Below are 72,089 nucleotides of genomic sequence, written 5' to 3' on the forward strand. Positions count from 1 at the left end.
GAGAGAAGAGTCCACCGTGCAGGGATCCAAGTGCTGAATCAAGTGAATGTCTGTGGAGTGATCCTAACCCGTCCTCTTCCGGAGTGCTCCCAGTCCAGGAGCGGTACCTTACAAATAACGTAGACTGTAGGACCGGTGTCATCCTGTGTCTCCTCCCTGACCTTAAGTCTACTGTCCTGCCTGCACTGATGTGTAATAATCTAAGCTCTGCGGAATAAATTGGCACTATACAAATAAAGATTATTATTATTATATTAATCTGTATACTGTCCAGTTACAAGTAAAGTTTTTCCAGCCCCTGTCCATTCCCAGGGACGGAAGTACTAAAGTTAGTTGTGTGTGTGGACTTCCTTCATTTCTCTGCCGAGGATCATACCGGTGTGTAAGGAACGGTGGGCGTCACGCACAACAAGTCTACAGTTCACCACACGTATACAGGTAATCTCTATCCCAGTGTTGCCTGGAAGAGGCCTAGCGGTACTTGGGCCAAGGTTGGGTGCTTCCCTCTGGGGAGGAGTCTCTGTGAGAGCCACTGTGACAGGTGCCAACTCTACCCTCCCAGCTCCTCAGCGCGGGCCTCATGTCTAGGTAGCCCCTGGGGCACCACACTTGGGTATACTATTAGATCATAGACTGAACATGAGTCAACAATGTGCTGTAGCAGCCAAAAAGGCAAACACAATTCTGGGATGTATTAAGAGAAGCTTAGAGCCTAGATCACATGGGGTCATTATCCCCCTCTATTCTTCCTTAGTCAGACCTCATCTGGAATACTATGTCCAGTTCTGGGCACCCCACTGTAAAAAAAGACAGACAAACTGGAGCAAGTTCAGAGAAGAGGTACCAAGATGGTGAGCGGTCTGCTAATCATGTCCTATGAAGAATGGTTAAAGGATCTGGGAATGTTTTGCTTGCAGAAGAGAAGGCTGAAAGGAGACTTAATAGCAGTCTACAAATATCTGAAGGATTAGAACAATATAAATGTCAGCAGCACTCTATAGGTATAGCTGAAAAGACACACGGCTGGAGTCCGAATGCAAAGAATAGCTGTGCGCGCCAAAACTGGGACTAGATCCCCGTCCCAAAGATTCGTAGCAGAAAATTGATGTCAGGCAGCACAACAATAATAAACAAAGAGATTCTTTTATTATTCCTCCATAAGTAGGCACTTAACACAGGTGGGGAACGTTTCAGCCACAATCAGGGGCTTTTATCAAGCCTACAACAGACATAAAACATACATATACAAAACAGATAGTAAAAACATCTCTGCCCATAAGAGTACTATCCGTACGAACAAATTAGATCTCCCCATTCCTAAACACTTTGCTGAAGCTGGCCATTCCATCAGCCAGCTTAAATTTTGGGTCATCAACCATGTACCCCTCCTCCCTTAGAGGAGGTGACAGACAAGTAGATCTCAGATGGATCTTTGATCTCGATACACAACCCCCTCGTCGTCTGAATTTTGAATTTAATACAATACCTTTCACTTCGGCCCGTTCACGTGGGTATTAGCTAGCCTCTGGTACATTATTCGTTATCATGAATGTCCAATATATTTTGATTCTGGTTTTTGTCTGTATTGATGACTCTCCTTTTTTTATCTTTCCCCTTAGGTCTCTGTTGGTGGTATGAGATCTCATTCTCCAGCCTCCCACCACCTCTAATTGCTTTATTTTTTCGCTGCATCCTTCACCTGATCTTGTTATTTGTGCATTGCGATGCAAGTCCACTGACGCCAATCAAGGATATTTTCTGGCATCGACATTCCGTGAACATGTTCATGGACATTTCTTTCACATCTGTTTTGATCATCATGGGAGGCTTTGACTTTGAATTGCCGACTTGATCCTCTACTCTTGCTTTGCTGTATAATGGCAATAAAATTGATTTGCATCTGGAAACATCAGTCTGTTGCCGTTTTTTGCGATTGTGGCTCTGCCAACATGGTCTTTGACTAGGTATAATCATTTAGGATTGAGCTTTTCTTGGGTTACATGTTTAACCATTATGCGACTTACCTGTCTTTCTGCAGCTGACTGATGTTGGTACCATCAGGCATTGTAGTATTCACTGGTCAGTAGACTCATCAGAATTCAGTATTTTGGTACTCTTATGGCTCCTGATTAACATGTTTATACATCCCTTCCATATTATAATTAAACCTACTGTGTGAGATCTATATGACATTATTGTGCCTTTTGGATAACGTAAATTTCTGCGATATGTTGTGCAACTTATCTCGTTTTGGCCGTATGATGCTTTGAGGACCCTGGTGGATACATGATCTGACATTACATTGTGCATTGTTTTACGCGCGACGCTCGTGTTCCGTTATGCGACTATAGTCTGTGATCTCAAACTAGTAACGCCAGACTTTTTTCACAATTTGAGCAGTGTGAGAATGGCCTTTATATTGCCCCAGGACATTCTCAAATTCTCCCTTCCATACAATGATAAACACAAAGATTATAAATAAATCTTATTGGCTACAAGCTTGGGGATTCCAGTTAGTGCAGACGTTGAACTAAGAATATTTGCAAAGCTTTAATCAGAACTTCTCTCTGAGCACACTATTTAACTTATATCCATCCTATTTTCATGCTTTTAAAGTAATTATCCTAGGCTGTTCTCACATAACTGAAGCAACTAATGTAGTGCCATTCTCACAGTATTCATACTGTTTCTTCCATATATTGATAGGTTTCTTAGCTAACAAGAATGTTAGAAATAAGTCATTCATATGTTCTTTTTGGCTACCAGCCTGGGCTCACCAGTTTGCGGTATGAATATCCAAGCTTGTTCTCAGACAAGTAACACCAGGTTATTCTCACATCTTGAAGCAATGTGAGAATGACTGTGGGTGTAGTGGCCCAGCGGGTTCTACAGAACACGCACAGCACACTTTTCCTGTCACACCTGTCTGCATGTCGTCCATGGATGCAGAATGTGACGTCTGTGGGAGAGCCTGTGTCTCCCCTTCTTCCTTAAGCCTAAAGCTTAGCACACATGTCAGCTGGTCTCCCATTGGCTGACAGTCAGGTTTAATTTCACTAGTGTAGAGCCCTACGGGTGTGGAAGCAGCTTCACAAGTCCATATGCAGGAGGAGGAGTCCAGAAAGTGTGGGAACTGGGAGAGGTTATACAAGGGAGGGAGAAAGAACTGTTAGACTCAGCCAGGTGTGAGTAAGGAGAGGTTGCAGTTCAGTTGTCAGAGAGGAGGAGTCAATTCAGCACATTTTTTACCCAAGGTAGAGTGAGGTGAAAACCCACTCCCTTGGCACCCCGCAGCGGAGGAAAAGAAGAACCTTTCTGAGGTCCATCTTCATCAAACAGTGAGTTATAGCTACCCGGTGAAGTCAAAGCCAGGATTAGCGTTACAGCCACCTGTCCCTCTGCTTCATAAATCCTTCAGTCAAACCTAACTCAATTATTCTTCTAAATCTACTAGTGGGGAAATTGTCTAATTAGGCAATCCCCAGGAAAGGAAGGGAGAGAGCATTGAGGTCAGAGTATCTTCAATTCAATACTGCTATATCCTCTTGTTGTACTCACTTCAAATACGTGTTACAGAGAACTGTATACTCAATTTGTTACTGCAGATTTCAAAGTTAATAAATCTGCACTCTAGTCTGGACTCGTCTCCATTATTTCTGCAGTATATGATCTCAAGTGTCCAGTTAGAGTGTTGGCATCATGTGACAAGGACTAGACCTCCGGACATATGGAGAGTAAGTTCATTGGGGCGTTACATGGGTTAACCCAGATCATTCTAGCACTGTAACTCTACAGGGTGATCAAAAAGCAGCCCAACTAATGTGAATGTTAGAAATGAGAATGTTATATTTCCATACTGATTAAGCATGGAAGAATGATTGACTGAGGTGGGGATGGGTATTAGTGCTGTTAGCCCAATATTTCCCATCTCTAGATCCTGTATCAGTAAATGACTAGAATCACTCTGGAAAGGCATTAACCAAAAGTTCTTCCTCACTTTAAATGTCTATGTGATTGAATGGAGGTTGTAAGGTACCTTGACATGAGTGTCATTACAATGCCTGGGATGGTGGCATCACTTAATGTGAAATTGACCTGTAGTAGGACAGTAAAGTTGATCCATTGCTAGGAACCATACACTATTTACTGGACTGAAGGAGGCCCTTTAACCCTTTCCAATCCACTGTCTGACGTCTTCCAACATTCTGATTGAAGCCTGTACAGCTCCGATGTCGGAAGACGTCCGGCAGGGTATTCTTACTGTATTTACTGGCCGCTCTGTTGTTGGGGGCCTCTCCAGCATGTCCCATACTGCAGTACTAGCTCTAGCCAGCAGATGGTGCCATTGTAAAATGGCAGAAAGAGAAAGCCCCCTAGAAAAACCCTGAATCCAAAATTGGATTGAAATGTTAAGCCCTCATAGCTAGTGAAGAGTGGGGTAGTTGGCAACTGTCTGAGGGCATTTAAGCCCCTTAGAGAGCTGAAATGATAAGCTTTTACTCAAGTGCCCTATCTGAAATCATGTGTCGACTTTCATAATAAAAGTACAGGAAAAGTTGAAAGCAGAGGAGAATGATTGGAAATGAAATAAAAGAAGGAGAATTTATCATTTTAACGTACATACAGATCTCAGCTGTTTGACAAGGAGTTAGCGTTCGCTGGCAGAGGAAGAATGGTACTGTCAAAATATGGCACTTAGCATACAGCACAAGCTATGAAATGGATTTTTATTTTTGGAAGCTTGGAAACGTATGAATGAAAATAGCAGTGTGAGGAAGGAGGAGGTGGGAGTACCAGTACTATGCATCTCCGAGAAGGAAGGACACAAGGACACAAGGCCAGAGCTCTAACCACGACTACCTGCTGAGAAATGCACTGCGGCTAGTTTTTTCTTTTTTCAAAGATACGCGTGACGTATCGGATGTATTTCATTTTTTCTTTCAATGAAAGATTTAAAGGAAATGTATCACCTATCATTTTTAACCAATTCAGTAAAACACATCACTTTTTTTTTAATTGGTTTTCTGATTATAGATTTTTTTAGTCTCTTCTCTATGCATGACTATGGGGGCTGCTATCTTACCTGAGCTGCATTTAACAGCTTTTAGAGAGATGCTTTCCAGCAGCTTCATGGGCCACTCACACAATGGTCCCAATGACTAGAATGGGAGACTCTTCCAGACATGCTCTGTGACCTGCAGGGGTAATTTTGCAGGGAGGGGAGTAGATGGTCACAGCTTATACCTGTTGTGGATCCTGTATTATCTACATATAGGTATCACCTTTCAGGGTAATTCTGTGTGTGATGTTAGTCGAGATGACCACTAAAAAGCTTTTTCTTCAGATCAGGATGTATCAGAACATTATTAGGCTCTCTGTGTGACAACTTCAGAATTTTAGGATTTTTAAAAAAAAATAGATTGAGTCTAAAATTAAAAGAAAAAAAATCCCCAAAAAATGTTAAAACATGTTTAATCTAAAAACTTGATTTAAACAAGGGTTTATTTTCTGATGACACATCCCCTTTAAGTACTGTTCTCACTCAAAAATGATATCACCTACACTGTCTTAACTCTTTGCAATCCAATTTTGGATTCAGGGTTTCCATTATACAATGCCATTATACAATGGCGCCATCTGCTGGCTAGAGCCAGTACTGCTGTATGGGACATGCTGGAGAGGCCCAGACAACAGAGCAGCAGGCAATATACAGTAAAAATACCCTGACGGACATCTTCTGACATCAGAGCTGCACAGGCTTCAATCAGAATGTAGGAAGACGTCAGACAGTGGATTGGAAAAGGTTAAATTAAAGGACAACCCCTATTGTAAAAGAAAAATTCCCTGTAGCACTACACAGGGCTGCAACCCCCACCAATGCAAAAATAAGACCTGGTCTACACTCTACTGTGCTCCTAAAAGGATTGTATTTATACTGGTATCAAGTGGATGCTATCAGGTCTCATTAGCCCACTATTCTCACCCACTAACTTGCAATGTCAAACTAGCACTCCTGATCAAGAGCGGACAAAATGAGAAATCCTGGAATTTAAGTTACGCCTGGACTTCTCAACTACATCGGAATCCCTTGCATCCTGCCATGCCACACAAGGGAAATGCCTACTGCAACCCACTCAAGTGTAAAGCCCACCAATTACTACAATATGACAGAAGTCCTGCTCCAGGCCTGCATTCCACTCTCGGTGTCACTCAGAAAATAGGCTCTAACATCCGAAGAGAGGGTCTAATAGAATCTGAAAAAACCTCAGGGGACCGAAAAGCAATATTAAAAGTAGTGAATCAGGCATATTTAACCCACAAAAAAAGAATGAGCATTGGCCAATGATCATCACCTCAGCTTCTGATAAGATTGCCCCAACAGCTTCTGTAGTAGCCTGGATTGTTAAAGAATGGGTTCCGAACCCCATATGGTTGGCACCAGCCAGTACCAAGCAACGGCTAAAAACTGGTACCTGGTGACACGATTACCATCCCAATGACACATGAAATGGAAGCCTGACAAGCTGTATGACTGTTAAATACTCACTAATCCGAGGCACTAGGCAGGACAGGCCTGGACAAGGCATAGTCGGATCAAGGCTCCACCACTGAAACGTCCTGTTTTTGACCGGTGTACTGTATGTAAATGCATACTGTGTCATGGCCAGCAATGAAGCCTTACAGCTGCAGCCTGGCTTTTTACTGGAAGTGGGGAAAAGCTTACCGATACAGCACACATCAAAGTATGTAAGCTAAAACTGACCAAGAGCAGGATCCTCGAAGAATGAAGATGTCCTGCTCTTGGTCAGTTTTAGCTTACATTCATGATGCATGCTGTACTTCATGGCAACTCGAAACCAACTGACACAACAAAGGAGAAGTTGCTGGTCATCAACTCTCTCGTCTCAACTCTTGAGCGCCTGCCTTGAGCGCCTCTCTCGTCTCAATCTTTAGTGATAGTACCTCAACCCAATATCTGGAGATAGAATATGACAATGGAAAAATGGTGCTCACCAACTAACCCAGAGATGTACAGTGCTCACATCTGCAACAAGAATTTAACTATTGTCTCCAAAAGGGCTGTCTCAAGTATGTGACTAGATCTCTGCTATCGCCAAGTTCCAATAAGGTAATGTTCCTAGAAATGCCTGCTGATACCCACTCAGGTGGCCAAGGTAAGGCACACCAATCCAATTACTGCTCCAAATCCAGAAGACTCAGAAATGTCAGTGAATAAGTCCAGTTCTCTGTTACTGTATTCACTAGACACGCAACAAGTATGGCTGATGTATTTACATAGGAAATCTCTCCACACCAACAGATCAGCCTTTTACAGACTCACCTGGTGCTCCAGTGATTTAGCACCCCAGGTGTTGAGTGAAAAGAGTGCAAAAACCCCGCCGATTGGCAACACCCTGCAAGCACAAGCAGCAAATAAAGAGACCCAGGAGATACTGCATTTGTTTTAGGGTGGACGCTCACTTGCGATTTTTTTTCTTCCTTGCGCTGTGAGAGCACGAGAAAACTAGCGCTAGCCCCATTGAAAACATAGAAAGAATGCCGCGGACTTCTGCCACAGCTGTGACAGGAGTTTCCTTCATCCCCACGGGGACCGTGGGGATGAAGGAATCCTCTGTCACAGCAGTGGCAGAAGTCCGCGGCATTCTATCCCATTGCTTTCATGAATGAATAGCTAAGGGCTAAGCAGTAGCTGCTATTAGCTGAGCCTTCAGCCAATCTGCATGGCCCTTTCAGGAGGCGGGGATTTTTAAATCCCTGACTGCTGAAAGAGGTTAATAGTAGTGCAGGGGAGCCAGCAGGAGGATGCATCTGAGCGCCGGAGAGGTGAGTAATATATATATTTTTTTTAAACACTTTTTGCTGATTATCAGGGAAGGGCTTAAATTTCAAGCCCTTCCCCAATAATAATACTGCGGGGCTTGGCTGAAACCATTGCTTTCAATGGGATCGGCAGCAATGCTGATCCCATTAAAGCAATGGAATAGAATGCCGGGGGGCCGCAGGGATGAAGGAACTCCTGTCACAGCTGTGGCAGAAGTCCCTGGCATTCTCCATCTCTTTTCAATGGGGCTAGCGCTGCTGCCGCTGGCCCCATTGAAAGGACTGACGATATGCCGGCGTGATGCCGATATCCCGGCGTCATCCCATTTTTTTTCTTGCACTGCACGGCGAGACTTTAACTTTACTGGCGCAGCGCAGTGGAGAAAAAAATGCCAGTGGGTGTCCACCCTTAATGGGACTTTTTTGCTGCACACAAATCATCTATCAAACTTACAAGCTTGGATAACGGATCATCAGGCAAGCAAAACATCATGGCCACCACATCGATATCAATACCCAAGAAAGAAACGATAGTGAACAGTACTTCCATCATTTCCTCTGACAAATAAGGAAGACTAAATCGCCTCATGAGGAGGTGATAATCAAAATGGACAGGCAAAAAAGGGATGGTCAATTCAATGTCTGATTTCCCAGAGACGATTTAAACAACATTACAAATTGTTCCATCCACCTACTCCTGCAACAAAAATCCAGTGAAGAGGCCTCTAGGCCAAAGTATTATCCCTTATCCACCATGACCCACCTCTCAGACTCAGCAGATTCAATCACTCCACTTCATCTTGTTTCCCTGCCACAGCTTTCCTCTAAGAGCAGACTCCCCCATATGGGTGTCTCTGTGCAGGTGGAAGGGGTTCCCTTTTACACTCTCTTTATTTGTGTGGAACTAAGCTATCTGGGGCTGCACCAGCTGTTCTGGCGACTTGGGAAGGAAGAGGCATGTAGAACTTGGAAGGTAAGGTCTGGCAAGTTTTGTGGCTCATTAGAAGAAAGGAAGTTGGGAGCCAATGAGGCTAGTAATACACAATCTATATTATTAGGGATCACACAGGGAGCCAGTGGTTTCAGCCCTGCTTGCACCATCAAAGTAAGAGCTGCACCACAAAGTAGAGCAACAGGAGCCTATCAGGCAATAATGAGGAGAGGCGTCATGGTGACTGCATGCAGGATATGTGGTTGACGTTCCAGGACAGCACCTGAAAATCAGGACTGTCCCTCTGGTTGGAAGCTGTGATTAATTTATTTTGTGGTCTGGGCTTTTGATTAATTCCAGGGTTTGATTTGGTGTCCAAATTAATTTTGAGTTCTGTTCTGTGACCTGGACATAATTTGGAGTCTGGTCTAGGGTCTGCATGGATTTTGAGATCTATCTGGTGTCATGATTTATTTTGAGGTCAGTCTGGGATTTCAATTTATTTAGGGGTCTAATCTGGTTTATGAATTTGGGGGTGCAAGTTCATTTTGAGGTGTTATCTATGGTCTGAATCTATTTAGAGGTCTGGGGTCTAAATTTTGGGTTTGGTCTGGGCTAATTTTTTGATGTGACCTTGGGTTTTAATGGCTGCCTTCTAACATTGAACTTAATGTTGGCACACAAAAAATTAAATGAAATTGTTCTAAGGACAGAGAGTGCTTTACAAGATAGAGCACTGAACTGGTAATGTATGTGCCCAGGGAAGGTCTGAACATTTTGCTTAATGGAGCCCAGACTGAGGAAGATGCTACTAGACCTCAAGGTTCAGCTGCTGACAACTTGAGGACAATGACTGCATGAGAAGAAATAGCTATACATTCAATTAGGATGATAAACATTTTATTATATAACTACCAAGTACCATTAATAAGTTTCTCATTTCTTCAAGGACATCACTTAAAACATCTTCAAACCATTATGCTTTGATGATCTATCGGGAAGAATGCTCTATTCAGAATATTTAACCACTTAAAGGGCTTGACCAGTTGTAAAGTTTTAAAGGCCTATCCTCAGTAGATTGGCGAGAGTCCGTCACTTAGGACCAGAGCTACGCTAACCTACTATGAACGACCTATCCTGAGAATAAGCCATCATTAGTTTACAACTGGAGAACCTCTTTAATAACACAGGCATACTTGGTCACATATAATTTAAAGTAGGACAGGGGACACTACGTAGTATACTTTGACTATTCAAAAAGAGGTGCTGCTCTTACTAGTAGACTTACGTCAACTAGTAAGAGCAGCACCTCTTTTCGAGTAGTCCAAGAGGAGATTCTCCTTTAGAATAACTGGAGAAAGGAGGCACCTCTGTGACTACTGGCAATAGAGGAGCTCCTGTCAGTTCTGATGTGACTACTGGTTGAGGAGGAGTGGGACTGCTATGACCATGTAATGGGACTGGGACTACTCTGACATGGGGCAGAGGAGGGCACTGCTGTAAATACCTTAGAGAAATGTAAGGGGGGGGGGGGGGGTATTAAAATTCAACCTAGAATAGCTAGTCAAATACTAGTGCAACACCCCAGAGGGGTGACCCTAGGCACCTGGCTAACATGAAGAGCTGGGAGGGATAGGTGCTGTCTTGTCACGGTGGCACTTACAGAGTCCAGTGTATATTGCAAGTCAGGCTTCGACACTCCTTTAGCAGGGAGTGCCAATAAAGGGGATGATGGGGGTTGTAGTAGATATCACTCGTGATGCCACCATTCCCACACACTGTTATTCTCCACAACGGAGTAATAAAACACAGAGACTTGTGTATAGTACCTCGGGTCCTCAGGAACAATTAAGGCCTGGTATAACTTTTACTTAAGAATAACCTGCAATCACAGGTAATACAGGTACAATTCACTTTACGTACTGACAGGCTATAACTCAGAGGTAGGGAGGATACACAGTATCAATATGGTTCTACAGTTCACGTTATCTGTATGTCATCGGTCATGGATTAGGAGCACTCCAGAGGAGGAAGAGGGGAAGGGGGTCGCTCTGCAGACACTCTGGTAGACAATTACTCCAGAAAAGGCTTAGCCCAAAATACACCCTGCACAGCATATGCCTGGGTGTCACAATCAAGTACCTCTGTGCGGTGATCCTACGTTGGACGGCCGCACGGCAAAAGCCTGTGGTGTGAACGGGTACCTGTTTTAGGAAACTGGGGGTTGCTCTCTCTCTCTGTTGATGAGACTCACTCCTCACATCCACACTCCAAGCGCTATGGAATGTCACTCCTCCTCTTCCATCTTCACCTACATTGAAGCTAAAGGTGCTTTCATGTGGCTCTGTGTTAGCACTCTCTTGGGTCACTGAACAAGATAGCACTCACATGGTTGAAGATTGAACTCCTTTCCCGCTCTCAGAAACTCACATTTATACCACATGACACAATGGAATAGATACATTTAGCAGACAGAGCTGACAGGCAATGAGTTTATCACAGTTAACCCTTCAGATGCTGCAGCTGTGCAACACACACACAGAAGATGACATGACAGTTTTGCACAGTGCATCCACATGAGACAAGACATGTAGGACATTTATGGAGGGGACCAGGATGATGCTCTGGGACACTACACTAATACTGTTATAGTGTAGTTATAGAGATTTGATAGGATGCGACTAGCAACCGAGAGAAATTATGTAGATTCCTATGTTAATTATGATTCCTTGATAGTAAATTTAGTTGATTTAACATAATTTTAAAAGGCACATGCCTGTCTATATAAGGTCTCACAGCTCACAATGCATATCAGAACGCGGCACTGCTCCTACATTTCTTGCTTCTCTCCTGATCAGGGCTGGATGTGATGTCCTGACCAAGAGAGAAGCAAGAAGTGCAGTAGCAGGGCTTCAATTGATTTCAATGGGAGTGAAGCTGGCATTTGGCCACTGCACTGGAAAGTGGGACGAACGACTAGCTGATGGACGGGGGTCCCAAGTGGCAGATCCCCATTCATCAGCTACTGTTGCCCAGTTCAACTACTGAAGCGTAGGTTTATTAGGAAAGCGCAAAGACTACTGATGGTTACTGAATGACTTTGACTTATAATGTGGATTGCGCATCACCATGTAGTTAGGAATGCCTGGGAGTTTGCCCTGCAGGGAGGGGCCTGTTTTAGTATTACCATTGGGGTATAATATGTAGTTGTGGTCTGATGAAGTGCTCAGAGAGGGGTATGCAAGGTCCGAGTACAAGTGGAGGAGTTGCTAGGTTGTTCAGGAAGCCTTATACTCTGGCTGGCAGGCTGCTTCACTTCACAACTCTTAGATGTATTTGCTGCTGCTTCTAATTTCTTTGTATTCCTCACTTCCATCTAGTTTGCCACAGTAAATTACTGGCCCAGCTGGTGTTTCAACTGCAAGGCTAGTGTGGGTATATAATTTGTAGCAGCCTCATGAGTGGGCAGTAATTCAGTGACAGTACCTTGGAGGTCACTGTCATGCAGCTTCAGAAAAGGTCAGGAGGGATAGCATCACTCCTTAGGGAGAGCACCAAGAAGGTGTGTGAGGAGACTTATAATGTCATTCATGCTCCTCTGGGTAATATGCAAATAAGGGTGATGGAACAATACCTCTGCAGCGCCACCTATAGCAGCATTCCTTCAAATCAATGTCTGACCCTTTATGTCTGTAAAACAATGATTGGGAATTCAGGTTACTCCTCCCAATCCACATTACAGGCCTCTCACTAGCCAAGCCAGAATTCTACTGCACATTGATCAGGGGCAAAAACTCAGAAACAGCTGTCTATGTATGGATTCTGGCTTGGCTTCCAATTGTCATGTTATCAGAGGGGGAGACTAGGCTTGATTATTTGGTGTGATCATGGGTAGGGACTGGATGTGACCAGAGCGACAACTTGTTAGGGTGGGGCTTAGGAAATTTGTTGTGCCAAACTTTGCTTGTCACTTCACACACCACTTTTTTTGTCCCTCCTTCCTTCCCTGTAAAGTTGGGAGCTTTGGGAAAGATAGCCTGGAGCTTTGGGAAAGATAGCCTGGAGCTTTGGGAAAGATAGCCTGGAGCTTTGGGAAAGATAGCCTGGAGCTTTGGGAAAGATAGCCTGGAGCAGAGTGAAGCAGAGGAAAGGATGCAGCCACTCGTTCATGGTGTGACGTGAGCGAGAGACCCAGGCAGGGTCGGTAGCTGTGGGGACAGCGGCACACTTGATTTCAAAGTACTCCAAACTGCTGTAGCTCATTACAGCATGGTGGTCTGTGCACAGGTAGTATAGCCCCTTTCTGCACCCCTCCTGCTGCACATACGGTACTGAGAAGGGTGGAGTGGGTTCTGCACCTCACGCCAAGCCGGTAATGAGTTGCAGCATCTGGAGGAAAGGTTTATCCAGAAGTTCTACTGGTCAGAAAGGGGAAAGTAGGGTCTTTGGAGTGTAGTTGGTTAAGTGGGGACTGTGGAGCGCAGGGGAAGGGAAGTGGGGACTGTGGAGCGCAGAAGAAGGGAAGTAGGGACTGTGGAGCGCAGAGGAAGGGAAGTAGGGACTGTGGAGCGTAGGGGGGAAGTGAGCAATGTGGAGCGCAGGGGAAAAAGTGGCGGATTTTGCTGTATTTCAATTTGAAGGCATGTTCATTTTTAACAGAGGTGTAGTGCTATTAAACCAACACCTCAATGCTGTCCCTCCATTGTTCAAAGCATGTTGAATTTGCTGTTCCCACTATTGCCATTGTATTGACCTGTGTATAATGTGGGTCCATAGTGACCTCTAGTGCTTCTGAATTTAAAGGAGTACTCCAACATTCCCCTTAAAAATAATGGCGCGGCAGGGCTCTTGCTCGACTGCTGCTGTCCTCACTTCTGGATGCAACTGAACTCTCCCATATTCTTGGGATCATTGGAGGTCAGAGCAGTCAATCCCATACCAATCTGAAAGTTATCCACTATCTCATGATTGGGGGATAACTTTCAAATCATTGAAGTAGAAACACAGGAAAGCGCCTCAAGGAATAGTCTATAGGGACTCACCTGATGGGGACACCTGGGCCCTATGGGGTATCCAGGTGCCCCACTCGTGGTCTTGATGGAATATTGGTCGTGTCCTAAGCCAATGCCATCCACCTATCAAGAGAAGAGCTGCACGGGGAAAGAGGGACCTCCCCAATGTGGTTCCCCTCAGCATTAAAAAAAGAAAGAATTTCTTTATGAACATGGAGTGTCCAGAATCTATGGATAAGAGGCAAGCCTAGGAGCGCAGGATTTTTTACAAGTGTTTCTAGTCTTTCAACTTTTAATCATGGCGCAACCCCTGGAAAGTTTGAACTGATTATGGAAACAGAATCTTAGAACCATGCTGTGTGCAATCAGTGACATTACAACACTGTCATCTAGTGGCCATTTTGTATACTACATGGAATAATGAAACTGCAGAGACCGTGAACTCAATCAACACTTTAAGGCACCCTCACACACAAACACACACCAGCTTCTCCTCAGGGACAAATGAAGACACACATTATTTCTTTTGTTGTATGGAAGTCAAACACAACTTTAAAAGGGTTGTCCAGGGTTAGAAAAATATGGCTACTTTCTTCCAGGCACTTCCACGCACTCTTGTCCATGGGTTGTGTGGAATTGCAGCTCAGCTCCCATTCACTTCAATGGAGCTGAGCCACAATACCACATACAACCCTATGGAAAATGGTGGCGTTGTGTTTGGAAAAAGCAGCCATATTTTTCTAGCCCTGGACAACCCCTTTATTTTGACGGTTGCAACATGACCTGGGAACCTAAGGGGGCTCAAAAAGCCTCTAAGGAGACAAGTACTATAAGACCCAATGTCCATGAGCGGATCTGATTCCGCATATGTGAGCTTGCAGCAAAATCCAACCCTGCACGGGGCCGAGGACACTGCTTACCCGTCCGGGTCCGCAAAACAAATCCACATGCTTTAATTCTCTGTGGGTGGCTTGAACTGCATAGGTGCCACAATTCAATTCCACCCGTGGACATTGGACCTAAATGACAAGTGATCTAGATTGTGTTTTAAACCAAGGAAACCAAAATGCACCTCTCACCAACTGAATGGTAAGCTCTTGCTTTGGCAGATAGAAGGTAAGTCCTAAATGGCGCACCTTCTCTATTACCACCCACTAAGCACGAGTGGAAAACACTTGCATTCGCATGTAATAAGCAAGTATGTCACCCTCCAAAAGACTTGAGTTTTCCTCCCTATGTCATGCAGAGGAAGCGTGCGCTTCATGCAGGAAGATGACTATACAGCCCCTCCACATTGCATGAGTGATTTATTACGTTGCTTATGTGGCACAGTGGGCTTTGGACCATCCCAGGTACTAGGACCTGTTTGTGACTACTACTGCCTCAGGGGAACGAGGTGTTTGACCTCTTTAGACCCTCCTTGCCTCCCAATGATTAGGCGCTACTCGAATAGTTCCCATTCCTATGATAACTTCTTTATCTAATGCATCATCAGTTCTGAACAGAAGTTCATCAATACTTAAGGCTCACTCGCTCAAAGCTAGGACATTTTTCTCTTTGTGATCCCCTCCACGACACAGAATGTGAATACATATATTACTCTCATGTCTACCTATACCTGTACTGACCTAATCCTATACAGGTGAGACACACAAAAATGGACCGCATCTGGTGTGGCGATGAATTATACGGGTGCACCACAACACCTAGCAGCCTGGTGAGCCTTAATTATACACCCCAACAGGTCAAGGTAAATCCCCGTCCAGCACAGACATCCAAAATGGACAGCGCCAGTCACAACCACCTTATCCAACAATCCAGGGTCAGCAAGAGAAAGCAAGAAAAGCAGAAAGCATGCACGGACTATTCCACATGAACATCTATGAAATAATGCAACATAGGGAAGTGGGTCACTTACTTTACCAGGGAGGTATGTGAGGCCTGACCAAACCTCCGTCAACCCTGCTGGAGTTTTGACATCGGTTCAAGTTGCTGAAGCGCAGGCTGATGGAACACTGACGTCACATCTGGCCTGGGGGGCACGGACCTGTCATGGGTTTGTGTCACTTCTGGTTCCAGGGCGCTTCTTTTCCCGACATTTCTCGGACATTGGCTGATTAACCCCTTGAGTGGCACGCCCGGAAATTTTCCGGGACGAGCTCCACTGCTCATAGCGACATCGCCCGGAAGATTTCCGGGCTATGTATCACTATGGGAGCTGCAGAGCACAATGCCACAAGCTGTGACAGTGTGCTCTGCCTGCACAGATCCACAGAGAACAAAGCAAGGGCTTTGAAAAACCAGCAGAAGATATTGCCGATCTGCCGGCAACCTCCTGGTTTGTTTACAGGTTGCCATAGAGACCATCGGCTTGTCAGAAGCAAGCCGATGGTCTCTGTGGCAGGGAGAGCTTGGTGCTTGGCTGTCAGAGGGCAGCTAGGTACCAGCTCTTACAGCAGATATCAGAGAAAACCTCCGATCTCTGCTGTGTTAACCCTTTACATGCGGCAGTCTATGTGACTGCAGCATGTAAAGGGCTGTGACTGCAGCATGTAAAGGGCTGTCACCATCGGACCCCCGGAATGTGATCAGGGGTCCTGATGGGTCCCTGTGGAAGTCCCCTAAAGGGACAAAAAAAATTAAGAAAAAAAAAAAAGTTAACAAAATTCTAAAAAAAAAAAAAAATGAAAAAACACTTGTCTCCCTTTACTTTGTAAAAAATTAAAAATACAATCACACATGTGGTATCTGTGTGCGTCGTAATGACCCAGAGAAGGAAGTTAATACATTATTTAACCCCTTAATAACATGGCCCCTTTTTTCTTTTTTCCCCCATTTCTTTTTTTCCTCCCCCTGTTTAAAAAATCACAACTTGCCCCGCAAAAAACAAGCCCTTATATGGCCATGTCAATGGAAAAATGAAAAAGTTATGGCTCTTGAGACGCAACTGCAAAATTAGTTGAAATTCAATGATTAGACCATTTTAAAAAACCTGCCCTGGTGGGCACGACAGGGTGGTAGGAAACCCGCCACTCAAGGGGTTAAGATAAGGATTGTAATGTAGCTATTATATAACCTACTACCTTGGACAGTTATGGTTACTCCTTGAGAAAGGGATTGCTACTTTGTAACTCCTGTAAAGTGTTGTAGAAGTGATATTGTTTTACTGGTTGATTTTAATACTCCTTGACAAAATTCATCTAAATTATTGTACTTGGCATATGTGCTAATTCAGATCTCAAGGGGTTGTCGGAAGTTTGGTCGGGCCTCATGCACCTCCCTGGTAAACTAAGTGGCATACTTCCGTATGTTGCATTATTTTATGGATGTTCATCTAGAATAGTCTGAGCCCTGTCTGATTTTCCTGTTTTCTCCTTGACTTCATTCTAGTCTGCTCAGCATTGTTCCCATTTATTGTGCAAACAGACATCTATCAAATTACCATATCTAATCATGGTCCTGTGTTACTTGCCTAAGACTTGGTCACATCCACTCAGAGGAGCAGAATATGGAAATTTCCTTCTTAATCACAATTCCAAATTTACCTGCAAACTCAATGGGCTAATTTTATAGATGTCTCTATAACTGACATGGAGGAAATGCCACTCCTAAGGGCCACATCCCGGCACTATGCACAGCCACATTAATCTGCCTAAGAAATGGCAATCCAAAGCCTTCACAGTCATCTCTTGTCATCCCAGCGGCCTCACACGCCAGACGCAAAAGACGTTAATAAATGCAAATTTGAAAAAGCTCAAATCTTAACAAACACATTTCTACAAGGTCAGGCTCAATTGAGTGTCATTGCAAATCAAAAAAAATATTACTGCTGGGCTGATAGAGCAGAGATGAAAAACAATGCAAAAATGAAAATGATTGATGATGGGAAGCAGTAGACATGTCTGGGGTGAAGACATATCTGTCCTAAGATAGCGATGAAGGGGAATAATAGAAGGACAGGCTAGATGAAGTGTAGTGGATGTGGCGTGTTTCTGCCATCAATCTTCTAAGGAAGGTTCCCTGTGTTTAACTCATTAAAGGTGATACAATGTGTCCGGCTCTCTAAATGAGAAGCACTGTGTTTAACTTTGTTAGGGATTAACCCTTTAATGTTTTGTACCCTAAGCACTTTTTAGGGATTTTACCCATGTGGTGGTTTTACTGCCCTAGTTTGTTTCCTTTAGCTATCAAAATTATTTTTACTGCATTTTTTTTCCGTGACATATAGAGCTATTTTTTTTATAGTTTTTTCACAGACTTTTCTTCACGTTTTTTAGTTTTATTGGGGGTAAAAAGCTAAAAAAATGATTTTTTTAAAACATTTATAGTTATTTTTATTAATTAGTATATTTATGCTAAAATAAAGTATGGGAACAGGTTCCTCTCTTTGTTTCGGACGTTTTGATATATAATATGTATGGTTCGGGATTACAGGGCGCATACGGCGACGGTTTTGGTTGGCGTTCGATTTTGGGTTATTTTCTTTATGTATGCATTGTTGTTTTATTCTGTAATTTTGTTTTACTGATGTAAAAATTATAATTATATACTATCTATGTTCTCCATGACGTCACATAAGACCTTTGGGGGACATTCACATGTTTTTGCTTTTTTTTACTTGACACTTTCCCACTGTAGTTGGGGCATCCATAGGAGCCCCAGTTACAGGGAGAAACATCCCTCTGTAGTGACATTAGTCACTGGCAGAGCCAATCAGGGTCTCGTACAACCCTACAGCTCTGTGGTAGTAGGGAACCCCGGCGGTCACATGACCCCCCAACTTCCGTAGTGGAAGTTACACTTTCACTTTCTAGTACACAGTGCTCATTGAGCACTGTGTACTCGGCGAAGTAAAAGGCAGAAAGGGTTCAAAACCCCTCATACCTTCTCCTGTTACTAACATCTGACAACCAGTCCGGACTCTGATTGATTGCAGAGCAGGAGGCTTAAATCCCCGTCGTAATGTTACTATCAGTGGGGCTTTAAGCCCAGGACCAGGCGCCGTATATTTACCGTGCTTGGTTCTTAATAGGTTCAACAGAGGGGCATGTTTTTGGCCCGTGAAAATTGCGGCCACAAAACGGGATGAAATGAAACCATTGAAAGGAGGTGGAATGGGGGTGGGGCTAAGTTCTGAAAATTAGCCACGCCCCCATCCAGCCTCTTCCTATTGCAAATAGTGTAGAGGGGCGGAGAGGAGGCAGAGAAGGGGCGGGAGCTCAGTTCCTGCTCCTGGCTCTTCCATCCTCCCCCCCCCCCCGCAGATGAGGACGACGTATATCAGTTCAGCGTGAAAACCGAGCCGATATACGTTCGTGTGAATCCAGCCTCAGTGTCATCGTATATGTGACGACTCATACAATAAATTGTTAAAAAAATTGTAAAAAAAATTGAGCCAATATTAATTAATTTTGCCTGCCAAAAAACACAACAAAAGTGAAAAAAAAACAAAACAGGTATACACCCATAGGGTACCAATAAAAACTACAGCTCGTCATACAAAAGCTTCATTAATGTAAAAAAAAAAAAAAAGTTATGGGACTTTGAATGCAGCGATGCAAAAAAAAAAAATAAATTAGCAAAAACAGAAAAACCTAAAAAAAATATATAATTTTGGTAGCGTCATAATTAGAGATGAGCGAACCTACTCGGCCACGCCGCTTTTTCGCCCGAGCGCCGCGATTTTCGAGTACTTCTGTACTCGGGCGAAAAGATTTGGGGGGTGCCGTGGGTGAGTGGGGGGGTTGCAGCGGGGAGAGGGAGAGAGAGAGGGCTTCCCCCTGTTCCCCGCTGCTACCCCCACTCCGCCATGCCTCCCCGCCCCCCCCCCCCCCCCGAATCTTTTCACCCGAGTACGGAAGTACTCGAAAATCGCGGTGCTCGATCGAGTAAATACTCGAAATGAGTAGGTTCGCTCATCTCTAGTCATAATCATACCAACGCAAAGAAAAGAATTTATCATGTCATTTATGCTGTAAAAAAAAAAAAAAAAACAATGGCAGAATTGATGTTTTTTCTCCCTTCTTTCCAAAAACATTAATAAAAGTTTTACAATAAATTATATGTAGCCAAATGGTGCCAATGAAAACTTCAGTTCACCACACAATTAACAAGCCCCCATACGGCCATGTTGATGAAAAAATAAAAAAGTTATGGCTTTTGAAAAGTGGAGATGAAAATCCCCGCAAAATTATTGCGTCCCTATTGCCAAAAGAGGCCATGTCCTTAAAGGGTTAAATCCATATCTCTTTAGCAATATAACCAGTACTGTGAGATGTGTATTTCTGATATCAAAAAGAAGAATCTTCCCAGTGATGCAACTCCTCAGAAGTAGCACTATGTATATTACTTTCCCCAGAGGCTTCTCTGCTGGCGCCGATCAAATGATTAATGGTTTTGTAGATCTGCACCATGTTCCCAGCAGCAAGAAATGCCGGAGGCTCTCAGGAGGCTTCTGTCCTGCCAACAGGCTCATATCAAAGAAACTAATCATGCATTTCCCAACAGCCCACACTGATCAGTCAGACGGCTTTTCTATAGTGCTGAACGGTAAGGGGTAATGCCCACGGCCTGATTCCTGCCGCGTGAAATGCGTTGTAAATCCACAGCGTTACGCTGCAGCTATTAGGTTCTATTAAACCTAATAGCGCAATGTTCTTGCTGCGGAATGCCGCAGCATGAAATAAACTGAAGTGTGTCCTATTTGCCGCGGGAATCCACACGGCCGGCTTCCATTGTAGTCAATGGAAGCCGGCCGTCACACTATACTTCCGCTGTCAGAACAGCGGGAGTATCGCATGAATACGCGACCCCGCCCACCGCCGGTTGCGTCATGCCAGGACGGGACGCACACAGTGGATCCTGGAGGTGAGTGAGTCTTCTGGAGGGCGCCATGACGGACTCCGTTGCGATATTCGGCTGGCGGAGTGCGTCACGGTCGTGGGCATGAGCCCTAAATCTGTTGAGTTATCACTACAGTACAAAGATTAGGAATGTGAGAACGTTCCCTTGTTGGAGGTGTAATAACCATGTTACGTCACCAAGCTTTCCTAGACAGAATAAAACGAAGACGTTTTTATGAATACTTCATATTCCTGGTGACTGCTCAGGCTATAGATACAAATATAAAGATTTCAGTGAAGAGCAGGGGCGCAGATAGAAGAGAGGGAGCCTCATGGCAAAGATTACACATGACCCCCTTAGTTTTGTTTGTTTCCCTCTGCATCCTTTCATTCTTTCTCAACCCCTTGTTTACTAACAAAACCGTTTCTATGAGAGGGCTGCACAGGTTCCACACAGATGCAACTGTATGAACAAACCAGGAATAGGCCCTCTTTCCTTATTGTAGCCGCATGGTCTTCCTCTAAGGTGGGGTGCACAACATGCCGCTCACAATGCCGTTCTGTGTAGCCCCAATTATCTGGACACAGAAACATCTATGCATGGCTGCCCATATGTCAGGGTGAAGAAGAGAGGTACATAGCAGGGCAACAGGAGCAGAAAAATAACAAAGGGTGCACTGCGTAGCCATGTCGGGTCCCCTATATATTAGGACAAGTACTAAGGGTGCACTGTGTAGACATGTCTGGGTCCCCTATATATTAGGACAAGTACTAAGGGTGCACTGTGTAGCCATGTCTGGGTCCCTATATATTAGGACAATTACTAAGGGTGCACTGTGCAGCCATGTCTGGGTCTCCTATGTATTAGGACAAGTACTAAGGGTGCCCTGTGTAACCATGTCTGGGTCCCCTTTATATTAGGTCAAGTACTAAGGGTGCACTGTGTAGCCATGTCTGGGTCCCCTATATATTAGGACAAGTACTAAGGGTGCACTGTGTAGCCATGTGGGGTCCCCCATATATTAGGACAAGTACTAAGGGTGCACTGTGTAGCCATGTCTGGTCTCCTATATATTAGGACAAGTACTAAGGGTACACTGTGTAGCCATGTCTGGGTCCCCTATATATTAGGACAAGTACTAAGGGTGCACTGTGTATCCATGTCTGGGTCTCCTATATATTAGGACAAAAACTAAGGGTGCACTGTGTATCCATGTCTGGGCCTCCTATATATTAGGACAAGTACTAAGGGTGCACTGTCCAGCCATGTCTGGGTCCCTATATATTAGGACAAGTAATAAGGGTGTTGTTACGATCGTGTGGGCAAACTAAGCACGGGGGCCCACATGATCGTACCCAAAGAGGGAATGGATGCACGCACACAGGTTGCAGCAGGGTCACACGGGTTTCAGGCAACTGACCCTGTTCTACACGGGAGGATGGCATGGCCCTACCTGAGCAGGGAATTCGCCCCAATAAAGAACTGCCCAGCGGTCTTCAGATCTGGACCCTAGCTGATCCTAGGAGCCACGCACCAGAACAGGACGCATTCACATGCCACATGACAGAGACTGAACAACAGGACAAAGTGAGCTGACACACAGAGCTGGAATCACAGCATACAGCAGCCAAAATGCAAACACTAGTAACAGATGATAATCTGAATATAAATACCAGGTATTAGTTGACATTTTGTACAAAACGTGGAAACTAGCGGGCCAACTTCACGGCTCCTGCTTATACCGCTAGTCCCTACACTAACCAGGAGTCTAGCAGAACCGGACAGTGTTCACACAGTCAGCTGCAACAGGAAGAGGACAGGGCACAGGTCACAAATCACACAGTCAGCTGCAACAGGAAGAGGACAGGGCACAGGTCACAAATCACACAGTCAGCTGCAACAGGAAGAGGACAGGGCACAGGTCACAAATCACGCAGTCAGCTGCAACAGGAAGAGGACAGGGCACAGGTCACAAATCACGCAGTCAGCTGCAACAGGAAGAGGACAGGGCACAGGTCACGCAGTCAGCTGCAACAGGAAGAGGACAGGGCACAGGTCACGCAGTCAGCTGCAACAGGAAGAGGACAGGGCACAGGTCACGCAGTCAGCTGCAACAGGAAGAGGACAGGGCACAGGTCACGCAGTCAGCTGCAACAGGAAGAGGACAGGGCACAGGTCACGCAGTCAGCTGCAACAGGAAGAGGACAGGGCACAGGTCACGCAGTCAGCTGCAACAGGAAGAGGACAGGGCGCAGGTCACGCAGTCAGCTGCAACAGGAAGAGGACAGGGCGCAGGTCACGCAGTCAGCTGCAACAGAAAGAGGACAGGGCGCAGGTCACGCAGTCAGCTGCAACAGAAAGAGGACAGGGCGCAGGTCACGCAGTCAGCTGCAACAGAAAGAGGACAGGGCGCAGGTCACGCAGTCAGCTGCAACAGGAAGAGGACAGGGCGCAGGTCACGCAGTCGGCTGCAACAGGAAGAGGACAGGGCACAGGTCACGCAGTCGGCTGCAACAGGAAGAGGACAGGGCACAGGTCACGCAGTCGGCTGCAACAGGAAGAGGACAGAGCACAGGTCACACAGTCAGCTGCAACAGGAACAGGCCAGAGCACAGGTCACACAGTCAGCTGCAACAGGAAGAGGACAGAGCACAGGTCACACAGTCAGCTGCAACAGGAACAGGCCAGAGCACAGGTCACACAGTCAGCTGCAACAGGAACAGGCCAGAGCACAGGTCACACAGTCAGCTGCAACAGGAACAGGACAGAGCACAGGTCACACAGTCAGCTGCAGCAGGAACAGGCCAGAGCACAGGTCACACAGTCAGCTGCAACAGGAACAGGCCAGAGCACAGGTCACACAGTCAGCTGCAACAGGAACAGGCCAGAGCACAGGTCACACAGTCAGCTGCAACAGGAACAGGCCAGAGCACAGGTCACACAGTCAGCTGCAACAGGAACAGGCCAGAGCACAGGTCACACAGTCAGCTGCAACAGGAACAGGCCAGAGCACAGGTCACACAGTCAGCTGCAACAGGAACAGGCCAGAGCACAGGTCACACAGTCAGCTGCAACAGGAACAGGACAGAGCACAGGTCACACAGTCAGCTGCAACAGGAACAGGACAGAGCACAGGTCACACAGTCAGCTGCAGCAGGAACAGGACAGAGCACAGGTCACACAGTCAGCTGCAGCAGGAACAGGACAGAGCACAGGTCACACAGTCAGCTGCAGCAGGAACAGGACAGAGCACAGGTCACACAGTCAGCTGCAGCAGGAACAGGACAGAGCACAGGTCACACAGTCAGCTGCAGCAGGAACAGGACAGAGCACAGGTCACACAGTCAGCTGCAGCAGGAACAGGACAGAGCACAGGTCACACAGTCAGCTGCAGCAGGAACAGGACAGAGCACAGGATAACTGCTTACAGGCACAGGCTAACATCAGACTACAACATATAGGGGAAACCACACGGACTCCACCCAGAACTTACATGCACACAGATGAAACTCACAGCAAGTCCATGTGTCCTCATATAGGGGAGATAGACAGTCAGCCACGCAAGCTGACATAGGGAACAGTGTCAGGGATCCCCCATCTGACACATAGAGCAAGACATAAGCCATTGGGAGGCCACATCTCTAAAGGGGGAAGGAAAGGGGAGCTGCATGTGCTGCAGACCAGGACCACAGATGTCCAAACTGTCTAGACAACACAGAGAGACACAACCAGACCTATTTGCAAACACAGTTCAGAGTGGGAACAAATTACACATACCTGATATCAAGTTACAGCCGTAACATGACTGCTCACCCTGGGACCCATCCAGACACTGACCAGGAGCTGGGTTTATATGTGACCACAGAACCAGGGGATTGGCTAGCAGGAAGTACCACACCCAGCCAGCTCAATCAATTAACCCTGTGAGGGCTGTGCTGCTAGAAGCATAGTAGAACATCCACCTGTAGCTGTTCTGCTAGGAAGCTTAGAACTACAGATCCCAGCAGCACATATAACAGGTGTACTGTGTAGTCATGTTTGGCTCCCTATATATTAGGACAAGTACTAAGGATTCACTGTGTAACCATATCTGGTCCCCTATATATTAGGACATGTGCCTTGTTGCCCCCACTGGAGAGAGATTAACAAAGTATAATGCCGGTCGATGTGCTAATGCTGAATATTGCAAATAAGACTGTGAATATTCCGTTACTGACGCTTTGAGAAATTGATAATCATGCATTATGTAATTGTTGCAGCAGTGTTGGGATCGCTGCTGGGTTGACAGAGTCCTGTGCGGGTTTTAGACATGCTTCTTCATCTTTTAGCTTAGTAGGTGTCACGCAATGTGCTCACATCTGTGGATGATTAGCTGGCTAGTTAGCAGGGATGAATAGAAACTAAGGTGCTGTAAATTGTCTGTTGCTCACTGTCTGAGCTGGCAGTTAGTGGCTTTTGTGTACAGTGTGGTCCTTACTCCGGACAGCTCTGTGTGCTGCGGCTTATTCTACTAAAGCTAAGTGCTGGGTTTTACTTTGTTTTGTCCTTTATCAGTTGGGCCAAGTAGAGTTACTTAGGTCCCAGGAACAGTGCAGCCCGCATCTATCGACGCAATCAGTCTGCCGTGTTAGGCAGGGCCCTCTCCCTCGTTTGTTACGTATTTAGGGAAAGACTTCCCGTTTATTATTTGTTAGCTTGTTTTGGCCGCCGCACTGTGAGCAATTTTTGTGCATGTCTGCACAACCTATGCAGACGTAACAGAAATGCTGTAACATTTTGTACATGAACCTTCCTATTGAGTGAAATCATATTAATATTATTTATGTCTGCATAAAGTGCATTTTGCTGCATAAAATATGCCTCAGTCTCCATCTTTCACCACCGCACCATCACATACCATCCACGAGCTTCACTAGCATAGGCATTGATACTATTCCTGAGCTGGTTTCTTTGTTTTGTAACACTTACTAGCTTATTAACTCTCTAACTGCCATAGCACAATGCATGGTCTCAGCCAAAAAGGGGGAAATGGTGGAGAGGCACAAGGAGTGCTGGTTCAAGTCCCCACTTTTCTACTAGACCAGCGTCAGCGAGATGTAGAGGTGCTACAGGTGCTATGTGTAAGGAGGCACTGTCTCTAGAGTGATGTACCACCACCCAAAAGATCCTGCCCCAGTAGGGAAAATGTATGGGGCTCGTCTTGCCCACCCCCCTGTGTCAGACAGAAGTTTCTTTGCGCTTCTAGCACCAGATAAAAAACTCTGAATTGCATCACCGCAGTGATAACAGGGAAACAGTGAGGAGAGTGCAGCAGTGAGCAGTACCAGGGGCGGTGGCGATTGAGAGGGGCTACACAGTGGTCATTTTCCGCTGGCTGAGGAGCTGCTTAGAGAGAAAAGCCAAAGGGCCCTGATGACCTAGGGCCAAAAGGGATGAAACTGGCAGACTCCTGGTGCAGACCAAGAAAGAAGCGAATGGCCTAAGGTGTATCGATCAAGCGTGAGTGTAATGTGTTCACTGTAACTGTGCAATGTAAAATCCCTGGCCTGGATGGGAGATAAGAGCTCACAGGACTTTGATACTATTAGGGTAATATAGTTATGGCGCCATAGGTTAAAGCAAGGCCTTGTGAGAGTTAATTGAATATGATGTAGAATAATAGGTTTAAGCTATAAAGAGTGATGCCATGTTATATGAGATACTGGTGTAATGGCGCAGCAAGGCACGTGAATAGGAAAGTGTATGTAGAGTTGGATGTGATGTGGGAATTGAACCGCCTTTATTGTGCGATAACCTCTGGATCTGAAATGACGTTGTTGACGCCTTAACTGTTCTCTGTGTACGGACGCTGCTCCTATGGAGCATTTGAGGTCTGAGTGCCTATGGCTAATGATGCCGTATGTAGCGGTTATGCCTCAGAGAAGTTGCAAAAGACGCTGATAGTCATGTGAGATGTTGTGTGCCTTGCTGCTGCCAAAAGGAAGACGTGACGATGATATATATGTTAGTGAGAGATGGCAGTTGCAGTAAGGAAAATTTTGTGTTTCAGTCAATATTTAGAGTACTGTAGCTTTAAGAGAGTTTTATGTCACAAGTTATTATGCAATGTTAAAGTACACAAACCCTCCTATGCAGCAAAATGATGTTCATGCTAAGGGTTCTCTATACAGTTTATATTGAAAAAATCTGCCGCCTGTGCCTGACTGTCACTGCCACGCTATCATGTATCCTGCAACAAGAGCACATACCCCTCACCCGTTATAACATGGCGTAGTCACCATGATCGCCCTAGCAGTCGCGGGAAGAGTGCCAGTATAAAAATCCCCCATGGACTATGTACTGACTACACCAGTGTGCCAGGGGATTGGAGGGGAGGAATATAAAGGGGTGGTGGTAGTTCACCCATGCCTCCTACACTTCACTAACAGACACATGGACACTCCAGAATGCAGCCTGAGTGCTGCTCGCTATGCCCCACCCCCTCCCGTTCCAACATGAGCAAAAAAATAAGGGGTTTTACATAGTATGATTTGCCCCTTCGCTGGTCAAGGACTCGCCCAGGAAAAGGGAGAAGAAGCGCACAGAGGTGCCAGATCAATTCTCCTGCTACATTGCCTGGGAACAGCTGTACAGCGCTGGAGTGGAAAGAGGAGGCTCTGCTTCCCCCCTTCCTCTCCTCCCTGATGTGGCGGTGATGTGAATAATGTGTCGTTGCCAGAAGAACGCCCATTGGTAGGAACTGAATGGAGCTAAGCCTCACCTCAGCTTACCCCCAGCCAAAACGTTCTTGGCGCAGCTAGGCGCCGTAGTATAAACAGATAATAGGGCCACATCACATGGGTCTGTGGAATGTGGACACAGCAAAGGAGAACACGGCAGCACACAGGAGAGACCCCCAAGTGAGGTGGTCCATGCTGGACATCAGCACAGGAGGAAGCCACAAGAAGAGCCCTGATGACTGGGGGCAAATGCATACAGTGAAAGGGCCTGATGACTAGGAGTTGAAGTGGCCAAGTGGCATGCAAGGAGAGGGAGTCTCCCTTTCTGCAGAGGACTTGGTCCATGAAGAAGCAAATGGTGCCATGCAGCTGAGATAGCGACAAAGCTGCAGGATGTGTAAGATCAGTCCAATAGTTATTTAGTGTGTGCATACTAGGAACCTTGGTGGACATAGACTGGAGGAGTATCTCTCAAGATGGACCATAGTGAATTGTGACATGACGAAACGCTGGAGTTTACTGAGTTAGTGAGTGACGCTGTGTAATAAAGTAAGTGAGTAATGTGATGCTTTTATTAGCAAATGATGCAGGAAGTCAAATATATTGTAATGCGGGACAGGGCACTTAGTAGCGGTGGAGTTCTGCACCAGTAAGAGATGAGGTGAGATGAAAGTATACTGAAGATGTTGTGCATTGAGTCCATAATGCCACAAGGCTCCTAAAGGGGTGATGTACTCTAGCACCTACGGTATGTGAGGCCATGATGTTACCATGCTGCAGACCTTTGAGGATACAGTCCAGAGTATGATGTTGACTATGTAGTGTTGAAATGCCTTGTCCCACTGAGGATAGTTATTAGGTTGTGCTGCTAGGATCTGTTGTACCACATAGGTTTCTAGCAGCACAGCCCCACAGGTGTGGAATGATATATACCCAGCTCCTATCAGTGTCTGGTGTTCAGGGTGAGCAGTCATTTATCCTTGTCCGTTGCAGCTTGCTGTGTGTTTGGTATCTTCTTTTTTTTTTTTTTTTCATTAGATTTTTATTGAGTTATAGCAGATATACATAGTAACAAGTACATGGCTCCGCGTACATTTGTACAATAAAATTTTTGTTATAAGAATTGCTGAAGTCATAATAAAGTTACAGAATTCGTTTGTTATCTTGATGGTTCATGTCCGTTCTTACATTTTTTGCTGTCAGTTTGTCTCTGCTTTGTCCTGCTCCGTTTCTTTCTCATATCTGGGCTAGGGTGGCCCTTAGGGTACTCTGGTACATGTTGTCTTGCTAATGTAGGGACCCGCAAGACAATGAAGAGCCTTGATCGCGGCTTGCGGGCTTAAATATTTTGGCCAATATACGAACCAATACCTCGTACTTTTATAGCTATAACATCTCCTTATGTGTACAAGTATGTAAGGTGAGTGTTTTGGTCATTTGTTATCCCCATGTTATGTCTGTCCGTCAGTCCAGTCCGCAGTATGCAGTTCTCTGAAAAGTTGGTGTTTCCGTCAGCACGTCCAGTCTGAAGTCCGTCTTAGGTCTCTGTGTTTGTGTTATACCCAGCCTGTTTTGGGCACATTCGCGTGGGTCTTGTACTTATTTGCACATACGAACGTGACAACAGTTATGTGAATACATCTTAGAAGTGTGAATTTCCGGTTGAGAATTTGTAACATTTAAAGTAGCAGTGCCCCATATGGAGTAGAGACAGTTAAACTTTACATTCGTTAAGAAAAGTTTATTTTTTATGTCACCGATGCCCCATATATAACACAGCCACCTGCTTCCAATCAGCCGCACCTAAACTACAGTACACAGTGTCATAAAAGATTATAAAACTAGTATTCAAACCTTTATGTCAACATTTCACACCTATAAGCTGCATGTCTCTGGGCACCACAGCTGTAGCACAATAAAAGTAGACCTACTTTTATAAACGTCAAGCCTATTGCCCACAACGAAAAAGCGTGCAACCAAGCTGCTCCAAAACCCGTGGCTAAGTGCTGCGGGTTTTGAAGCAGCGCTTTCCAGGCAGAAATCTTGCGTTTTTTTGCTGCGTCCAAACCACGAGATTTCCGCCGGCAATACGCCGTGTGGGAACCCAGCCTTAATGTTGGTCTACCACACTTAATCTTTACCAAGTACAGCATAGTTTAGAAGGCTCTAGTCAGACAACCAGAGAAAGACTGCCAAGGATAGGCCCTACTGACAGGTTGGTGGAGTGTAGGAGGAGTTGTTAGGTGGAGAGTGGAGTTCAGTCTAAAGAAGGAGTTTGAGGAGCAAGGAAGAAGTAGGTTGCTAGATGGAGCTCCAAAGAAAGGAAAGCTACTAACCAGTGGAGTGGGAAGGACAGCAAGTGCAGTGACCCAGACCTAGGAGGCGTTTAAGCAGCGGGGCATAGATAAGATGGTAGTCACGGTAGCTTTACTGATCCTTCTCTCAGAGTCGAAAAAGACACTGGGGTCTAGTGTCTAACTGCCCAGGGGTAAAAATATAGGCAGATAATAACGCCTGCTACCCACGGGGTAGGGTAAGATTTGGATTGGTGTGACGCCAGTCCGTATATAGGTAGGGACCCATTCCGGAGAGAAACAATAAATATAAAAAGTGGAGAACTAAACAAAAATAGGGGTAGTAGTCCTTGTTCCTGAAGCATTAGTGTGGTACCTCAGTACCGTATGTTGATGATGCTAAGAGACTCCAGGCAAAAGACTTTAAATGGTAAAACAACTTTTAGCTATTTATTTGCAGAGAGAGACAGATTATTTGACGTTGCAGTGATGAGATTACATGAAATTCACTTGCATAGATGGTAAATGTGGCATTTCTTTTTGTAGACACTGATTAACTCTGTCCTTTTCTCAGGGGTTTGACACAAGACATTAGCATTTGTAACTTTACTGCTCTTCTCCCTTGCTTGGATGATTACAATAAAGATGACTTGCAGACTTGTTCCCTTTCTTCTCTTTCCTCCACTGTCCTTTCTAACATTTCTTGTTTTACGTACTCACACTTAAGATCTTTCTAGCTCCCCACCACACTGGCTTTGGAGTACAGATGATCGCCTTGATCCTCCCTGGTCTCTATCTCTGGGCTAGACTTCCTCCATGACTAGGCTCCATGACTTCCTCCAGGACAAGACTAATTAACCCTGCCCACTCTCCTTTTATACTCACCATCTTACCCAATCCTGAGCTAGGGTAAATCTAACTTGCCAATACCTGAGCTAGCTAGGGGTGACCGACAGGTATAGTTTGGGCACTGATGATGGCCGTGTTCATGTCTGGAGACCTAGGGGTGAGCGCCTCAATCTTGCCTTTGCTGTGCAGCAGCAGACTGCCCCCTCTGCTACTGTGATGATCTGGGAGCCCATCACATACGACATTCGGTCATCGGTAGTGGTACGAGGGACAATGACAGTTCAGTGATATGTTCAGGACATCCTGCAGCCACATGTGTTCCTCTCATGGCAGCTTCCAAGAGGCAGTTTTCAGCAAGATAATGCTCGGCCGAACACATAAGGGTGTCACAGGAATGCCCCCACAACATTGTCACACTTCCATGGTCTGCCTGGTTGGCAGCCTTATCGCCAGTAGAATATGTATAGGACCATCTGGGACACCAACTTTGGCAGCCTACGACTTTAGCCGATCTGGAGGTACAGTTACAGCAAGTGTGGAGTATACAGAACCTGTATGCCTCTATGTCCACCCGTATCACATCTTGTATCCAAGCTAGAGGCAACCCAACAAGGTACTAGAGTTTGTGCGAAGTTCTAAAATTCTCCCCTATCCCCATAACTATGATAGGTGGGGGGGGGGCAACTGCGGGGACCCCAACCGATCCTGAGTGGTTGGACACTCACTGATAATCAAGTTATGTCCTATCCTATGGACATTTTAACTTGACATGACCCCTTTAATTGAAGCACAAGTGAATGTTGAGGAATGATGAGTGATAATAAAAATGTTGTAAATTTATAGTATATGACTATAGTTGGCAGTTCTTCGTTAGAATTTAAAGCATCTCTCTCGCCATATTACTCCACAAAAATAGAAAGAGAAGAGAATGCCTGGGGTGACAGTATAATAAGGAACATGTTAATACAATCCTGTAGAGTACTGCATGAAATACCAACAGGATCTCTCTGAAATAGAAATGACTGTAGTTTTTGCTCTAAAGGGATGAAACTTTTCAGAGAATCCATGGTTTTATAGAGTCCTGGGCTTGAGGACAGGTTTTCAAAGGACCACTATCTTCTAGCTTGTCACCACCAACTCTGAAAAGCTATGTAGAGGGGCATCAGCTGTGCAGTGGCCTGTAACACAGCTCTGTTTAGAAGAACTGGCCTGGAGTCAGTTCCCTGCTCAGCTTTGTGGATGGGTACGCCATCGTATAGAACAGTGGTTCTCAACCTTTTTCAGCCCAGCGCTCCCTTTAGGTATTGGGGTGGTGGCCAGCGCCCCCCATGCCTTACTAGTTGAAACCCAGTCAAAGTTTACAAAGTTGAAAGTATAAATTAAAATACGGAATACTTTTTTTTGGAAAGTTTTATAATGTTTAACAGATTAGTATTAATTGTGAAAGCATGTCTCCAAAAAGTACCAAAGAATTTCAGTCAATAGAAAACTATAAAGAAAATGCAAGATGCACCTTAATCCTTAATGGTCAGAAGGCTAATTAAAATGCAAGAACAATGAAACTTGACTAATAATAATAATGTTTGCCACAATCAATCTGTGTCATTAATGGCTGCCTTGGGCCAGATGAGCGGACGCCAATTTCGCGATATCTGGTTCTATCTTCGTCAACCGCAGTCTCAGGTCGCCCCTTACACATATCTGAAGTTTGTTTCTTGCTTTTGTCAGGAGCTGCTGAACCGCGCTGAAGCTCCTCTGCACTACGTACGTAGATGGAAAAGCTAACACGAGCAACTTAACTTCCTGCCACAGGATAGGATAGGAATTCTTCACTTTCACCCCAAAACATTCATAGCCACATTGTTGGAAAAGTGCTTGGGCTTCGCTATTGTGTTTCAAGTCAATCAACTGCTCTTGTAATCTGGGATGAAATATTCCTGCGTCCGCTGAAAACGGATTGAGTACCCACATTGGTATTTCAAGGGTACATACTGTGCTTCCCTGAGAAGACCTACCCCGATAATAAACCCTACCCTGATTTGAATATCATGCATCCAGCAAGAGAATGCTGTGATTGGCTCAGGACCACAGTTTGAGCCAATCACAGCTGGCGCACGATGAGCCAATCACAGCAATTCAATGATGTTATTTACTGATTGGCTCATCAAGCACTGGGTGTGATTAGCTCAGACTGCTGTCCTGAGCCAATCACAGCATTCTCTTGCTGGAGGCAGGGTATTTAACCCACATTATCATTATAAATAAAAAATTTTAGCACTGAGGACGACAAGGAAGAATGCTGTCATGCCTGGAGAGCAGCGAGAGGGACAGGGACAGCGCCTGCTAGGTAAGTATTTAGACACCCCCCCAAAAATAAGACACTATGCCTCTTTTGGGGCAAAAATTAATATAAGACAGTGTCTTATTTTCGGGGAAACATGTTAGATCATGAAACCTAGTTTGCATGTCTTCTTTGGCTTGTTTGGGGTGTGAGCAAAAAATGTCTAAGACTGCATCTTGAAGTTTGTCTCCGTCTTCGCGTGCAATTTCTCGAAGACTCGGAAACTGACAGAGCTCGCATCGACTCAGGCTATTGGTGTGAAGATCCAGTTTGGCAATGAAGGAAGAGAGTATAGCTTTAGCATTAATGAAATTAATTTTGTCTCCTTGTAGCTTTGTGTTGACCTCGTTGAGTTTGTCAAATATGTCTGTGAGATAGGCAACGTCAAAATGTTGTAGTTCGATTGCATCACAAAGGTTTGGGTCAATCAGCCATAGAAACTCGACTACTGTGTCAAAAAGTTCGTAGAAGCGTCGTAAGCACTTTCCTCTTGACAGACTCTTCATTTCAGTGTGTAGAAGTAGATGTTCAAATTCTTCATCATGGTCTTGACAGAGCTTGCGGAAAAGACTTTCGTTCAAAGAGTTCGCTTTTATCTTAACAGCATTAATTACATAGCGCAGAGAATCATGCAATCTCTCACATAAATGTTTAGCAACAAGGTGCTGCCGGTGAATCACACAGTGGACTGCCATTATGCCAGGTATAGCAGATTTTAAATGGGCTATAAATCTGCGATATCGACCAATCATGGATGCAGCTCCGTCGGTTGCACAAGTAAGTACATTTGTTAAAGGGATGGTTTTTTTTCTTGGAAAAATGTTTCCACTCTTTTGTATATGTGGGTTGTAAAAATTTCTGGTAAAAAACAGTTCCTCTACTACCTCTTCATTCCAATTAATGAAACGAACATAAGCTAACAGCAATGCTTCATTGTCTCTAACCGTTGACTCGACAATTTGCATTAGAAATTCTGTGTTCTTTAACATGTCCAAAAGCATTTCTTCCACATCTTGCAGCCATCTCGTCAATTCTGCTTGAAACGGTGTCATTACTCAAAGGAATCAATTTCACCATGGCACACACGTCAGACCCCAGCATAGTACTGACAATCTCTTTAAGGGTGAACACCCACTTGCGTTTTTCTTGTACGTCTTTTTCACACAATATCGCTGCGCTTTTTAACACGATTGTCAATGGGACTTTCTAATGTTAAAAACGCATCGCAAGTTTGTGCTCTGCAATTTTTGTGTGATGCGTTTTTAACATTAGAAAGTCCCATTGACAATCGCGTGAAAAAAAACAGCGATATCGCATGAAAAAAAACGTGCAAGAAAAACACAAGTGGGTGTTCACCCTAACTGCAGGTAACAAAAGTGTTTCCCCAAGAGTATGTAATTTGCCAAATTGCGCTATTAATAAAGAGACTTTATAGAAACAAGGAGGCCTTTGCCAGCATTGAGAGCAGATTTTCCAAAAATCTTGCCTACAGTGCTGCGGTTCTCAAACTTTGACTTTAAACTTTGGAAAAATAAAATAGGCTTAACCACTTTATCTAAATGCATTTTGCAAGGTGATCACTCAGGGTGCATTCACACGAACGTATATCGGCTCGGTTTTCACGCCGAGCCGATATACGTTGTCCTCGGGTGCAGAGGGGGGAGGATGGAAGAGCCAGGGCCACGAACTGAGGCTCCCGCCCCCTCTCTGCCTCCTCTCCACCCCTCTGCACTATTTGCAATGGGGAGAGGTGGGACGGGGGCGGGGCCAATTCCCGGACTTTAGCCCCGCCCCCGTCCCACCTCCTCTCATTGCAAATAGTGCAGAGGGGCGGAGAGGAGGCAGAGAGGGGGCGGGAGCCTCAGTTCCTGGCCCTGGCTCTTCCATCCTCCCCCCTCTGCACCCGAGGACAACGTATATCGGCTCGGCATGAAAACCGAGCCGATATACGTTCGTGTGAATGCACCCTTAGTCTCGAAGGCTCATAGCTTAAACGAAACAGCCTTTTCACAAATGAGGCACAAGGGAAGCTGTCAGTTTGTAGAAGAAGGGATGAATCCGTATTTCAAGTATTCATTTGCATATTGACAGCATTTCTTCTTCATTATGGAATACAACAGGTTAGGTTGTCCTGTAGGTTATCTAGCGTTATAAATTTTGATTGATCTGTAGCAGAGTCATAGGATTATAAAAGTCATACATTATATGATAGAGGTACGAAGGCTGCACACAACTCCCATTACATGGAAGTGATTCATATGGAAATAATTGCCTCGGTTTTGGCCGGTTTCGGATTTCACGATTGTTTTCGGACGAATTATTGACGAAAACCGAGGTGTCACTACTGATCTTTAGAAAAATGTAGTTACTAGAGGAAAAAAAAATCAACAAAGCAAACACAAAACGCCCCGCTACCGCCCCCTTTATGTTCCAACGCCCCCGCCGCCCCTTTTTGTTCCACCACCGCCTGAAGAAGTAAAAATGCCCCCAGGGGGAAATAACGCCCATATTGGGAACGATTAGTATAGAAGATCACTGAAGGGCAAAGAAGTTGGATTCACGTTTAATCAAAAAGTGAAAGCATACCAAAAGCAATAAAGTGAAGGTGGGTTGAGGGAATAACATGGGTAAGGGCTCGTTCACATCAGCATTAGGGGATGACATTTTCCTGCTCCCTGAACAGAACAGGAATACGATACCACCTGGCCAAACGGTTCCTGTCTTATGTCGGAACTGACCATCGCCGAATGGACCTCCATTGACTATAATGAGTCCATTCCATTTCCGCCCAGCAGTCCAACATTTTGCTTGAAACTATTTTGTCCTGTTTCGACCCGCAGTGGAATCCTACCCTGTGCCTGGTTGGCATTCACACGTACCTGCTTTCCTTCTTCTTTTTCTGTACTGCTAATTTTCATGCTGCTAATTTGCCATACGTGAGCGGATACCACAATTGGTTTCCACTCGTGTGCATGAAGAATCATTTCTCCATAGCATGCTATGGAGGGTTATTGCTGTGGAATCTGAAGGCGGATGCCAACCCCAGATTCTGCAGCAAAAATCCGCCCGCGTGCTTGAGGCCTTACCAGTAGAGGGCAGCCTTCTTCCACAGTTTAACACAAATATCAACAACCATATCTGAAAATCAGGTGACATTCACATCTGCAATAGGCCGCCAGCAGACGAGCGGGTCGGATCCGGCAGCGAGAATTCTCGCCGCGGGACCCGACCCGAGAGCCTGCAGGGACGAGCGCGTACTCACCCGCGCCTGGCGGCCCCGGCTCTTTCATGTGGCGGCAGCCGGCGCATGCGCAGACTGGAGCCGGCGGCCGGGTGAGTGCGTGCCCCGCACAAAAATAGGACATGCCGCGGTTTGTTTGCCGTGCGAGATTTCGCGCGGCCAAACTGCGTCTGTCTGCATAGGAGTGTGTATTGTAATGCACTCCTATGCAAACTTTCAGTGGCGGAAATCCCGCGGGAAATCCCGCCGCGGGATTTCCGCCCGTGTGCAGGCGGCCATAGGGATTCCGTTTTCCTGCTCCGTTATGGGAACAGGAGAACAGAATTCCCTGGATGAATGGATTCATCTCATATCGGAACCAAACTGTGCCGAACGAACCCCATTGACTATAACGAGGTCCATTTGGTTCCTGCACCTGTCGGCCATTTTTACCAGACGAAAAAGTTCTGCATGCGCAACTTATTTGTCCAGCATTTCATTCCGGATCTGAACGGAGTCTCCAACGCACATTCAAATACAGACTAAACAAGCAGGATAATAATGAAGGCAGCACGTTCCTGCACCCCTTACAGATCTTCTTCCACTTTCAAATTAGAATGCTGTAATTTCAGGTACCTGCATTGAAATCCACGCTGGCAATCTGCCACAAATCCGCCATACAAATTACATTTGCCAATTTCATTGTGGGCTTTAAACCTCCATTGAAGTCAGTGGTAAAATTCAGTGACAAATCGTGCCGTAGAGTCCAGATTTTGCTCTGAATCCTTTCTTCTGCAACTTTTGTCCTGAATATTTGAAGTTTCAATATAACTCCATGACATACCTTTCTGTTAGGGAAATTCCGCAACCAGTCCACCGAGGCTGAACGCAGCCTATGAAGCCAAAAAATAATTTTAATCTTTTATCAAAAGTGAACCCCGTTTCCAGGAATTAGATTATACCAATCTCTTCCACCAGAGGGCTCTTAGCACACTTTACTAAAACACCACTTGTTTATTCTTCAGACTACTTTCTCAATGCTTCATTCTGAGAAAGAGAGATTTCACTTTTCCTTCCCGCATTTGCAGCAGTCATCAGTTCCTCATACACTTCACCACAACGTCTTACCAAACTAATGAACCTATTAAAAGAAAACATACAGAGAAGCGTAATGTGAAGCTCCAGGTTCCTAATACAAAATCTGTAACAAGGACCCCACGTACCATTTATAAAGGGCTTATTCACATGGGTGTATTTGCAATGTGTGTTAGGCATGTAGATTTTGGTCCTGAAAAAAAAAAAAAAATGCGACATTGTCTATTTTCTGCACATTTTTGCAGTTCAGGAGCCTATTGAAATCAATGGGTTTGCGTAAATGTGCCCAGCATACACAGGAAACCTGAAATACACAGGTGTAGTGTGAATCTGGCCTAGTACTGGGGTCTTGATATGTGGTAGAGGGGCCTTTGGACACTAGAGACCAGGTGCAACTACCTCTGCCCCCAATAGTTACGCCCATGCCCCTGTATAAATAACATATCAAAAACTTTTACCCCAACGTAACACATATTAAGTCATGTACATATTCTAGCAAGCCTAATTCGGGAAAAAAACAGCTATGGCACCTTGGGGCACTTGTGGGAGGGCACTGGGTACATGAAGGAACAGGCGAGGTACATTCAACTTTTTATAACTTTTTATTCCTTTAAACAACACATAAATGCAACAGCCTTGGTGAGAGGGATTATCCCAAGATGGTATCTCAACTACCCACCATCCAGGACCATTTTTTACATACACAATATGCAGTAGACAGCCAATACAAATGCAACATACATATTTACTGCGGTTTTTAAAGCCCTATAGTCTAGAATGCGGGTAATTTGCACCAAAATCGGACATACTGCGAGAAATGCAGGTCTGAGTGGCCCAATGTAATTCAATGGACATTTAGGACTGCATATTATGCATGTAAACAATATGCACGTAACATGCGGCCTGCATGCACCCGTGTGACCGAGTCCTCAATGGGCCCACTTAGTTGTAACTCCCTCTCAGTGGTACCACCTAGTTTTGATGACTTGTCTGTGGCCCCAGTTAGTTTTACAGACCTATCTGTGGCCCTACATCGTTTTAGTGCCCCTTCTGTGATGTCATATAGTTTTAGGGCTCCCTCTGTGAACCCACATTGTTTTAAAGTCCCCTTTTGCGACTCCACTTAATTTTAATGCTCCCTGTGTCCCCTCAGGTTTAGTTCCCTTGCTATAATAAGGGCTTAGTTTTTTGATGAAAGATCTAGGTCCCTATTCGCACATGTGAGCATTTTTGCCTTTCTATGGATATATTCTAATAAAGGTTCATTTTTTATGAGAAGTGCTGGAGTTTCCCACAGTGCATTTCTCAGAAGCCGGCTTAGTGATGTTCTCTGTAGACCCCTCTTATTGGAGGTAGACCCTCTGTAGACCCCTCTTATTGGAGGTTGGCTGAGCTGTATTTCACCTTTTATATAAATTGATATTCTATGCCTGATCTACTGAGTCTGCTTTATCGCGCCTGAGTATTTAGTTACATCCTATTCCTTCTAGTGCCAGCCTTTTCTGGTAAATGCTGCCAAATATTTACTGAAGGTTTAACTGCATTATATCTGTCACTTTTCATTTATTACTTTAACCTTTCAAAATCGGGTCATGAGTTCGAGTCTCTTTGGACAGCCGATTATATCGCTTGAACGAACCAGTGCATGAGAAAGCTGAAGGGAAATTCCAAAACAGAATTAGACCTCCATGAATGAAAACCAAAACCTGCTGCAACAGTTTACCCGCTTCTAGAAGGGGCCTCAGGACCCCTAGGACCAGGTCTATTCGAATTATGTCTATGAAAATTCCTAATTAGACGATCCACATTGATACCTGTGGTCGAAACTTATGTCCTTTCTTCTGGCCTGTAAACCCACCAATGCTACTGTAATGAATTCCTCACTCAATGAGAGTCCACAATGCGGCTGACCTCAAATTGAAGATCCCCATGAACCATCACTGGGGCAGGAGGAGACAAGCCATTCCCTGGATTGACCTACTTTAACAGAGATTTATGAAAAACATCTGTAATCTTCAAAGAGCTGGGAATCTCCAATCTAAAGAATACGGAATTATTTCCATGATTTTGAAAGAACCAATAAATTGCGGACCCAGTTTGAAAGACTTCTGTTTGAGTTTGATGTTTTTAGTTGATAACCAGATCTTCCAGCAAGACATTAACTTCCTCAGACCGCCTGCTATCCGCCACCCACTTGAAATTTTGTACCAACTTCCTAAGGTTTTTTTGTATTTCATCCCAAACCACCTCAATTTTAGAGGAGAATTCATTCTCCTCCGGAACTTCTGAAATAGTTTTGGAAAAAGAACCAAAACATGGATGTAATCCATAATTGCAAAGGAAAGATGATGTGCCTGTAGACTTTAATGATCTATTATTTAGTGCGAACTCCGTTAAAGGTAAAAACTCCGACCAATCCTTCTGATTATCCGAAACAGAATATCGCAAGTACTGTTCCAAACTTTGATTACATCTCTCCGTCTGGCCATTAGTCTCAGGATGATACGCAGGGGAAAAAGAGTTGTATTCTTAACCGGGTACACGCAAAGCGCCAGAAACTGGAAACAAACTGGACCCCTCGGTTGGAGACGATATTAACAGGTAAGCCTGTGTAACCTCACAATATGAGAAGCAAACAATTTTACCAAAGTTTTAGCATTAAGGAGTGCTATGTCATTCACACTCATGAACTGGCGAAACTCTGAAACAACAGACATAACTCATGAACATACATAACACACTGACTGACGAATGCCCAAAACACAAAGAAGCATACCCACACGATGTAGACACTATAGATATGATGTAAGTGTTAGGTGTGTGCTTCTGGGACCTGTAGTTCTACAGGTTTCCATGAGCACAGCTTCACAGGTGGGGGTTAATTGACCTAGCTGGGTGTGGAGTTTGTCCCGCCAGCCAATCCCCACTGGTCTGTTTATATATATATATATATATATATATATATATATATATATATATATACACACACACACATCAGTCCCTCTGCAAGAGGAAGCTGGTATCACTTAACTCTAGGGTTTGGTTTTCCTGTTATATGTGTTATGTGTGTGAACAGTGTCTGTGCAGGTGGCCAGAGATTAAGTGTGGACAGTCCTGTTCTCTGTGTGTTCTGTCTTGCATGGTAGCCCTAGTTTGTTAATGTGAGCTGTGTCCTGTCCTACTGGATTGTTTGTCATCTCTGGGCTAGTTAAGTCCTAAGGTTCCAGTGCGGGGCCACCCTTATCAGGGTGATCGCCCTGCTTGCAGGCAGGGTGCTGGAGGATGTTGTCTCATTATAGTTGGGACCCGCAAGACAACGAGAAGCCTTGAAGTGGCTTGCGGGCTTAAATGACTTGGCCAATACATGAAATATTGCCTCGAACGTTTATAGAAATTCCATCTGTTATGTGTGCAGGTATGCAAGGTGAGTGTTTTGATCATTTATCAGTCCTTATGTTATATCTGTCCATGAGTCCTGTGTACAGTTTACTGTCCCTTTGGTGTTCCAGCTAGCATGTCCTGTTTGAACTCGTTACCATTCCTGCATCCGTGCTGCGGCGAGGTACACCAGGCGGACGTAATAGCAAGGTATTGGTTTGTATTTTGGCCAAGATACTTAAGCCCATGAGCCTACTTCAAGGGTCCTAGTTGTATTGCGGGTCCCTACTCTAATGAGACAATTTGCATTCGAAACCTGCCTGTATGTGGTACGATTATCCTGACAAGGATGGCCCCACGCTGGAATATAGGGATTTACCTAGACCTAGATGACAAAGAAAAAACACAGCAGAACTAAACGCAGCTCACAACAACACGACAGGGATTTGCATACAACCTCGAACACCATGCACCCTGAATAGGATTGTCTGCACCTGATGTCCGGCACCCTGCACAGACACGCAGGAACATGACACTGTTTACACTGAACACACTGAACAAACAGAGGAAAGCCCAGCAGCCTCTAGCAGAGGAGCTAATATATATGAGCAGCAGACCAGTTGTGATCCCATGTAGAACAACAGATCTCAGCAGCACATCCTAACAGGGAGATTGTGCAGAGCCACAAAATGGCACATCTTGCTGAAACAATCAACCACAACCCAGAAGACAGTGTTACCCTCAGAAAGTGGCAAATCCATAATGAAATCTATGGACAGACGAGTCCAACGTTTCACGGGAATAAGTAAAGAGAGATTCAGAGGTGATTTAGTTATAGCACAAACCTCACATGCGGAAACAAAACTAAATACATCCCTGCATAAAGCCAGCCACCAAAAAGTCCACCTACACCCCAAAACGCCTGAATGAATCTGGCTGCAGCGAAACCAGAGCTGTCACAAAACATTTTTTTCAAAGCCCGAAAAGAATGCAGTGCTTTCAAAGGCCATTTAGAAGTAAAACAACCCTTCTTGGTCATGTCGGTATGAGGCTTAACCACCTCCGAAAATCCCTGAATTAATTTTCGGTAGTAATTGGTGAACCCCAGAAACCTCTGGAGGGCTTTCACATTTTCTGGCCATGCTCAGTCCTGCACAGCACGGACCTTTACTGGATCCATCTTGAAACCCTTTGAGGTGACAATCTAACCCAAAAATGTAATCTCTTGAATGGCAAAGATGCATTTTTCTTTTCTAACAAATAAATCCTTCTCCTGCAGTTTCTGTAGTACGTGACGAACATGCAAAACACGAGAGTCATAATCGGGCAAAAAGATAAGAATGCCATCAAGATAAACTAGTACAAAACAGCCAATAACCTTGTGAAGTAGTTCATTGATTAGAGCCTGAAAAACAGCAAGTGAATTTGTCAGACCAAAGGGCATCACCAGGTTCTCAGAATGTCCCTCCGGAGTGTTAAGGGCCATTTACCACTCCTCACCCTTTTTGACCTGAAGTAAATTATATGCACCCTGTAAATGCAACTTTGAAAAACTCTTGGCAATGGGTGTGGGTTTTGCTTAATGATTTTATTGAGCTCTCTAAAACCCAGACAAGGCCGCAAACCCACATCCTTTTTTTAACAAAGTTTTTTTAAAGTAAAAAACAGCAGCTAGCGGAGAGTTAGATGGACGTATATGCCCTTTTTTCAGACTGTCCTGCATATAAACCTCGAGAGAATGTCTCTCAGGAGCCATTAGGTTGTACATTGTACCTATGACTTTTCAGCAACTTACTGCTAAAACTATCCTCTTCTCTATGAGCCAGCAACCTTCCATTTTGTAATGTCGCCTTTTTCCCAATCCACCACTGGGTTGTGCATCCATAGCCAAGGCAAACCCAACACCACTCGTGGAGAAAGGGACTCCATGACATACAAAGCGATAGTATCTGTATGAAATAATCCAATCTTTAAACACACATCTGGAACAGAATATTTCAAGCTCTTCTGAGACTGTGTAGTGGCGTGAATAGCGAACACAGGAATAAGACAATCCAAAGATCTCAGCTCTAAACTCATGCGATTGACCACCTCAGTGTGAATTTAAAAATTAACTCCAGCTCTACAATGCAGAAATGCTGAAATCAGAAAATTAACACCAGTACAAAGGATTTCGGAAGGAGCAGCCTGGAGGAGGACATCCAAGCAATTTGCGGACCTAGAAGCAACTTCTCTTTAACTTCCAAGCCACTTAATTTTCTGACTGAGATCCACGGCTCACCATGCTGTTCCCTTAGTCGCCGCCCAATTCAAAGGGGCCAAAGACATGGCATCGTCTAAATGGCAAGGAACAGGATACGAAACTAGCAGATCTTTAATTTTGTCACTTAATCCAACGCAAAACTGACTTCGTAGTGCAGAATCATTCCCTTGAGTCTCAGTCACCCACCGACGAAACTCTACACAAAACTCCTCAATTGAAGACCTTTCCTTACGCAGACCTCTGGGTTTACCTACAGCCAAAGACACCCTATTAGGATCATCATAGATAAAACTCAAGGCAGAAAGAAAATTATTCACAGAAGATGAAGCCTTATAAGTGGGTGGTAAGGAAAAGACCCAGGCCTGAGGGTCTCCCTGCAATCTAGAAATAACCATCCCGACCTTCTGAGACTCATCGGCCCAGGATATGGGGTGCAATTTAAAATTTACAGGACGTTAGTGTCGCAGCTATTTTTTGTTGTGTTCCGCTTTTTTATTTGTGTGTAAAATTTATACAAAAGATCTAATAAAAACTTATTAAACATAAAATTTACGGGACTCTCTAAATTACACAGACTCCTGCCTGTTTCCAAAAAAACAATCTGGTAACTCAAGTCTAGGTTCCTTTACTGATTTTGTTTGGACCAGACGCTGCTGCTTGACCTCAGCAACCTCAATAATCAGTGCTCTAATCTGCTTAGATAATGTCCCTATGGGATCCATAGAAAAAACTAAATAATACCCTACATAGAAAAATTATAAGCTGATTATTATGATACCTCTAACCAGGATGTACCGAAACCGGTTTCCCGATCAGTTCCTTTGCTATGTTTACACAGTGGAACAAAGAACATAAACCTCTATAGGTAACATGAGGATAATGGATGGAGAGGGGATCTTTCCCTGTATGTCTCAGAATAAGAGACCTGCCTGCCTATAGCAGATGTCCCATCCTGAGAAGAGCGGTATGGAGGTGCTCTTCAGAGCTCAGAATCCAAGATGGCACCTGCTTCCTCTGCCAAGTGCTGGCTGCGTCCTCCAGGAAAAGTGGAGAGCTGTTCCTTTTGCGTCCGGACATCACAGGCTACATAAAATTACCTGGTGGGCCTTCAGTTTGAAAGGTATTCTCGGAGAATCAAACCTACATTTTTGAGTTAAAAAAGGATGTGGGAGTGTGAACTAATGCAAATGTTGGATCACAGATAGTTTCCCCCCTAAGTTTGAATTAGGAGAGGCCACCATTCCCTGACTCTTTCAAGGAATTTTGGTTTGGAAGGTTGGGGAACAGGTTGAGGGCCCCTCTATTAAATAGGGTTAGTAATAAACCAGATCCAAAAGAGTACTTTTTTATGGCTCTTGGATGTAAAGAGCATGAACTTGCAATAAAAAAATATTGGAAACCCTGATCCATATATTGAGATGAATGAAATTAAAGTATAGGTGTCACATGAGAGCTGCACCTGCAATTACACTGGGATGAGAGCAATCAGCCCGGCCAATCAACTGCTAATGGCCCATCAAGAAAAACTCCTGAAATAACTCTTTAATTGAAAATGTTTAGTGTTTACATGAAGTATAAAAAGATGCAAAAAAAGATAACTTACATAAATAAGCAAAACCATTATAAAATAAAAGGGAGGAACACAGTAAGGCCTCATGCCCACAACTGTTGCGGGCAACGCCCGCGGATTTATGCCACGGGAGTTTCCCAGTGGTAAGCAAAATGCGCCCGCAGTCTCCATTACTACTATATTAATGAAGCCCTCCTGCGGCATAAATCTGCGGAAAATAGAACATGACGCGTCTTTTTACCGCTCGTGTAAATCTGTGGTAAAATTACGCATGTCGGCATTGGCTATGAGGTTCGATAGAACCTAATAGCAGCAGAATTCACTCGCAGATTTACGCTGCGGGAACTGCGTAAGAAAAAGACTTTACATGTAAAATTCCTGGGTCTCTTCTGATCCTTGAAGGAATGCACACTTAGGAGTTAGACTGACCCACACACAGTGAACAATCTTTCATTGTCTAAGGGCCCTTTTACATTAAACAATCTGTTGGGAGCAGATGCCCAACAGGTCATCCCAGTGATAATTACTCCTATTTTTACACCGGCAAGATCATCACTGACTGAATGGAGGTGGAGCGGGCCAGGGATTGTTCTGGTCTGCCCGCCTTCATTCGCAATACATAGGCAGTCATTCATAAGTGAATGACTGCCTGTTTAGATGCACTGATCCATCTTTCAGTTTTGTGTATGCCGAAACTGAACAGCAAAAGAATTCTCCTTCATCATGCAGTCGGTGTCAGGACTCAAACCCAGGAGTTCCTGTACTTCAAGCAGCAGCTCTACCTGCTGAGCCATCCAGCCCTTTGAACAACTCCCCTGCATGATGTTAGCCTTGTTCCTAGCTGCTGCAATCCAGTCCCTGTTTTAGCTCCACCCTATTCCTGATTGGACATGCTATAAAAGCCTCGCCCTTCCACTTTGCGTGATTATTGTGCTCTATTGACCTTTCTTGACCACGCTATCCGTCCGCTCGGGTTACAGCACGAGGCTCCGAACCCGCTCCAGGTCCTTACAGTTGGGACATGTGTTTACACTGAACAATAACCATTCAGATTCCTGCTGGATGCAGGAATCTGTACAATTTATCAGCCCATGTGAAAGGGCCCTGAGTCATACTGTATTTTTATACCATTTGACTGTAGGTCAGGTTTTAGAGTTGCCCACCATGTTCATTAGGTAAATAAGATGTGGGGACATCGTGGAAGGACCAGGAATAGCAAATATTTCATTGTCCTTTAATTTGTCACAAACTGGCTCCTTGATGTGAACAAACAAATGGCCATCCTCCATCCTTCGAAGCTGCAGAAACCAGGCTATACATGTCAATTGACACACTTCTTTCGAAATGAAACTCCTAAGCTTTGGCCATGGTAGTTCAGCACACTCCCGTCCTGCAATAAAATCTTTGGTCAGTTCAAGGGTTTCTTTTTCTAGCAAGATTAACTATGAGAATGCTAAATATAAACAGTCATGTTTTATCAGCTAATTTATTGAACACAACCACAATAATTTTTGTTGTGGCCATAAATTAGCTGATAAGAGCTTTCAGGAAAAGAGAGAGCAGAAAGAACCTAAGCGCTCAGTCCAGCGTACTGACAGATCTCCTATTGAGACTATACTTATGCCACATTTACGCAAGACAAGCTGTCGAGCAAACAATGCCCAACACTCATCCCAATGAGGCTCGCTCCTGTGCTGCTACACAGGAGTGAGTATCACTGGCATCCCTCACAGTGCTGCTGGCATGAAGTTGGAGGGGCCGGGGAGCGTTCTTCCCTCGCCCGCCTCTAATCATAGCAAACAGACAGTTATATTTAGAAGTGAATGACTAATGTTTTCACTGAACGACTTAGACATATTACAAATTACAATTCTTTTTTTTACTAACGTTTAGCTTCTGAACTCGAGATGAGCGACCCCGCTCGGATAAGCCAGTTACTCGAGTGAGCATCGCTCTTCTCGAGTGATTGCATTCTCGTCCGAGCAGGCTCAGGGGGGAGAGTGAGAGAGATCTCTCTCTCCCCCCTGCTCACCCTCAACGCCCCCCCCCCCCAAGCCTGCTCGGACGAGAATGCAGTTACTCAAGAAGAGCGATGCGCGCTCGAGTAACTTCCTTATCCGAGCGTGCTCGCTCATCTCTATTCTGAACCCAAAAATGACCCAAGTTTTTCTCTATCACATCAATATTTTAAAATACAGCATGCCCTCCATTTTTCTCAAAAACCGTACAAAATGCACATACAATGGAAAAACAAAAAATACCTGAATGTAATGTTTATTTAAAGTTATCTTGTCTATACAAAGGATATATTGTTTTTGTATGTCAAGTTGTGTGCAAGTAGTAGCAGTTAAGGTAAAACATTTATGCTTATAGCTTTTCCTGGAATGTTCAATCTGTGGGCAATCCCACCTTATGCTCCAACAATAGTCAACCATCATATGTACATCCCATCTACCCTGATACCATCCCTCCATGATCTTCAAATCTTGGTGGAATTGTTCACCTTGCTTATGACTGACCGCACCAAGGTTTTCCGGGAAGTTCTCAAGATCGCGAGGCAGAAAATGTACCTTGATGGTCATTTTGCAAACAAGCATTTCGTAGCTCTCCATGAGTTTCTGGACAATTTTGGTGTAATTTGTTGCTCGTTCATTACCAAGAAATTCCTTGACAATGTGTTTGAATGATAATCAAGCATTCTTTTGGAATTCTGACATTGTCCTGATAAAATGTTCATCTTTGATGAGTTGCCAAATATGTGGACCATCAAACACACCGGCTTTTATTTTTTTTCAAATGACAGGCTAGGAAATGCCAAAATGAGGTACTTGAAACAGTCTCCTTCAGTTGGCAAGCTTTAGGGTTCCTACCCACTTGCATTTTTTTATTGCTGCGATATCGCTATGGTTTTTTTTAACACAATTGTCAATGGGACTTTCTTATGTTAAAAACTAGAGATGAGCGAGCACCAAAATGCTCGGGTGCTCGTTACTCGAGTCGAACTTTCAGTGATGCTTGTTTCGAGTAATGAACCCCATTGAAGTCAATAGGCGACTCGAGCATTTTTGTATATCACCAATGCTCGCTAAGGTTTTCATTTGTGAAATCTGGGCAATTCAAGAAAGTGATGGGAACGACACAGAAACGGATAGGGTAGGCGAGGGGCTACATGTTGGGCTGCATCTCAAGTTCCCAGGTCCCACTATTAAGCCACAATAGTAGCAAGAGTGAGACCCCCCCCCCCCCCCCACACTGCCAGCATAAAGATTGTTCTCCTCTGCCACAGCTGTAACAGCTGTAACAGCTGTGGCAGAGAAGAACGATGTTAGCCCATTGAATTCAATGGAGCCGGCAATACAGCGGGATGAATTGTCGGTAAGGGCTTAAATATATAAGCCCTTCTCTGCAATTCATCCAGAAATGTGTAAAAATAAAAAAAATATATACTCACCTTGTCCCGGCAGAACGATGTTAGCCCATTGAATTCAATGGAGCCGGCAATACAGCCGGCTCCATTGAAAGCAATGGGCTGCCGGCGATCGCGAGATGAATTGTCCGGATGGGCTTAAATATATAAGCCCTTCCCTGCAATTCATCCAGAAATGTGTAAAAATAAAAAAAATATATATACTCACCTGGTCCCGGCAGACGGAGTTCAGCGCGGCCGGCGGCAGTCCTCCTTAACTGCTCTGAATAGCTGTGAGTAGTATTCAGCAGCTGGGGATTTGAAATCCCCGCCTGCTGAATGAGCTGCCTCTGATTGGTCACAGCCTGACCAATCAGAGGCAGATCTCACTCACACACCCATTCATGAATTTATGAATGGGTGAGTGACTGCTGCCTCTCATTGGCTCAGCGGGACCAATCAGATTGGTCCCTGCGCTGAGCCAATGAGAGGCAGCAGTCACTCACCCATTCATGAATTCATGAATGGCTGTGTGAGTGAGATCTGCCTCTGATTGGTCAGGCTGTGACCAATTGGAGACAGCTCATTCAGCAGGCGGGGATTTCAAATCCCCAGCTGCTGAATACTACTCACAGCTATTCAGAGCAGTTAAGGAGGACTGCCACCGGCCGCGCTGAACTCCGTCTGCCGGGACGAGGTGAGTATATATATTTTTTTTATTTTTACACATTTCTGGATGAATTGCAGGGAAGGGCTTATATATTTAAGCCCTTCCCGACAATTCATCCCGCGATCGCCGGCAGCCCACTGCTTTCAATGGAGGCGGCTGTATTGCCAGCTCCATTGAATTCAATGGGCTAACATCGTTCTGCCGGGACAAGGTGAGTATATTTTTTATTTTATTTTTACACATTTCTGGATGAATTGCAGGGAAGGGCTTATATATTTAAGCCCTTTCCGACAATTCATCCCGCGCTCGCCAGCAGCCCATTGCTTTCAATGGAGCCGGCTGTATTGCCGGCTCCATTGAATTCAATGGTCAGTGCTTGTTTAATCAAGACGAGTACCGCGTGATGCTCGTCTCGAGTAACAAGCATCTCGAGCACCCTAATACTCGAACGAGCATCAAGCTCGGACGAGTATGCTCGCTCATCTCTATTAAAAACGCATCCCACAAAAATCAGAAAGCACAAATTTGCAATTCGCCTTTAACATTAGAAAGTCCCATTGACAATGGCGTTTAAAAAATGCAGCGATATCGCAGCAATAAAAAAACACAAGTGGGTAGGAGCCCTAAAGGAATTGTTTCATGAGACCCAGTTTCATGTGCAGAGGTGGGAATGTAATGTTCTTCCTGTCAACAAGCGGCTCATGTAGAATATTTAGCTCACCAGGTTTGAGGTCAGATCTTGGAGGCCAATTCGTTTCCATCCAATGTTTCTCACGAGCTCGGCTGTTCCACTTGCACAGATAACAGGGATACTTATTGTTGACTCCATATTATTCATAAAGAGGAACTGAATGGTCAATTGGGACTGCTCCAAATAAATTGCCGTTGTGGAGGAGGACACACTTTAAGCTCCACTTTGAGCTATTGATGAACAGTTGCTATTCTGTTGAGTTATAGATTGGATTTCCCAATCCCTCTGTTAAACTGTGTAAGTTATGGCAATACACAAGAGAAATAGGTGGAGAGAAGTGGAGCAAACCCACAGTGAAGACTGAGACTAAAGGCCTGGGAAGATACCCTGGTCTTAAAGTGCTTAAATTGGATATGGTAGATAACAGGAGGTGCTGCCACCCAGATTAACCCACCGATGGTGGGAGGGTAGAATATGTTTAAAAAAAATCTGCTGTGTAGGCGCAACTCTCCGGAGGTTCCAATAAAGGTACTAGAACAATTGGATGAATATCCCACTTCTCGTTTTATTTAGAATATTAAAATTAAAATCCAGCTACTAAATGTGTTTCGGAGTAAACCCCTTCATCAGTAGTGCTGGGATGACTTCACTCTCAGGGAAGGGAACTCATAACCCTTAATATTGGATAACAAAGTCACGAGCTGGAGCACAGTGGATGTCCATTTCTCCCTTGGACATCCACTGTGCTCCAGCTCATGACTGCAGTTTTTTAGGCACACCACAGCACAGACGCAAGATGGTATTGTGTCCAAACAGGATGCGCTGGCTGCAGACTTAAGATACTACACCAATGTACACCGGTACACCAAAGGTAAGTACTGAATACTGGACTCACGAACAGACATAACATAGGGACTGAACCAAACCATACATACCTGCACACATAACAGATGGAACAGCTATGAAAGTACGAGGTATTACTGTGTGAATTGGCCAAGTCACTTAAGCCCACGAACCCGCTTCAAGGGTCCTTGTTTTCTCGTGGGTCCGTACACTCACAAGACAACTACTACATGAAACCTGCCTGCATGCTGGGCGGTCTTCCCGACAGGGACAGCTCCACGCTGGAACCTAGGGACCTACCTCGTCCTAGATGGTAAACGATCCACAGCATGACAGGACACAGCTCACACCAGGGATTTGCATGCAAGATCGAACAGGACTTTTCATGCACCTTGTCTGGCCACCTGCACAGACACACACAACACAACACTGTTCACACAAAGACATACAGACCCCATGCTTGGAGCAAACAGCAGGGTGTTCGGAAACCAGCTTCCTCTAGCCAGAGGGGCTCATATATATATGAGCAGCAGACCAGGGGGATTGGCTGGCTGGAGAACTCCACACCCAGCCAGCTCAATTACCCCACACCTGTGAAGCTGTGCTGCTAGAAACCCATATAGAACAACAGATTGAAGCAGCACAACCTGACACTATCTAGTTGGCAAAATCTGGAGCTTGGACTGCAGTCATTTCTTTGCATCTGGTAGCTACCTATTTTGTCATTGACTTTTCAGTTTATTGGCTAAATGTTTTACACTTTTCTATGTTATAATTCAAGCAATGTGTGATTTCATTTGTATGGCAATTGATGTATTATAAGTGTATAACTCCTCTGTACATGAAAGATCATCATTAAGTATGTTGTAATCTGTTTTGAAAACGAAAATGTAATAAATACCATTGACACAAAAAAAACGTAAAATCTAGAATTGGCGACCTTGACTCCACAATAATGTACATTATCAGACTATCCATCTATTAGCAGACTATTGTGGGACAAAAGGTAGGAAACATCGGCTGTCTGTTTGGATTTCCCTCACGTTACCAGTAGCAGATTTGGATCACCGACAATCACAGCAAAATGATTTTAACGGTTCAACCTCATACAAACAAGAGTTGATTTGGTGCTTCCTTCCAAAGAGACAAACCTCATTATGAGTTCCTAATGTGCAGCATTCAATACAAATTGGTGTCATGTTTAGTTTGATCACTGACAATAAGTTCAAAGACTAGAACCATTTCCTCTTTCCCATAGAAGAGATAACGGCTGGAGAAATGTTTATGTGAGAGGCCAAAAACATTCTGGTGACATAAGAAATGTGCATTTTAAAGAGATGGTCAACGAGAGGCACAACTCCTTTATTCTTTGATAGGCTATTAAAGAGGATCTTCCACGCTCTCGGATAAGCACGGCTGGTTGATTACCTTTACGGTCGACCCCGCTGAATCCACTGCTCACTGTCAATCAAACGTGATGTCAGTGAGCTGTGGAGATTCCCCACATGACAGAATACTAGTGCTGGGCTCCATACATTACAGGAGCAACTCTGGATAAATGGGGAAGGGGGTCTAGAACAAAAAGAAAAATAGCGTTTGAGTCCGTGGGGCCACGGCTGTAAAAGCATGGAGCCAGCCTGTTCTTCAAAGCACGTGATGGGCCGTCTCTAAGTAGCCCTGCTGAAGAAGGGTGCAGTACTCTTAAAATATTAAAGGGGTTCTCCAGGATGGCCAACCTTCGGGATCCTTGCAGATCAGCACAAGGACCCTTAAAAGGGCTTGCAAGAGCAGCAGCTTCTTCATTGTTACACAGGCACAGTGCTGTACACATGAACCTGGTTGTGTATGGTATTGCAGTCTCATTTACTTGACGGGAATGAGCTGCAATGCTAGGCTTAGCCACCCATACAAACAAGCCATTATGCCTGCATATACAATGAAAAGGCTTTAGCACCCACAAGCCTTTACACTTTGCTGATCGCCAGAGACTCCGTGGGTGAAATCCCCACCAATCAAGCATCGATGACCTACCCTAAGCCGTGCAAAAGACTTTTCCAAGAGTCATTTTCTAGCAGGATAATGCTTGACTGCACACTAGGGGGTCACAGGAATGTCCCCACAATATTGTCACACTTCTGTGGCTGTCCGGTCGCCAGATCTATCACTAATAAAACATGTATGGGACCATGTGGGATGCCATTTTCGACAGCCTATGAGTTTGCAGTATGCTGCAGGATACCATACAGAACCTATATGCCTCCATGCCCGCCTATATAACATCTTGCATCCAAGCTAGAGGTGGCCCAACAGGTTTTTTTTTTTAAATAACTAATTATCAGGGCACTGTATATTAACACTAATTGTATGCAGTGCTGCATTGCCCAGTGCCCAGGTCCTTAACTACCCGGCTCACTGACTAATAAAGATTCCGAGTGCTATTGATGCAGCTAAAAGCTACAGGAGGGTCATGGTTGGCAACTTAAAGTGAAGTTGCGGAGCAGAGGGAGCTGCACTTTCGAAATAGGGCTAATGAGCCTTTAGCCCTTGTTGCTTAGGCTATAGAATTACACTTAGCTAGCTAATGAGGGCCATCAGTGGTTGTAAAAATGTGTACTACTCAAAAAAGTAAAGGAATACTTAAAGGGGTTTACCAACAATAAGTTATTAATGACCTATCCTCATGATAGGACATCAATATTAAATTAGTAGGGCTTCACCGCACTGATGAGTGCTGCAGCCTCATCAGTCCATACCAGGCGCAGTGCCATGCCTTGTATAGTGTAGCCGTCTGCCTAAATACTGTGGGCTACAGTGGTCTGACTAGTCGCTCTGCTTAGTAAAATCTTTGGGACTTCTGGTCTTCTTCCTTGCTCCCCTCTTAGGTTGGATTTGGCTGCAAGGAACCCCCTGGTCCACAAAGTGACTCTTGGCCACCAACCAGACAGGAAGAACATGAAACAGGAGGATACCAAAAAAGCCAGTACCAAATAGTCAGAGGAAAACGCCAAAACCAAGGATATAAGGAGACAAAATTGAGACAAAGCAGGATCAGAACCAAGAAGACAGCAAGGCACAGCAGGCAGAAATCCAAAATCAGAGTCCAAAATAGACCGGGTCAGAAATACCGGTAGACAGTCAAAATAAATCACACCAGAGTACAATGACGAGCTGCAACATCAGTCGGCAGCAAAAGTCTGGAACAGCAAAGCTATATAGCCAGGTAGATTGCTAAAAGGTATACAGTTGAGTAACTGAGAACAATGAGCAGAATTAACCCCTACCAATCTGAAACCCTGGGTGTGATAGCACAGATAATCTAGAAGAGGTAACAGGCAATGAGAGAAGGAAATCTACAATCATAAGTGCCGACCAGATCAACGACTGCTGGTCAAAGCATGGCGCCTGAGATAGCTCAATACCATTCACCAATGAATGTGATGTTACAAGCCTCAGAAGAGTCTGGGACACTCAAGCATGCGCCACTGTCTTTTCACACAGCTGATCGGTGGGGCAGACCACCACCAATCTGATATCGATGACCTATCCTGACCTAGGTCAGCAATATTCTACTCCAGGAAAATTCCTTTAAGCATCAAATATAACCCCACGGCACTTACATTTCAGATATCCATCTATCCAGTTAGGAAGCAGAAGTGATTGCGAATCAAGGCACCCCCATAAAGGAACTGGTTTTGCAGGTGGTGGTCAGAGACAATTACTCTCTCTCTGAAGGATGCCTTTACAAAGAATCAATCATCACTAGTGACTGGAGGTGGTGCAGGTCAGGGATCGTTCCGACCCACCCTCCTCCATTCACAGTTAACTCGCAGTTGTAGATGACTGACTGCCTGTTTACATGGGCTGATCCGTCGCTTGGTTTTTATACATGCAGAATTTATCGGGCATGCATTTAGACTGAACGATTACATTCAGATTCCCGTGACCACGGGAATCTGATTGATTTCTCATCCCATGTAAAAGGGCTCTTATTCTTCCTGACTGATTCTTCTTTAGCCTTGCATTTTGTTAATGTCCTTGTCACTACTGGTAGTGTAGTGGCCCAGTACATGCTATCCTGGCCCCCTCCATAAATGTCCTACATGTAGTGTCTTGTGTTGGTGCGCTGTGCAAAAGTGTCTTGTCATTCTGTTATGTGTATTGCACAGCTACAGTAAATGACTGTAAATGACGAGTAAAGTGTCTGCAAAAGTGTGGGTGATGCGTGCAATGTATCAACTATGTATCATAGTTTTGTCACGTGGTATGAGTGAGGATATAAATATGAGTCTTGGTGTGAGTTCGGGGTTGGTTGTTTTCCATTCTGTGGTCTCCAACAGGTTCCACTGCTCCTGGATTCTTGAGAGGTCCGGCCACATGGGGGTACCTTCAATCCTCATGTGGTGAAAAATGGAGAAGGAAGAGCGGTTCCTGACTACCTGTGTGACAGCAACCGTGGCAGAATGAGTCCCTTGAGAGGAGAGAAAGAGAGAGCATGAGTTAGAGAAGGTGCATACAGCCAGGCCTAGTGCAGAGGTACTCAGTGATTATTTTTCCTATGCAGCCATCCTGACTTAGGGGATCACCACATAGAGGTACACCTATTTGTTTTCACATCCTGCCGTCCTGAAGTCTGGGATCACCAGATGTAGGTACTCTCAAGTCTGCTTCTTTACCTGCACTGCCAATTTTGTGTAAATTGTACCATACTCTGGAACTTGCGTTCAGTAAAGTTTTGCCAGGCTCTGACCGTTCCCTGGAACCTGAGGTACATTACTCTTGTCTGTAGCTCTATTATTTTCCACCAAGGGCCATGCCGGTAGATAACAGAATGATGGCGTCACCCGTGACATCTGCTATCCCTCTCCTCCAGTTTATTGGGCATCCCTATTCTAGGGGTGTCCAGAAGAGGCCCAGTGCTGCTCTGGCCAAGGCTATGTGTCCCCCTCCGGGAGGGAGACTAGTGAGTACCAACATGACAAGTGGCCACTCTACCCTCCCAGCTCTTCATCGTGTGCTTTGTTTCTGGGGTCACCCTATGGAACGCTGCAGTAGCATGGAGGGTTACTTATGTAACAAGGTGGAGGCAGTGCCTTGGGGTGGGAGTTTTCCTGAGAGAGGCTAATGTACTAGTTCTTCTCGTAATGGCAGATCCAACTTCAGCTGGTAAGAGCAGCTGATTAAATCTAGGATTAGCCAGTGGGATCAGGCCTCCAGGGAGTATCTGTCTAGTAACAGGTGGGTCATTGGATGATGTTTATCCTTGTGACCCAACTGTTCTTATATCTGCAGCGCGGCCTTGGGATGGGAACTTGTTATCTCCCACCTCTCAGGACTTCTAGGTGTTGCGTTCCTCCTCCTCTTTATTAAGACTTCATTTGCGTTGGTTACTTTTGCATGTCATGCTATCTTTATTAGAAGACAACAATGAAAAAAGAGATTGTGCGCTCCTTGGTGGGGGTAAGCAAAGGTGAACAATATGTAGTCAATGTTTACTTACTTCTGGGAAGGGTCCCCTCCATGAAGACCCCCCTAAATGAAGAAATGGCGCTTTCTGTCAAAAAGTCCACTTGAAACCTCCAGGCCAATCCAAAGAAGGTGTGCAGACCAAAGCCATGGTTGACAGAAAGACTTTTTATTTAACTAAATTACAAATTGTTATTCATCCCGGGAGACTTTTAAGATGCCCGGTGTTAGATCCTGCAGCTCCTTCAACCTGGGGACTGGATTGTCCATAAGGTCCTTTGATTGACATTTGGGGGGCGTCTTCTGGGTGTAGCGGTCGTTCCCATTATCTGGTCTGACCATGCACACCAGGTGAGTTCCCTTTATCCATTTTTTGCATCATCAAAATTAGGTCTGTCCAGGCACTTTATTAGAAGGAGGGGTAAAAGACTCCTTTAGAGCTGACAGATATTTGACAGCTCTTATGAGTCCAAACTTATGATTAAACTAAGGGCCCCTTTACACGGCACAACTTGTTGGGTGCAGATGCCTGACAGGTTGTCCTGGCAATAATCATTCCTGTGCTTTTTTATGAGAACGATCATTGCTGACTGATTGGAGGCACAGCAGGATGGGATCGTTCCGGCAGCTTGCCTCCATTCACAGTAAACAGGCAGTCATTCATAAATGAACAACTGCCTGTTTGCACGGGCCAATCGTTCAGTTTTTATGCTTACAGAAACTGAACAATGGACAAGAAGCAAACGAATTATCATCCGCCGTTCAGTCGGGGCATGTATAACGATAATCCTTCAGATTCCCGTTAGATGCAGTAATCTGAGCGATTTATTGGTCCATGTAACAGGGCCCTAAGAAATTTAACTAATTGATGATTTAAGTTATTTGAAGTTTTTTTTAACTTCTTTTTATTTAACAAGTTACACATCAAGTACATTACAAGATGGTTAGACAATATTCCTAAAAATAGAATGGGGGTTAGAAACGCTATCTTTTTTCCTTAGGGAGAGCAACTATACTATAAACTAAATGAGGAGACTCAAATGGCTATGCACGCTCCTCTGGGTAATATGCAAATTAGCATCCCCCTTATTTGCATATTACCCAGAGGAGCGTGCATGGCCATTTGAGTCTCCTCACTTAGTTTATAGTATAGTTGCTCTCCCTAAGGAGAAAAGATAGCATTTCTGACCCCCATCCCAGGCCTCTCACTAGCAATGCCAGACTCCTACTGCATACTGATGAAGGGCAAAAACCCTGAAACAGCTGTATGTATGTGGAGTCTGGCTTTGCTGTTAGTTCCTGGTCATTGTAACAAGGCTTGTATAAAAAGTCTGACTTTGGCTTGAAGGAATGCTGCCTTTCAATAGGTGACACTGTGGAGGATTTATTTCATCTCCCTTATTTAAAAATAGAATGTAATGAAAACTTGGGTGACATATCTGTAAATATGGAATAAAACCAGAATGACCATTACATTATTTTAACAATCAAACCTTTATTGGCATTTATGTAATTAAGGCCTCTTTCACCCGGCCATATGCGTTTTGCACTCGACAAATCGCGGCTAAAAATCGCATGAATAAAGAATAGCCGCAATCAATTCCCAATCTTCATTAGATTTTTCTCGCCCATTCACACAGACGGCGTATCGGCGAAAAAATACGCTGCAGCCTAAAAATCATTCATCCGAATAAATACATCGGAATCCAATGCTTCAGATGGTCACGATTTTTTGACGCAGCTACAATGGCTGTGTATATACGGTTGTGTGAAAAAGGCCTCAATGATTTCCCATTCCAAGCGAAGTTCTTTGAAGTTTGAGTTAATTTATTTGTTCAGTTATTTGCTTACTGATCTTTAATAAAGATACTTGTGGCCACATTTTCTCTCCCCCAGCTCCAGTCTCCACGTGTCTTAATTTATTTTGCTTATGTTTAGTGTTAAAGGGTAGAGTATTGGTTAGCAGTAAGTATGATATATAATCTCATGCAACCATTCTGTTATTCTTTCTCTAAGTACTACAACTTCATAAAGCCTGCAATAAATCTTCATATTTGCAGGAAAGCAACGTGAGTCCTCATATTAGGACCGGAAAAGAAATTTGTGTTCAGAGTGACAAATATTTAACATTAGTGACCAAATATTTTACTTTGGCTTGTAATTAAAGAAAAATATGTTGTTTTTAATGGAACCCCATAACAGAAACCAAGAGAGAAGGACTTTACAAAAACCGCACAAGTGGTGGTGATGGAACCAGAAATGTGCCATCTACAATTCCCCCATCCGTTAATACAGAGTTGCCACACCCCTCGCCATTACCACCCGTTGTTTCTGCATTGTTCCCAGTTGCTGGCTCTGGGAACATCATCCTCCTCAGATTCAATTGCTTGGGTGTTCTGGAAAGTAATTTAGTGCGTCATAGGGGTCTGATTTCTCCCAGGAAATCTTCAGAGGTGTCAGGAGTTTCCATCTATGTAACTGTAGGTTCAGTACACATCACCTGAATGGCTAACTCTTTGAAATCTAGGAAACTGCTATCTAGGTATCAAACTGCTAATATTCTCAATTGCCTCCATAAGTCTTCAGAGGTCACCCCTTCAATAAATAGCTTCCCTCATGTTTCATCAGCAGTGTCAGCTTCTCACGGATGAGCATGAATTTCGGCTTTCATTCCTTCCTGAAGAGAGAGGGCATAGTCCCAAAGACATTCACCTGACCGCCGCTTCTGTTTTTCACTCTGAAGATGTACAGGTCTCAAAAATATTTTTGAGTTTCTCAAATATCTTTTCTACGACCAGGTCTTAACCTCCCTTGCGGCTCCTCCCTGTAACTGTCCTATCAGCATTTCCACCAGCTGTTCTGCCACTAGGGGACACAGTTTGAACATTGCTACCATCTTGCTGCAAAACTCTCTCTCTTTTGCAGCGGGGTAAACAAGTGGCCCCTGGATAATAGGGCAGAGTTAGAGGGATCATAGCAGAAGTAGTGGAAGGAGCTTGGACCACTGGGGTCTGCTTGTTCCTCTGAAACTGACATTTTCCAGGTGTTAGAGGGCTTTTCAAGGCTCTAGAGCACACTTGTCAAACACAAGGCACGCGGGCCAAATCCAGCCTGCCACCTCATTTTCTGTGGCCCGCCGGCTGTGTAGCAAGTTCCATCACCCTCCGTGCGGTTGTCAGTATGTGATCTTCTATCGGCTTGTTCTGTCTCAGTAGACAGAAATAGAGGAGTGCCGATATCACCATGACAACAGCCACGGAGGAGGGAAGAAGCCTGCAGAAAACATGATCTCTGGTGCGAGGAACACGGCGCTGAGGAGGAGCAGCTGGAGGGTGAGAGCCTGGTCAACGTTGTAGTCCTCTCACCGGGCCTCCCTCTGTGCATGGAAGCAGGTCTGGGGAGACATTATGGACCCAAGTATTCAGTCCAAAAAGGACTGAAAGTCAGCCAGTATACCCGCTATTGGGACCATATTGGATGCAGGTAAGTATAAAAATGCGAAAGTGTCCTTGTGTGTGTGTGTGCGCGCGTGTGTGTATGTAATATATATATATATATATATATATATATATATATATATATATATATAGTGTGTGTGTATGTATATATATATATGATGTGTGTATGTGTGTGTATATATATATATATATATATATATATATATACATATAATTAGTGTGCATCTGTGTGTACATACTTATAATAGTGTGCATATATGTGTATAATAGTGTGTGTCTGTGTGTATATAATATTCTTTATTTGTATAGCGCCAACTTATTCCACAGCATCTGTGAGTATATACATATAAAAGTGTGCATCTTTGTGTATATGTGAATAATAGTGTGTTTGTGCGTATATACGTATAATAGTGTGCGTCTGTGCATATATACACATAATAGTGTGCGTCTGTGCCTATATATGTATAATAGTGTGGGTCCGTGTGTATGTGTATAATAGTGTGCATCTGTGGGTATATGTATAATAGTGTGCGTGTGTGTATATATATATATATATATATATATATATATATATATACATAATTGTGTGCGCCACTGGCTACTATGGGGATCCTATTACCAATCGGGCCACTATGGGGTTCACTTTCACTTTTACTATATAGTCTTACAATTAGAATCGGCCCTTTGAAGGCAACCATAAGGCTAATGTGGCCCTCGGTGAAAATGAGTTTGACACCCCTGCTCTAGAATAAAGAGGATTGAATTTTGTTCCACTTGGGCAATTTTTGAAAATAGGGACACTGGCCCTTTAAATTTTCAAAATTGCACAAAATGGTCCCAGAAGCTTTGATCCTGTTTGTGATGCCAAAACCCTGCAACATGCAACAAGCAGGTAGAGGCCAACACACATATGTAAGTAAACTACAGGCACACCATTTACTTTTGGAACATGGCAGTCTGCAGGAATATTTAAACAGTAAAACTTGCATATACACAGTTTAACACTTGATATATGAATGAACAAGACCTGGGGAGGCAGTGCCTGAGCTAAGGGGGAGCTATAGAGAGACTGACGATGACTGACCAAATAAAACCCTATCATCCAAACTTACAGTTATTTGCCACTTAAAACACAAACTAACATTTTCAAATACTCATGCAGTTACCATCTGGAATATCTCTGATTTCTGCAGCTGGCAATGCTGTGGCTGCATGGGCTTTGTGTTGAAAGCAGAGCTTGAAGTCACAGCAGCATGGCTTGAAACAATGTCAAGTTTTGAAGACAGCAGCAGGCTTCTCTCAATGTAGTGGATGATTGATTTGCTGCATACAGGGTTTCTGAATTTGTCAGCAAATTACAGGACAGAGAGGAGGGGAAGGGCTGCCAGAATCCTGACCAGCTACCCCCTCCTTCTCCCTCACTGTCTCTCCACTGACTGAACTCACTTCCACTTCCTGACACTGTTTTATTTTCTAACAGATGAAAGAGACAGAGGTCCCCCCTCCTTCTTAGGGAATTCACATTAGCTCAGCTGCAATTAGCCCCGACCCTAGACCAATCATGTGAGTTGCTTCACGTGCTCTATTGACATCATCCCATGTCCTTTAGTTACATTAACTATTTAGTTTCCTATCCTGACTCCACCTTCTTATTAAACAAAATCCAGCATAACTATCCTTTGCCAAATGAGCTGGTAGGAAGAACAGTTGCTCTTGATATGCAGCTAAGTATTGTTAGACTGTAGTGCCACTGCAGGTCACTACAACCCCACCACCACTAGCACCAGCTGGAAGCCAGTGCCATGTGGAATGGCACAAGTCACAGATAGCCAAGGCCAGCCATGGTAGTGATACCAGTCACTTGGTGATGGTTACTTATAGTGAAGTCACAGCCTGGAAGTTCCCAGAAGAAACACAACTTCATTTTGCAATGGTTTGTAGCCAGGGGGCACATACCTCTGAACTGGTGACATTAGGCAATATCTCTGGGAAATTACCTAAAATGAAATGTGTGTTAACATGAAAAGTGTTTTCCCATAAAACTAAACAAATAGGTGATGAGCTGACTATTTTCCCTTTTTGTTCAGTAGGTTGCTAGCTAGCTGGGTGAGAGAGAAGTCTATGACATTGAACCGGAGGAGTATAGTTTCACCTTGTGGAGAACACTTAGTATGTGTATGGAGACTTATGAGCCATGAATGCTCCACTGAGAAATGTTATATGCAAATGGAAGAGGGAAAAATACCTCTGCAACGCCACCCATTAGAAGATAACATTCCTGCAAGTCAATGCCTAACTTTTTTCTTGAAGAGTGACTGAGAATGTAAGCCAAAGCCAGAGTCTTCTTCAGAAGGAAAAGATAACCATGTACAGACAGACTGTTTCAGTTTTTTTCTCCTCATCAATGTTAAAAGATCACACGTTAACTTGCAGGAATGCTACATTCTAAAAGGTGGCGCTCTGGAGGCATGGTACCATCTTCTATTTACATATAACATTTCCCAGAGGAGCATGAATGGCCTTATAAATTTCCCCACAGGTACTAGGTGCTCTCCACGAGGGGAAACTATACCCATCCTGATAAACGGTGAAACACACAGACACGTATTTATTTATTTTTTTATGGAGATTAATGGCCACAGCTTTCATTAACTAATTAAATGCCAACTTTTTCCTTACTGGCACTTTTAACTCTTTTAAATTAACATAGCTGGGAAGCGCTATGCCAACCACCAGACTCCCAATGTCTCCACAGTTCTGTATCACCTTCATCATCTCTAATACAACCAGCTGAGTCTTAATTTCAGTATAGAATTAAAAGGGTTTTCTTAGTTATTTTATATAGTTTTATATATTTATCATGGCGCTGAACCACCGTTTCCACTCTGTGGCATGTGACAGGTGACATTCCATAAACTGGTCACATAGGCTTCTAATGTAGAAGTTCCTGTAAGGTTTACGGGACATTAGTGACATCCATTTCCAGCCTCCCATTGGCTGTAGCGATCACATGGGCAAACAACCCATGTGACCATTGCAGCACTTATAAAAAGAAGGACGGAGGACCAGGAGAGTATCATGGCAGCAGGAGGTAAGTACTGAGTTTATTTTGAGCGGACGCAAAAAGTACAGCAAAACACTCCAAATCCTCCCAGTGCCACCAATAACTGGGACAACTCCTTTAACCAATCTTGCAAAACTACAAAAGAGACAGGCATTAGTACATCTTTGTAAAAACATATCACAAAAAACTATAACAATAGCAATTAGAAAGGTGGGAGGGTGGGACAACTTGTCACCGGGAATGGGGAGGAAGAGGCCAAGCAGGTACAGGGAAAGAAATATATCTAATCATTAAAGGACCAGTCCAACAAAAACATATTTTTCCATCTCTGCGCCCTCACCTAATTGGCTATCACACTCTGCACGTCTCCGATGTTTATTCTAGCCACTTCCATGCAGTGTAGCCACCTGTCTGATACTTATCAGGCACCATCTTGAGTGTGAGATTTATTTACTCCACTTTCAAATCTATCCCATGATGCATCAACACAGCACTAGCTAGAGGCTGTACCATTTCTACCTGCTGGGAGTAAAGTTTAATTAATATCATTAGTTTCTGTATACGCCAAAATAAGCTATAGGCAATAAGTATGCAGTCAGGAAGATGTGCTGTGATGTCACAGTTATACTAGAGAAGAAAAAACAATGATCAAGGAGAGCGCCTGACTTTAAGGATGATGAGGATGCTTGAGAAAGGCGGTTTTTATACCAGTACCAGTTTTCTATGGAATAAAAGACCGTTGTTGCAGATCCCCTTTTTCTTTTTTTTGGTTTCCTTGCTCCTTGTTGACGGGCCTCCCAGTAAGAAGGTGCGACTGGCCAGGCAGCTCTCGTGTTTTACCCATCAGGATGCAAGGAAAAGACCCATGGATTCACCACTCTGTGTGAAAAGACCCGTGGATTCACCATTCTGTGTTTTTTGATACGCCGACCAGGGGAGGGGTCAGTGGGGGACCTATTCTAAGGTCATCCCACTGACGTCAGGTAAGTCCTGTTCTTTTCTCCATTTGATACGTTGAGTTGCAAGAGCTGGAGCGCTGTCTCTTACATATGACATCAAAATATAAGATCATTACTGGGTGTGCATGCTCACTGATCCCTGCTAGAAGGCCAAAATTATAAATCTTATTCCGGCAGTAGAGAAGGACCTTAAAATACAGCGCTATCAGAACAGACTGGTAAGCAGCTTGAGCACAGCATTTCCCCATGGCCACAGGGATGCATCTGCAATGGAGCGCAGCTCTGCTTCTTATAAAGGACGAGCAGGACGCCACTGGAGAGGAAGTCTAAGAGAGTGTCTAAAGGTGTGGCATCATTTTTCAGCCCATCGTAGCCTGCAGCAAAAGTGTAGGGTAGGACTGACGACCACAGGCGGCAATTATCCATGGTGGTCCAAAAGTATGTCAGTTCCTGCGTGGATGCACTCAGACATGGCGTTAGCCTCCTTGACGTTTGGGTGTCTAAGTTGGACGAGTTGCCAGAGCTTGCACAACATCATTTTGACATGCTTGTCTGCCCCAGTGTGATGTGATAACTGACAGACACATCCACCTGCCCACAGACAATGTGGATCACCTGACCTTTATAAAAATGAACCAGGTGTGGATGTCAACTGACATCTGCACCCCCATGGCAGATGCCCCTAATTAGTTGGCACACTGGCAAGTTTTAATCTTTCTAAACTTTATATGACTGAGCATAGATTTCTATCAAAGACCACATTGTGACCTAAGGTACTGCTGCTAGTGCCATTGCTCTTCTTCTCCTGCTTCCGCCATGTTTCCTCCTTCTACTTTTGGTAAATGAAAAGTATGTCAATATGGACATAAGAAGCTACAGCTTTTCCTTAGAGAAGGCCAGTGCTCAGCTTTTCTGTTAACCCTTTCCAATCCAATTTGTATCCTGGTTTTCCTAGGGGGCTTACTCTTTTTCTGCCGTTATACAATGGCGCTATCTGCTGGCTAAAGCCAGTACTGCATGAGGTGACACGTTGGATAGGCTCCAACAGCAGAGAGGCTGGCAATATACAGCAAGAGAACCCTGACGGATGTCTTCCAACATCAGAGCTGTACAGCCTTAAATCATAATGTCTTTAGACATCAGACAGTGAATTGGAAAGGGTTAACCTGTTGAATTTATTCTTTGCAAACTTTATGACATTGCTTGTAAGACAAAGCAGCACACCAGATGATTTTTCAATCCCCAGCCACCAGAAAGACAGAAGAAGACTACCGGGGACCAGGGAGAAGCGCTGGACAGCTCTTCTAGGTGAGTTAGGATTTTTTTTCTGAGGCTAGGGATGATTTTCGGGATAGAGCTTATATTTCAAGCCCCCCCCCCTCCCCTCCCCTGAAAATCATCGCTGCATGGGTTGCCTTCATCTCATTGCTTTTGAATGGGGCAGCAGCTGTGGCAGGGGATTCTTTCATCACCGCAGGGATTAACAGAACTCTCTGGGAGTCCCCTCATCCCCACTGGGACTAAGGAGTTAACAGTGGGACACTTAAAAGTTGCTTCTGGACAGAAGCACCTTTTAAATGTCCTGCTGTAAGCATCGGGGAACCTATTGGCAGCTCAGGAGTTTCCATGAACTCCTGCTCCCATAGGAATCAATGGAAACTTCTGCAAAACGCACACCAATGACGCACACTATGTCCTATCTTTTTTAGGTAAGCACCGTTTTGCTCTTCAAATTCCACGCATATGAACGCTTCTATAGGAACCCATTATGCGTTATGCAAGCGCAAAACACACGCTCGTCTGAACAAGGCCTGAATGTGATAAAAATCAGTATAGAAAAAATAGATATACAGATAGATAGATAAGAGATAGAAAAAAGGAGAGCGCTACAGCAATTAGTAAGGGTCCTTTTACACCAAAGATCCTGTGTGCTTGACAAAGATCCTGTGTGTGTAGGATCGAAACGTTGCAGCTATGTTTTTACCATTGAGGAATAAAGTGCTGTTTTATTCATAATTAACCCCTGGAGTGCTGATTCAACATACCTTGTAAGGATTTCCTGCTTCTTCCGGTCTTTGGGTCCAGACCTTGGCTGTGGATCGTGCACCCTGCAAGCCTGTAAGTGCTACAGTATATTGATTGGAAGTGCTGTTCCCCTTCTCATCTTTTTCTACATTCTGTGTGCCCATAAGTATAAGGTCATGAGTAGGGCATGCAGGGATTTAGCAAATTAACCCTTTGCAATCCAATTTTGGATTCAGGGTTCCCTAGGGGGCTTTCTCTTTCTGCCATTATACAATGGTGCCATCTGCTGGCTTGAGCCAGTACTGTGGTATGTGACATGCTTGAGAGGCCCCCGATAACAGAGCAGCCAGTAATATACAGTAAGAATAGCCTGCCGGACATCTTCCGACATCGGAGCTGTACAGCCTTCAATCAGAATGTCTTTAGACATCAGAAAGTGGATTGGAAAGGGTTAAAGGGGTTGTCTCGCGGCAGCAAGTGGGGTCATACACTTCTATATGGCCATATTAATGCACTTTGTAATGTACATCGTGCATTAAATATGAGCCATACCGACGTTATTCACTTACCTGCTCCGTTGCTAGCGTCCCCGTCGCCATGGATCCATCTAATTCTGATGTCTTCTTGCTTTTTTAGACGCGCTTGCGCTGTGCGGTCTTCTTCCTGGTGAATGGGGCCGCTCGTGCCGGAGAGCTGGTCCTCGTAGCTCCGCCCCGTCACGTGTGCCGATTCCAGCCAATCAGGAGGCTGGAATCGGCAATGGACCGCACAGAGCCCACGGTGCACCATGGGAGAAGACCCGCGGTGCATCGTGGGTGAAGATCCCGGTGGCCATCTTGGTGAAGGAAGAAGAAGGAAGAAGGAAGACGTCGCAGAGCAGGGATTCGGGTAAGTAATAAAAATTTTTTTTTTTTAACACATCCTTTGGGGTTGTCCTGCGCCGAACAGGGGGCCTATGGAAAAAAAAACCCGTTTCGGCGCGAGACAACCCCTTTAAAACAAATATATGGCCTTCACACTTATAACACATTTTACATCTGTTCTGCTGGCAGTTTCAAGATGATAAAAAATACACAATTTTAAAAAATGAAAAAGAAAAGAAAAGCAAATGTTTACATGAACTTGAAGGAATTTAATGTTAATTAGCTTGGGTTTTGTAATGTTTATACAGTATGATTACACTTTAATTATCGGGAAGCTTCACAAATGACCATTATACGCATTTGTAAACATTTTCCTCTCCCCCCATCCCAGATACTGTGGGTGTTTCCTTAGGCCTCCTGCCCACGGCTGGGTCGGACTCTGCCTGCGAAATCTAACAGCGGAATCAGGCCCGGTGTCCCCCAGAGACCCTATACTCACCTGTCCAGGTCCGCAGCGAGTGTCTCGGCCGGCAAGTATGCGAAGTACAAGGCATGATGCGCCGGCGCTGGGCTGTGCCGCGATTTCCAGCCATACTTTCACAGTGCTCGCTGCGGAAGTATCGCGGGATGGACGGCTTCTATTGGCTGCAATGGAAACCATCCGTGCGATTTTCCGCACAGATTAGAACATGTTGCAGTTGATTTTCGCTCGTGGGCAGGGGAGAATCTTTTACCATAGCATGTCTATGGATGGACATTGCTGTGGAATTTGCAAGGGGCGTCTGGCCGCGAATTTCGCGGTGATCATCCGTCCGTGGGAATCGGGACTTAGTTGTTATCAGTAATGATGGCTTCACAGTAAACATGTTGTTCTGTACTTTGGACTCAGTGAGAGATTACGTATTTCCATGGAAAACCCCTTTATAGTGCAGTGACAGGGCTATTCACTTTCATTTTTCTTTTCATTGGTAATGCGAAGACATTTTGTGCTCCTATCTTTTCCAGCACATTCCCACCTCTACACAAACAACCAGAGGGTAAGAATGCCTCCCTCTGGTGCCCCACACAGTAACAGTACTAGTCAGGTTGTGCCCCTCAAAGCAATAGTGCTCCCTGTGTGTTCAACATACAGACATCTCAGTGTAATCTGTCTCTGATGAGTTACCTTATCTTTAGCCATTAAACAGCTTGGAGAAATCAGCAGGCCTGAGCTCCTGAGCCAGACCCCGCAAAAAGGCACAACAGACCCGCACACCATGGGTAACCAAAAGAAGTCCAAAGGTCTTAAGAAACCCCTGAGACCCCGGGACCCAATGGCAGGATCTGAAGATTCATACAGAAGACAGAGGAGGTGTAGTGGCCCAATCCATGCTTTTTTGGCCCCCTCCATAATGACACCCATGTAATTAATGTCTTGTCTTGATGCACTGTGCAAAATGTCTTGTCATTCTGTTGTGTATATTGCACAGCTGCAGTGTGTGATGGGTTAATGTCTGCAAAATATGAGCTGTCTGCCTGTGAATGTATCTATTCTATCCTGCCACGTGGTATGAGAGAAGGTATAAATGGGAGTGCTTGAGAGCAGGAAAAGGTCTGCCATCTAGGTTTTTATCCGGAGGTCCACCTGACACAGAGGCACCTTCAGCCCTCCTGTGTTGAAGATGGAAGAAGAGGAGAGATTTTCCCAGAATGCATGTCTGCATTTCAAATTGTAAGTGAGCCCCAAAGAAAGAGTAAGCGCAAGTTCAGTTAGTCAAGGCCTAGTGCAGAGGTACTCAATTGTCTGTTTCACTCAAGCATCTTGAAGTCTGAGTCCCGCTGAGTGGAGGTACTTGTGTGCCGGAGAGTCTGTGGAGCGATCCTACCCCTTTCCTTCTCTGGAGTGTTCACCTTCCAGGAGTGGTGCTTGACAGATAACTTGGACTGCAGGACCGGTATCATCCTGAGTTTCCTCCCTGACCTCAAATCTCTTGTTTTACCTGCACTATTGAATTTATGCTTTGTACTACTAAAGTGATATTTTTAGTAAAGTAATTTCCAGGCCCTGACTGTTCCCGGGGACCTGAGGTACTTAAACTGTCTGTGGCTCATTTATTTGCCCCGCCGATGGTCATGCCGGGGGTACCGGACTGATGGCATCTCACAGAACAAATTCCTCTACACCTGTTACCCTTTTTTATTGGGCATTCCCAGACTGACAAGCCAGCACTTTACCCTCCCAGCTCCTCAGCATATGTCATGTGTCCGGGGTTACCCTACAGAACACTACAGAGGAAGCCACAGAACGGCAGAACAAGTAGGCTGCAGCCACGGAGCAGGACGGATCTCCCCCGCCTATTCCAGCAACAAGCAGAGCAGACCTGGGGACGGAACTCCCCAACCACCACCGGCTGCTCATCACTGCTTCCAGAGGAATGCTGCTGCAGACCGCAGGCACTAAGCCCACACCTCCAGGATGGGACACGGCTGACAGTTGGCAGGACATGGAGAGGAGAACACTCACCCGCTTCCCACATGGACGCTGGCTGCTGGAGGATGATACAGAGGTGGAGGTGGACAGTGAGCCCACACAGCCGAGTCCAGAAGAGACACGTGCTCTGGCGGTGGGTGCCACCATCTTGCTGGCAGGCATGACACGGCAGGAGAGCCCAGTACATACTACACCCTGGCCTCGGGATGGGGTGCTGCCCCAAACACTGCGCTACAAGATGCAGGGAGAGGGATCCCCCACTACCCATCTGAGCTTATCCAGCATGGGTTGCTGGATAAACATACACCTCATGATATTTATGTTATGTCACTTTAAAAGATCTCTTGTATGGAAGGAGGCTATAGATAACCAAATGGATATCCTCTGCATACAAGAGACATACTTTTCCTCACTCACCTCCCCTAACTTCTTACACAAAAAATATCCAAAGATCTATAAAGGATGTTCTGATTAAAAGAAAACTGGAGTTCTGTTCACTATCTCACCGACTCAGTGATCAATTCCAGAGGCAGATTTATTATCTTGACTGGATCTATAAACAAATATCACTATAGTTAAAGTCTATGCCCCAAATTCTTCTCAGATCCGTTTTCTAAACAAAATATTTTAAAAAATCCATAAACTACATTCCAGCAAACATATCATATGTGAAGACCTTTCCAATCCACTGTCTGACGACTAAAGACATTCTGATTGAAGGCTGTACAGCTCTGATGTCGGAAGACGTCCGGCAGGGTAATCTTACTGTATATTACTGGCCGCTCTGTTGTCGGGGGCCTCTCCGGCGTGTCACATACCACAGTACTGGCTCTAGCCAGCAGATGGTGCCATTGAGTAATGGCAGAAAGAGAAAGCCCCCTAGGAAACCCTGAATCCAAAATTGGATTGCAAAGCGCTAACATTTTTCCCAACAGGGATCTACACTCAACAGGCCGTAGCATTAGGCCATCTCCTTCCTAAGCTTCATAAAGAGGCTCTATATGATATTTTCAGTGCTTAAATGCTTCTTCTTAAAAATATATGTTCTACCCCACTCGTCACAAATCTTTATCTCATATAGACTTATTCTTGGTTGACAGATAGACACTTCCCTCAATCAGCTCTTATCCTTATACACTCCATTAAATAATGTTAGGTCCTGGATATAATGTACTTCCTATTAAAATTCCCCACTATAATAAATTGATAACCACGAAACTTAAAGAATATTTTCTATTAAATGACCTGCCCGAAACTGACTCTTTTTCGATCTGGAATGCTCACAAAGCTTTCATATGTGGCATCTTGCTCAGAATATGTTCCCAACATAAAAAAAACTTAAACAAGCCTGTATTAGCGACCTTCTTGCATAAATTAATAAAATCAAACTCCCATTACAAACCCTTTCCTCTAATTCTTGCCCTTATCAACTTCTTAAGGTACATAACGAGCTTAGAAAGTTGCTTTTAGAAGATTTACCAAAAAGATGTAAAAGTTTTTTGGTGCCTCATATTATTCCTCTTATAATAAACCCTAAACATAAATGGCTACTACAGTCAAACAGACAACCCAAAACAAAAATTCATTATCTTTATAAATCTGGGAGTTCAGTTATTAAGATCACTCATCCCCAACATATTGCGGAAGAATTCAGTGACTTCTACTCTAAATTATCAAACTGCTAACGAACACTTCTCCGTTAGTATGTATGTATGTATGTATGTGAGTGAGTCTCATAGATCCACCCCTGGAGACGTCATAGTTCTGCCCCCTGGCAATGTCATAGCTCCACCCCTAGTGACATCATAGCTTTGCCCCCCTGGTGACATCATAGCAGGTCTTAACATACTAAGAATACAACTAAGCCATTATTATGTCACACACAACTCAGCGGTCCTGACAGGAGACACCAATCTACCGTCACCACAGAGATTCGGCTGGCTGAAAGACCTATGGTGACGTCACTGCTGTGGGAGGAGCCATTCTGGAGTTTGGTTGTACTGTATACTGGATAAGCAAACAGAAACTACCAGGACCTGTAATGACATCACCGTCATGTGATCACCTGTGTGGGTGGAGTCAGGAATCACATGACTGGGGGCTCATCATTGTATCCAGGAGCTGTGTGTGTCATGTGTGCAGTCAGCATAAATGTAGTAGAGCTGTGAGTGGCTGTTTGTCTAATGTGCTGTGCGTGTAATGTGTATAGTCAGCATGGATGTATGTCATGTAGCACAGCTGTGTTTGTGACGGGCATGTCATGTAGCAAAGCTGAGTTTGCAACATGTGCATGTACTGTGGCACAGTTGTGTCTGTCATGCGCATGTCATGTAGTAGAGCTGTGTCTGCACTGTGACGCACATGTCATGTAGCAGAGCTGTTAGCTGTTAGTTAGCTTGACAAAGACCCATGAAAGGGGTTGAAGCATTGCGTATTTTATGTGATATACATGGAATAAAGAAGCATCCTGATGGATGTGTGAATCTGCACCATAACCTGCTGCCGTGATTATTTTCTACTCTATAACTTTTGGGATTTGGATTCGATCCACAACAGGCATGCAATAGTATATTAAGGAAAACCTCCCCACATTTGGACTTTGGTGAGTGCTGCTGAGTATCTACTTTACCTGTAGCAGAGCTGTATCTGTGCTGTGATGCGCATGTCATGTAGCAGAGCTGTGTCTGTGCTGTGACACGCATGTCATGTAGCAGAGTTTAGTTTGTAACATGCACATGTACTGTGGCACAGCTGTCTGTCACATGCATATAATGTAGCAGAGCTGTGTTTGTACCATGCGCATGTCATGTTCAAAAGCTGTGCCTGTGACACGCATGTCATGTAGCAGAGCTGAGTTTGTAACATGCACATGTACTGTGGCACCGCTGTATCTGTCATGCACATATAATGTAACAGAGCTGTGTTTGTACCATGCGCATGTCATGTCTGTCAGGCGCATGTCATGTACCAAAGCTGTGTCTGTGATGCGCATGTCATGTAGCAGTGCTGAGTTTGTAACATGCGCATGTACTGTGGCACAGCTGTGTCTGTCACACGCATATAATGTAGCAGAGCTGTGTTTGTACCATGTGCATATCATGTCTGTCAGGCGCATGTCATGTACCAAAGCTGTGTCTGTGACACGCATATCATGTAGCAGAGCTGTTTCTGTGCCGCACATGCCATGTAGCAGAGCTGTGTCTGTCAGGCACATGTCATATACCAAAGCTGTGTCTGTGACGGGAATGTCATGTAGGAGATGTAGCTGTGTCTATTAGGAACATGGCATGTGGCAAAGCTATGTGGCTGGTACTATAATCTCCTAATAATTACTAGTATAACTTGAAAGATGACCTTGCTACTCCTCAACCTGTAGATACCCTGATAAATGAGTTCCTCCAAAAACTCAAACTCCCCACTATTGCCCCAGACCACCATACAAAACTGAATGCCCCACATAAGTTTCAAAAATAATTACATCTCTTAACCCTTTCCAATCCACTGTCTGACATCTGAAGACATTATGATTTAAGGGTGTACAGCTCTGATGTTGGAAGACGTCCGTCTGGATTCTCTTGCTGTATATTGCCAGCCGCTCTGCTGTTGGAGCCTATGCAACGTGTCACCTCATGTAGTATCGGCTTTAGCCAGCATATAGCACCATTGTATAACGGCAAAAAAAGAGTAAGCCCCCCTAGGAAAACCAGGATACAAATTGGATTGGAAAGGGTTAAGTATCACAAACCTCCAGGACCAGATGGATTTGCTAATGATGAATATTACAAATTATTTGATTCCATAATTTCCCCACACTTAACCA

This window comes from Eleutherodactylus coqui, chromosome 13 (assembly GCF_035609145.1).
Source record: "Eleutherodactylus coqui strain aEleCoq1 chromosome 13, aEleCoq1.hap1, whole genome shotgun sequence".
Classification (NCBI taxonomy): domain Eukaryota; kingdom Metazoa; phylum Chordata; class Amphibia; order Anura; family Eleutherodactylidae; genus Eleutherodactylus; species Eleutherodactylus coqui.